This window comes from Cinclus cinclus, chromosome 3, assembly GCF_963662255.1.
Source record: "Cinclus cinclus chromosome 3, bCinCin1.1, whole genome shotgun sequence".
Taxonomy (NCBI): domain Eukaryota; kingdom Metazoa; phylum Chordata; class Aves; order Passeriformes; family Cinclidae; genus Cinclus; species Cinclus cinclus.
This window is the reverse complement of record NC_085048.1, coordinates 23880545-23952633: the sequence shown is the minus strand read 5'-3', so window position 1 is coordinate 23952633 and position 72089 is coordinate 23880545. Positions and strand designations below refer to the sequence as shown.

General features: G+C 37.8%; 1 protein-coding gene across 1 annotated transcript; it reads right to left on the bottom strand.

Moving 5' to 3' along the window:
- Positions 1–16553: 16553 nt before the first annotated feature.
- FAM83B (family with sequence similarity 83 member B) lies at positions 16554–60851 on the bottom strand. Its single transcript, XM_062488546.1, has 4 exons — positions 60408–60851; positions 29652–29816; positions 20981–21105; positions 16554–18909 (listed from the first exon to the last, which is right to left on the bottom strand). Exons 1-4 carry the CDS (start codon positions 60849–60851, stop codon positions 16554–16556), a joined length of 3090 nt encoding a protein of 1029 aa, XP_062344530.1.
- Positions 60852–72089: the final 11238 nt, after the last annotated feature.

Here is a 72089-nt window from a genome sequence, read left to right as displayed (position 1 = left end):
ATCAAGACATGAGCAGGACAATTACTTGAGGCAGTTTTCCTGCCTGAAACAACAGGAAGCTTCATTTACTGGATATGAATTTTTAACAGGAGACCTTTGAAGTGACTTCAAAGACATCAGGTGATTGAAACAGATAAAGGGAACAAAGGGAGAGGCCGACCCTGTGCCATAGGAGTGGCTGGGATGCAGAGAGGAGTGAGCTGAGGTTTGCAGACAAGAGCCTGGCCAGCTGGCATGCTCTCCAGCTAACACCATGGACTAACACAGCAGCCTCCCTCAGGGACTGCACTGTCCACTGCTTTCAGGCAACAAGTACACACTGCCTTGTTTCATAGAGAAATATGTTCTCAACTGCTAATGGTCTCCATGAGAGTGAACTCCTGGACTTGCCCTGCTCTGAGGCCACAGGTGAAGGAAGGGTCCCAAGGCACTACTAAAACCAGGTTAGGAGAGGTTGCTCATCCACAGGAACTGCATCTGGGGCTAACTCCAAATTTTCTCTGAGGACGTATTGATAAGATACTAGCTGAAAGCAAAAGTATCATTTGGGATAAGTGCACAACACCTAACCTTCGTATCCCCTGAAAGTTATTCTAAGACATATTTCCACAGGATGTTCTTAACACAGAACTGTAAAGGAGCAATATTTTCATTCTATTTCAGAAAGCAAAGTCTAATGCAGTTGATGTATCATAGCTGGCAATTACAGAAACACTATCAATAGAAGTATAGGAATTTTCTGAAGGTTTTATCCATTACCACACAAACTTGTGAAAAACCTCATTGTTAGCATATTTTGTATTAGCAAGCTACACATTGGAAAAAAAACTGCTAAGAAATTTTAAGTGCCCAACCTGGGACTGTATTGTGGCTGGAATATCAGTAAAGAGCAAAAAGCCTTTCAAAGTGTCTAAAACACAAATTAATTTGCAGTTGTAAATTAATTTTGTTTAACTGGTATTTCAGCTAAGTTATTTAGTTAAAGAACTGTCTATTATTTGCAGAGAAAAAGGAAGTACTAATTCATAAAGTCCCAAAACAAAGTTATTCTTTTCGACACAGAACAACAGTCTAAATTTTAAGTCCTCATTTATTACTTGATTTCACCCATGTTGCTTCATTTTGTACCAGACTACACAGGAGGGTTGTCTGTGGCATCTTTTCTGGGGTGGGAGGGAGGGAGGGAGGGAGGGAGAGTCTGAATTAATTTTGTGGAACACCTGTGATGTTCTGTGGAGCAACAGTAATCCACAGGTCACAAGCTGAATAATGCTAAACTAAATCAGAAAACACTGAATCTGTTAAAAAAAGACCCCAGAGCAAACTTGTGCCCACAGAGATGGCCTACATAGACATAGTCTGCAGATGATAAACAGAGTCATAAAATGCACAGTGCAGCTTGCACATTAAACCCAAAGGTTACAATAAATAAATGCTGTGCATCCCTTGAGAATACTCTCTCAAGGAGGAGATGGCCACGTGAGAAGAATAGCAACAGCTCCATGTGCAGCAGCAGTTTCAGGCTTCCTGCAGGAAGGAGGAAACTGAGGTTTCTCTCTACCCACCCTGCATAACACCTTTGTGACTCCTGTATGGTGTGCCAGGGACTTACCCAGCTCTGGGGCTTGCGGGAAGGAGTGAGAATGGGACACACCACACTGTACTGCAGCTGAGAAGTGCAACTTCCAAAGATTCAGCAGAGCCACAATGATGCTGGGCAGCCATACAAAAGTCAGCTGTTGTTAAATATTCCAAATAACAGAAGAGAGATGGGACCATTTCAGGATGATATTTAAAAGTCATTCCTGTCAATCACTTTTGACTGTTGTTTATGTTTACCCTTTTGTACATGCTGTCTTCTTTGAAAGTAGGTGATTCTTTTTGAACTGGTTGGTCTGAAATTTCCACTTCAAAACGACTGAATGCAATGGTCAAGCTGCTTTGGAAAAGTTTTTCTAAATATTTTTAAGTCTAAAAATTCATAGAAATAGCTCAGTCTGAAGGGGCAAAATTAAATCAAGGAACAACAATGAGAAACAAAATCCTCCTTAAAACATTGTGAGCCACTGACAGAGACTTGGAGATTAATTTTGCATCTTCTACCATCTTTCTGAATGGTGGGTTCACTAGCCCCCATCATCCTACTTAGTTCCATGGGAATCAGCAGCTGCCTTCTTTCTGCCTATAGCACACTGGCTTTGCTCTCAGTGCCATGAGGAGAAGCAGACATATGGATCCTAGCATTTGTCAGCTCATTTTTCCATCTCAGCAGAAAATTGTGAGGAAAAAAACCCACAAAAACAAAAAAACCCAGAGTGGAATGGATTCTGCAGTTGTTAAGTAATGTTACCTTAAAAAGCAACAAACTTAAAATTATTGTTTTGTTGCCATGGTAGATTTCTTAAACCAAAATCAAACATTTTAGTTTAAGACCACCATTGAAACAAATACAATTATTGCAGAACAAGTCATGTACAAGCCTTCTTAGTAAAAATTCCAGAAATACACAGATATTTATTCAGAGCAATACTGCTACAAGTGCTGCAGATTGCAATGACCAATGTTAAAGATATTTACATAGCACAGTTGTTTCCATCTTTTTCACAAACCTGTAAAGTTGCACTCAACCTATTCAAATAAACCTAGCTGTAAGGTTTAGAAATAGTTTCACCAAGTGAAGAAGCAGGAGAAATTTTTTCATCACTGTATCCTGAAGGTTATAATGAGTATAACTTAGAAAATTTTAAAAAGGAATACATTAAGAGGCAATTTAGGATTTCTTACTGTCTAGACAGAAAAGGTATGAGACTGCAGCAGCCAACTGTACCATGGACACAGGAGATGTATTTTGTCCGTGGTATGACGCAGACAGGTAAATGGAAGTGGGGTTTGGTTTTTTAGGGGGTTTTTGGATCTTCTTCTTTGGGTGGGGGTTTTTGTCTTTTTTGTTTTGTATTTGCTTTTATTTCTTTTCCTTTTACAGTGTAGTTACTATGTACAAGGAAGAGCAAAAACGGACCAGAAACTACCCCAGCTAAAGTACCTCCAGCATAACAACCAGTTTACTCACATTGATCCAAATGCCTCAAAACCAGTTTCTTTCCAGTGACCAGAAAGTCACTGCAGACATGTAAGAATCAGCATTACGATTTCTGAACACTTAAATTGTGTTTTGGTCATGCCTAACAGGCCCAGATCTTGCTGGCAAAGAGATAGTCATCTCACCTTTCCCACATCTCTGCCTTTAAAGTTTCTCAGTTAAGCTTTCCTCCATTTTTTGCATTTAAGATACCTGGTTGCTCCATCTATCCGTGGTCTTTTTGTGTCCCAAAAAGGTTGATACAGAAAGTCTGCATGGAGCTGAGGAAGAAGTAGTAGCTCCCCTGGACTACCTCTGTAGGAGCACTGATGAACAATCAGGTAGTAAAACTGGCAAGGACAAGAAAAGAGGTGTCTGTTGATTGAGAAATTAGGTCAACAGAAGAAGAAATCCTTCCTTTTGGTCCTTGTATCTGTCTCTGCTTCTTTATTCTAGTTTAGAGGACAAACAAAAAACTGAAAAATGAGGTTGTACGATGTGTTTAGAAATCAAATCCTAATTGGCTGCATAAGATACCTGTGTAAGAGCTGCTGAATCTTAATCTCCCACGTGCTAGTCCAGTACTTAATTTAAAAATATTGCCCATCCTGAAAATCAGGACTTGGGTCTGCCCTCTCTCAGGTGTAAATCAGCATGGAAATTGCCTCAGAGTTGTTTAGATGTAGCAGCTGTGGGCTCTAATACTAGCTAGAAGTATTGAATACATTGCTGTTTTACAGCAAGCAGAATGCATTAATTCACACTGCATTTACTTTATGATTGGTTTGCAGTTTTTCATCTGTACAGGTACTATGCATCACGTACATTAAAAGAAAATCCAAACTAAAAAACCAAAACGATGTTTGAAAAACTCTGTCATCAGGTTGCTGTTTTCTGTACCCATTTTTCTGGTAGTGATCCTTTCACGCCTGCATCATCACCATACTGAAAGCAAACTAATTGTATGTTTCCTAAGTATCATTTCCTGTAATTGATTACTAGCTAAAGTAAAATTCAGAGAAGACTCTATTCTTACTTGAAGGTCAGGAAGCATCTGAAAAACCAGAGATGTTTATTAATGTGCACTTTATTCTGGGGCATTTTTAATACCTTGTGAGAACAAACAAATAAGTATTAAGTATTGAATGACTATTTATTTAATACAATAAATATTATATGTATAAAAATATCACAGGATATAATCACTTACTATGCAAAGACTACTATCTCACTGGTACATTGACACTGAACCTCAGAAACTGGGGGTGATTTAAATGTCAGTTTTGTCATCTTTTCAGTAGCCCTGTCTCTACTTCAGTCAACACTAAAGAACAGAGATATCTGAGCAGGCTGTTAACTGTGGCACTTCAGGTACTTTAGCAGTATCATTATACCTGCAAAATTGACTGTAGCTTGCATCTTTCTCTGGAGTATCATTATTGATTGATGCAGATTCTCTGCTGGACCTGTGAATGCATGAGCAGCAGTGTAAGAAGAGAAAAATTCTTTCAGGAAATGAGGGAAAACTGAAGAGCGGGTCCTTTGTGATGATTGCATGTTTTTGATCTGTGAAATTTTCATCAGACAATGAACACCACAGACCAGACCTGCTTGAGACTACTCAGAAGTACTTACAGAAATAGCTATTAACTCACAGTACTGATGAGGTCAGATTCCTGCTTCTTATGGTTTTGTGTCACTTTGTGTGCTTTCCAATGGAGAAGTGATAAATCACACCACTGGTTCCTGCTCTAGCCTTCTAAGCACTTCTCCCTGCCATAACAGTCTGCTTCCACACCAAAAGGAGCAAAAAAAATATTGATGGGAGAGATTTTTTTGCTGTCTCCCTTTCTGTGATATTCAGGAAGATTCAGTTTCTCAAACAGCCTCCCAGCCAGTAATAGCAATCTCACTGAAGCCTGGTGTGGTCACTCATCAGCATCAAGAGAAAAGGTTTGGGACTGAATTTTCTGTTTAACCTGACAGCGTGTTAGTCAGAACAGGATACAGATCTTCTAGGTTGGAGCTTCACACTCAAATTAAACAAACAAAAACAATTGTAGGGAGGCCAGGGGATACATACAGAGCATTTGGACAGGAGTCCAAACAGATTTTGGGAAACACTAAGAATGCCAGGTGAGGTGTCCCCCACACTGTATGCTGAGCATCCTGTGGGATGGGCTCTAACCCACCTCTGCTGCTCAGTGTGGGCAAACTCTGCTCTCTGCCCACGAAAATAACATAGGCATCTAGCTTTTGTAATTACCTGAGATTCGTGCTTAAAGACTAAAGCCACAGGTGAGCCTAGTGCTCTGTGTGAAATGCTAGCCTGGGATTTACAAGATTTTTAGTTGCCACCTTATTTTGTTTGTCACTTTGAAGCACTGCTAATACAGCTTGCTGCTGGCAATTCAAATATGCCAATGTACATTTTGGTTGCCTGAAGCAAGTGGAGGGATTAATACGTCTTTCTGCCCTATGATTATTTTTTGCATTTAATTAAGAGATTTACAGATGTGAACACAAGTGTTATGATATAAATGCACTGACACACATTTCCTCTCACATTAGAAGTATTTCTAAATAATTCAAGAGAATAATGGCTCTTGTCTCTCAATAAGAGGAGAAAGCATTCCATTATTTGTGAAGGAACATGCTTAAATATGATTAATGGTATACTTCTTGAAACTTAAGGTACATAAAATTTGAAAAGTCATGTCTCTTGTGTTTCTATAATTTTGAAACCCAAGGCAGTCATGATAATGGAGTGACTTGTTTAAAATTCAAAGTAATAAGATCTATTAATTAATAAAATACTTTTGATCTTGGGAAATGAAAAGTTAAAGGATTTTTACAAAAAATAGAGAAACATACAATACTTCTTGCTCAAGGAAGTGCAGGTGAAGTAAATGTTTGAATTTAAACTGTTAACTATCAGCTTCATTTATTGTTAATCTCTCAAGGTCATGAGATTAATATTTTTATAAATAATTGATCTGAAAAATAATCCAAACAAATTACTGGCTTGTTGACTGAATAAAATATTCCCTGTTAGTCTAAAGATTATAGACTGTAAATTTTTATCTACTGAGAAGGTAATCCCTTTTGAATTATAGACCATTGTCGAATATACTTGTCTTTAGAGCTGATCAAGGTAGAAAATAAGCTTGTGTGAGAATGTATGCATGGATATACAGATAACCCTTAAAATATTAGTTCTGTAACAAGTAATGCTCCTCAGTAAAAATATATTCCCATATAGATAATGTCACATCACAGAGGAGAAAGAAGTAATATGGTAAGATAAAAGCAGGGCTAAACACAAGTCTGTGAAATGTGGGTTTGAGGAGCAGTGTTAGAGGAGCAACTTGAGCCCAGAGGTTTGCAGCACAGACATAAAACCAATAGCTAGCATGGAAGTCCTGTTAGGAAAAAAAGTATGAGCAAGTATGAGATACAAAGGTGCTTTCTGGTTTACTCTTACTTTCATGGCTTTTTTTTTCTCTCTGGCCACATTTGTGGTGGGGGGTGGGGAAAAAAAGGGACAAAAATGCTTTAGGAAAAACCATTCTGCTTACAATCTCTTAAAGTTCAACAATTTATTGTTTGAGAAGTTTTATTGCTTGAAGTCTGCACATTGTGTAGAGAAAAACAAGGAAATACAGTAAAAAAAAAAGCTAATTTGTGGAACATCTGTTCTTGAAATCTGCAGAGCAAAACAAACTTCCCTTTCACAACTGATGTCTTCCCAGCAAGTGAGAAGGATAATATTCTGATCCATGATGTGTGATGCCCCATCATTTGAAGCATCAAAGGATGACACAATCTCTTGAACAATGGTGCAACCCCTTGGACTGTGGCAGAGACACCACTGTGAGTTACCTGTCTGAAAAGAGACTGTATACAAGGACATTGCTCCAGAATATTCCTCCCACCACTAAGAATTTGTAATGCAGGGACTGTATGAGCCTGAGATTTGTGTCAGTGAGGTAACTAAAACCCAGCAGGTTACTTCAGGTTACTTATTGTCAAGCAACCAGTGACAGATGCTGTCCTCCTAAAGGTTTTTTACATAGCATAATTTAAAAAATCTGTCAAACAAACTTCTGATCTTCCCAGATCTCCTTTCCTCCAGGTTTTTTGGTTTTCCCCCCAAACCCTTGTTCTGATCAGAGAAGGAAGAAGAGAGGATATGAATTTTGAGGTGTACATGACATCTTTATGTAACTTCTCCAGCTAACTGTGAGAATAAGTATATGGTAACCACCTGCTTCCCTATGACCTGCATTGACTGCTGTAATGTTTTTGGTTAGGGAAGCAATCATGAGGAGTTTCTGAGAACATCCTAACTCCAAGGCATGTCTGCCCCATTGATTTATCTACTTACAGGCTGAGTCCTCTGCATTGCTCTGATGTAGGCATAAATGGCTCTGCCTGTCCCACCTTAGAAAGCACTAAGGTATTTTTGTTTTGATGAGCAGGGTGAACAGAACATGGCTAACTGATTTGAAACTACTGGCCACTGCACACACAGTAATGATTAATCCTCTTTTTTTGTATTTTTTTTTTTTTTTTGGTTAAGGGTAGTCTGCTTACTGACATTTATCACAATATAGTGTCCCAAGTACTACTACTACTACTACTACTACTACTACTACTACTACTATTTCAAGATAAAAATAGATGAGTATCACAAATACAGTGTGAAAGTTTGTAGTTTTTGAGATGCATACGGAAAGGCCACTTATTATATGCAAAGATCTGCAATTTTACAGGCACTTAATCACAGAATCAGTGAGGTTGGAAAAGACCTCTGACATCATTGAGTCCAACCTATGGATACAGACTTTAGCAACATTTTAGTTTGGAATGTGCTTGTGCTAAACAAGACCAAATTTGCACACCTGGAAATGGACTCTCCAAGTCACCATATTATTGGTAAATTCAAGGCAGTAAATCATGCAAGGCAGTCAAACACTCAAACCGAATGGAAGTAAAACAAGGAGACATCCATGTCTGCACCCACAGCTACTCTGGCATGCAGACGCAGTGAAGTCTTAGGCTTCCCATATGCCAAAAGGGTTTGACAGCTGTTACTCAACACAAGGAATTCCTGGATCATGAAAGAATTCTGCCAAAACAAAATATTCTTATTTTCAAAGAAGTTTTGACAAAAAGAGTTTTGTCACATTTTAAATTTCAGTAATGACTGCAATGTAAGTACTTTCCTGCCAGAAATCCCCTACTCATACATTCAACTGTCTTGTCCTCATTATGATATAGGCATACATTCCTTCTCAATCCAGTTGATATGTTCCAAAAATGAAAGGGTTTTTTTGTTTTTTATATATTTACTTAGTGATGCTGAAATGCTGCACAAAGAGTTGCTGGCAGGGTAAGTTTACATTTGTCCTAAGTGAGGAAAATGAAGCAAAGGAGATGAGGTAGTAATTATTATAATGACTTTTGTGTGTGGGAACTGAGAAAAGACTTGAACTCAATGAACCATGATGAGTTTTACTTAAATTACAACGTAAGTAGAAGTTCCTGTACAAGCAGGAGGCACTCAGGTATGTGCATGGGTGCCTGCAGACACCACACCACAAGCCCAACCATCAAAGTCTTCATATGAGGTAAATCACCTGAAGGTTCTATAATCTTTTATAACTGAAAAAGTGCAAACTTCCTCTTTCTCTTTATTACCTTCCTCCATTAAGTCTAAATATAGACCATAAGCTGTTTGGAAAGGCTACAATTTTTTCCTACTATTTTTTTCATGGACATTGAGCAAATATTCAGGATTAAAATCAATTTCTCATGAGCTATCCCATGGTACAACTCATACATGGAGTTGTCAAAAGCTAATTCTCACAAGCCATGTGCTGGAAATTATTTTTTTCAGTACAAGTACAGTGCAAGAGATAGGCAAACAGATTTTCTGAAGGATGTTTAATTTAAATAGGGAAGAGGAAATTAAGGTGGAGACAGGAGGAAAAAGAAAACACTATTGCACCTGACATTGTTAGCAAGGCAGAATTAACAGGAAAGCAAACAAACCCAAAATATTACAGCAAGGAAATGACAGAATGCTCTGAAAGCAAACATGGGATACTAACACTGTGGACCTTATCCCCCTACATTTTTGATCCCACTTATTTTTATCATATTATACCAATACTTTATTCCAGGTATTTTATTCTATTGATGTTGTCTTTGGTCCTTTCTCTGTGGTTTGTGTGAGCTCTTGGTCCCATAGAATGTGCAACAGTTCTGCAAACAGTGCTACTACCACAAAGCAGCTTTGAGACCTCAATTTATAACATTACACTCAACATTTGTCATATCAGCATTTTAAAAAATACGTCTAAAAATTTGAAATGAGAAATGTTAATAATAGGATGAGCCAGTGAAAAAGAGAACATAGAAATGAGTTGAGCTTTAAAAGAAACATTTTATTTGGTAATAAAGAAATGTAATAAATTATTTCAAAGCAAATTTTGGTTTGTATTTGTACATACACAGTACACTCATAACATAGCTGCTATGTAATCCAGGAATTTCATCTTAGGAAAAAAAGGTTTTACATATCAAGTAGTTTTAAATGAAACCAGCACAGTCCTTTACATCTGTCAGTATTGAAACCAACTTGATGGAATTCCTTTCCCATGCTCCTCAAACCCAAAATTACCCAGGAAAATCCATTCTAGAACTTGTGTATTTGTAGCATACCTCATGCTTCTTTTGCATCATCTAGATTAGTGTCTCTCAGATTTTTTTTAATCAAAGAGCAACAAATTATAATGTTTCCTGCCATGTTGGTGAGCCAGCTTTCATTTTCAACTGGTAAAATGTTAAAGTGGCAAGACATCATTAATATTCACTTGTGATTTCATCTTCTGATTTCACTTGTTTCCTTTGCTGTGTGTGAAAATACCTGCAAATGCTTTTTAGTTTTGTCTCTGCTTTTTTAGTAATTCAATACTCTTTTGAAACCTTATGGATCTTATCACAGATCCACACTCTGCTTTAAAGAATATTGATTTAAACTCTGAAATCAAGAGTATTTTCACACCAGTATGTGTGACATTTAAAAGAAACATGTCAGACATGATGTCTAAATGTGGTGTTGCCATGGGTCAAAATTAGACATGACTCAAACAAAACAATGGAAGTACACAATCAACAATTACCCACAATACATCAGCTAGAATTGCACTGAGAGTTTTAATACCAAAATCTAACAAAACACATATGCCTGGTATGCTTTATTCTGGGATGTCCTAGTTTAAAAATATAAGCATGTTTTTAATGCCTCATCGGAATAGTTCTTCAGAGTAACATTCAAGAGCTTGGGAAGCTGTAGACGATCAGTCTGAATTTTGAGTACATTGATAGCTAAATGAGGCAAGAACAGACATACAATAGACATGTAGGAGTCCAGTGTTTGAATGCTAATTAATTAGTTGCATTCCCTCCTCAAACACAATAAAATACTGTCACTGGTGCCGTCTTTCAAATATTTCCACTTCAACTGGCATAAATTCTGTGTGTTCTGGAGAGAAAAGAAGCTATTTTCCTCCCAGCTGTATTTACATATGGAAGGAGCACTATCAATATAAGCATTTATCATGGCCCACACATCAGAAATGGTTAGTTTTACCTTCAACTATCTTTTTACTTAACCATTGAATTTTTATGCATTTTAACACATATGGTGAAAGAAAGATGCATAGCCTTCACAGAAGCTTCTTCTGAAGGGATGCCAAGTAATTTTTAGCAAACCAGGTTCTCCTCCAGAAATACAGAGATATTTTGAAAAAAATCCACAAATATATATATATGGAAAAATGTTATGATGTCTTTTGGAAGAAGGGACAGGCAACTCAGGACAACCACAAGAATATTGTGAGGCTTTGCAGGGAGAAAATTAGAAGGGCCAAAGCCCATCTGGAACCTAACCTGACCACTGCCAGAGAAGACAATAAAATAGCCTTCTATAAACACATCAGTGACAGGAAGGTTGAGGAGAATCTCCAACCTTTCTTGGATGTGGGAGGGGGAACATAGTCACAAAGGATGAAGAAAACACTGAGGTACTCAATGCCTCCTTTGCCTCAGTCTTTACTAGTAAGACCTGTTGTTCCCTGGGTACCAGCCCCCTGAACTGGAAAACAGGGACAAGGAGCAGAATGAAACCTCCATAATCCCAGGGGAAATGGTGAAAAACCTGATACACCACTTAAACACACGTCTATAGGGCCAGATTGCATCTACCCAAGGGTACTGAGGGAGCTGGCAGAAGTGCTCATGGAGCCCCTTTCATTTACCAGAAGTCCTGCTTAACTGGGAAGATCCAGATGACTGGAAGTTGGCAAACGTGATGTCAATCTACAAGGACCAGAGGAGGATACAGGAAACCACAGGCCTGTCCCTCTGATCTGGTGCCAGGGACACCACTTTCCACAGCATTCTCCGGGGGGAACTGGATGCTCATGGCTTGGATGGGTGCACTGATCACTGGGTAAGAAACTGGCTGTATGGTCTGTTGGCGAATGGAATCAATTCCCACTGGCAGTCAGCACAATGGAGCTCCCAAGGGCTCAGTGTTGAGGCCTGCTTAGTATCTTTATTGATGACCTGCATGACGAGATCACATGGACCCTCAGTCAGTTTGCAGATGACACCAAGGCAACGGGAGTGTTGATCTGCTGGAGGGTAGGAAGGCTCTGCAGAGGGATCTGGACAGGCTGGATCAGCAATAGTGTGACCAGCAGGACCAGGGCAGGGATTGCCCCCCTGTGCCTGGCACTGGTGAGGCCACACTTTGAACATTGTGTTCAGTTCTGGGCCCCTCAGTACAAGTACATTGAGGTGCTGGAGAGTATCCAGAGAAGGGCAACAGAACTGGTGAAGAGTCTGCAGCACAAGTTTTATGACTTAATTAGTCAACTTCACAAAAGCAGAACTCAGAACTACCAGCTTTGCTTAACAGTAAAGGAGCCATGTTCTGAGCTCTCCAAGAGCAAATGTTTTCTTCCATCCTGTTTCCAAGTACAGAAAAGCATACTCAGAACATGCAACATGTTTTGCATCATGCGAAATGTGAAAATTGTAGACCTAATGGTAACTCTTAGAGCTCAAAATTAGGAAAGACTTCAGACTCTATATAAAGGTACCCCGACATCTATCTGTAAGCACCTCTCTGAAATAAGGAATGAAATGGCAAGACAGTCTTTTGAGCATTGCAGTCTCCTCTCTTGTCACTGGGGTGCTAATGGAATAGGTACTTGTGCAAGTGAAAAATTGGAGAAACATGCTTCAATTACCCATGAACTACTGCAGCTTTATGTTGCTCTAACTCTCCTGACTTAAATGAAAACAAACTAAAAAACCTCTAAGTACTGTACTGTGCAATACAACATTGATATGGGGAATAAATTGCACTAACTACCATGGTAACCTCACTGATTTCTCTGCATTACACAGCTGCAAAGCTACTTGTTGATTGTACAGCTTACCCCACATAATGCTACAAATGAAAAATAACATATGTATTTATCAAACAGCTTAGTAGAGTCAATTTAAATTTTATTTTTACATTGTCCTGCAACAAATTTTGGTATATTTTTATGTCTTCTATACCACAATATATTTTAATGCATTTCAGAAAGCTGAAAAATTATCAACCAGTTGTTGCCTTTGAATAGTAATTTTTCACCTATGCACAAACATCTAATGCCTGATAAGCTTTTTGCTTTTCTCAAGGTTTGTCACAAATACTGCTATCCTCACTTATTAGACAGCTGGCAACTCACTTTTTCTTGATTTATAATCTTTCTTCACATCTAGTTTGTATTAGCATGAATAAGGAGGGGAGTGCAAGGTAATTAATAAGAGAACAACCAACAATTTTGCAATCTGAGGGGCAGCAAAAGCTGTTTCTTATGAGCCTGAAGAAGTGAAGCCATTTATTCACTGTATATTATGACTGCATGTATGGGTAGTTTTCACTTATGACACAAACTGAATGAGCACTGTATGAGGAACCTGCATCTCCCAGCTGCACTGCCCTCTGCTCCCAGCAGTGCACCTGAGGGCCAGGTTCAGCACTGCCTAACTCTGACCAGCTCTACAAAACTGTCCTCAGAGATGCGTGACAGTGCTAATGGAGCTTTATTTAATGTGGGAATGGCATGACATTTCTTATGGATTTCACAACTCCCAAGCCATATGGCCAAAAGACCGTCATGCACGGCAACAGCTATTACTCCACAGCCTTACAAAACTGGGAGTGCATTGGGTGTGTGCGGGTTGTAAAACTTGGAACGTGCAATGCACATTTAGGACACACTGAATGAAGTGCATGTCTTTGGAGAGGTAGGAACAACAAGACAAGCTTTGGGAAAATGAAGTTCAAAAATACAAACTCCAATTTTTGCCTCCAGAAGTCTGCACATTCTTTTCCTCTGCTGATATAATGATTTTTTTGCCCCCTATATTTTCCTTTTTATTTTATGGACAACTGGGTTCCCATGGAGACATGAGGCAGATCAGACAGTACTGGGTGACCATTTTCCCACTAACACAGGTTCTGGAGAGAACAAATCCACGCTTGGTCCTTGCAGCTCTGTGGACTTCCCCAGTGTGTTTCCCAACCTTCAAAGCTGTAGCAGCAGGCAGGGCATTAAGCTGGTCATCCCATGGTGTCAAGCAGAGCCTTATCCTCCCCAAGCAGCACTGGGTCACATAACATTCCTAAAATAGTGATGTCAGTACATTAAGCATCTGATCCTTCTTCCCCTGAGATCCATGGAATTAATTTCAATTACCCTCAGATCAAACCTTAGTGCAGACCATTCCTATGTGGGAACTCTGAGAAGAGATTAGAAAATGAGAAAAAAAGAGCTAGTTTTACAGAGATTTTTTTTTGCACTATCAAGTCTATGAGCAGGATCTTCACTGAAGGCTCTTAATCTTCTGTACAGGTAAAAAATGGCAGTACATATCTACAAACACAGATGACAGATATCACAGATATCTTCCTTGTCAGGAGTCTTTAATTAGCAATCTACTTTGAAAAATACAGTAAAATATTTCCAAATTGCATGAGTACAGTTTTCCCAAAGCTTATTACAATATGGAAAGCACTGTCACTTCTAAACTTTCCCCAAGACCCTTGTTGTCTCTTTCTCATTTCCTTCCCAAATGCAGTTCTGCCTACAAGCATATTGAAGAGATCATTAGAGTACGAAGGAAAACTAAAGATCCTCCTAAAACTACCCCCATCACTTTTAGCACCAACTGCACTTCAATTCAGGTACTACCCTGGACAAATGTCCAACTGGCTAAAAATCATTAAGTATTTTAAAAAGTACAGTATGGCATTGCTGTTGTCTGCATAGCTGTGGCAGTACATTGTGCCTATGCTGAAAACATGCCTTGAGAACAAAGGTACTCCTTATCTTGGGTCTGAACATGTTGCCTCTGTTGGGACAGAATATAAATTTTGCTTATTTGGGAAAAATACTAACTATGGCATTTCATCAAGGAATGAACAAAGCGCTCACCAAGAAATTTATAAAATCTTTTGTGATCACAGGTAACGGAGAGACCTAAACTTACGGGAGAGGATTGAGATGCAAGTCTTTGTCATATAAATAATTAGCATCCCCACAATGAAACAGTTACTGCTCTGATGTATGAGCCCTAATAAAGTTGCCTGAGAAAGAGCTTGAATAAAAAGCTGACACTGCTTCATTGAAATCACTGACAGTAACTATGGTGACTTCACAGGAACCACAGCAGTGAGAAGTAGATTTCCATTTAAAATCTATTCCCAGGGCCACAGGTGGATAAGACAAAAGAACTTCATTTTTATCCTTTTGCATTTTTGCCTTTTGGTATTTCTTTCTATAGAATGATGCTAAGACCTCCATGGTGGACTCCTCCACAGAACACTGTGGGACCTTTCAGATTTAAGACTGAAGTTTTCTCCTAAAACTCTGTCCTGAGACACAAAGATCTGTATAAGAATTCTAAGCTTTTAGCAGTGAAATTTCAAGAAAATCTGAATTTGGAACAAAACTGTCACAGAGTATCTTACAGCTAAATGGTTATGGAGTCCTTCTAAGACACAAACCTCTCACCCAGGACAGGGTAAGTCAGTTGAATGTTCTGGCTGCGCACTGCAGATGACAAGTGGATGCCATGCTGCTGACCAAACACATCACCACACCTGTGTTTTTCTAAGCACTAACCTGTAGTCACCTATTATTGAGATTTTTTTTATGCTGCAGAGGCTCAGATAAACCAAGCGTGTCCCTTAGACTGCAGTTAGGTGCCTCAATCCCTTCACTGAAGTTTAACACTTCTACCATCACCCTTCACTGATGCTTTTTTTTTTCTCAAGAAGGGTGTTTTATTGTTTGATGTGGTGATTTTTACAAATCTCACTTTTAGCTGCCTAATTCCTCGTGGGCTTGTAATAGCCATCCTGACATAAGGCCATTAAAGCCATAGTTGCAAAAATATCTGGCAACATTTAAAACAGACTGTTCCATGTGAAACCCAAAAACTTACCTGAGAAATGGAAGTCCACAGAAATATTTTTTTTTAACACACCAAACAAAAAAATGTAATATAAAAGCTTTTTTAACAAAGACATTACAGAATACTGGCATGCTGTACAAATGTAATTAACCCATTGATATTTAAACTAAGTTGTAGGTTATGTTCAAGGCACCTTTTTTATAAATATTTTTTTAATGCTCATTGTAAATTCACACTAGTTTAACCATGTAAACAAGTCCGTGAAAACTCAGATTAAGGTCACTTTCAAATCTGTATGCCAAATACTTCGGAAAAATATCATATTACACAGAAAATTACTCAATAAAGTAAGATAGAGCCATCTGCTGCCCAAACACTTCAATAGATGCTATGGGGTAAATTATTAACAAAATGAAACCTTAAATAGGTTTCCAGAAATTAAAGGTAAGTAACATGCAATGCATTAACATTTGTGTTTATCATTTGAAAGTGTACATAAATGCTGAAAAAAATAAGATTTACGATTCCTAGTGCTGTCCTATTTTTGAAGGGAAAATATTTGGAAACAGTATTATCTGAAGTTTAAAAACATCCCCCATCTTTTTCACCCCATGTTTATTAATCTTACAGTATGCTAGAATGCATTTTCTTCACAAGGAAAATGTATAAAATTAATCTTGCAATATCAACACTATAAACAACTTCCTTGAGACCTCTTCTGGACACAGAATTTCTGTAAAGATTTAAGTATAACAATTCTAGAATAATTATTTTTAAAAATATATACACTCATTCCAATGTCCTAGAACCAAGAAGAAATCCAGGTAAACGCTACAAAAGTTATCCACGAGTCTTTGTCCAGTTAAGATTATGTCCAGTTTTGTGAGTCTTGCTGAATTTCAATATAATAAACAAAATTATAATGTTACTTGTTTTTGTGTAGGAAGTTCCCAAATTTTTGCATAAATCCTCTCAGCTTGTTTTCATTAGGCTGCAATGGGTGGTAAGCAGTAGAGTTGTAGCTGACCATGTGGTTACTCCTGCCATAATTATTACCTAAGGTCTTGCTTTTGATATCTGACAGATGTGAACTGCTGTTGGCTGCATTTCCTGCAGGTTGGCTGGCATTTTCCATCTTACAGAATGGCTCAAAGCGACTATAAACACGCCGTTCACTCAAACGAGATCTCAGCTCTTCTGGGTGCTTTGAGCTTCCAAGCTGGGGTGTCACTGAACTTGCTCTTTGGAGAGCAGAAACAGGAGCACTTTCAGAAGTAGCATCTGTGGAGATTTCCTTTGCATCTTGATACTGAATCTGTTCTGTATTAAATCTTGGAGTAGATGGATCTCCTCCAGTTTCTATGAACTTACTTTCAAGGGGGCACAAGAGAGGACACTTTTTATTGCTCTCATCAGATGGAGGTTTTGGAGATTTCGGTGACTTTGGAGATTTTGGAGACTTTGTTGGACTTCCAGTGACATCTTCTTTACTTCTGTTCAAACTACCTTGAGAATTTGATGATGAATTTCTTTTTCTCCTTGGGGAAGAATCCATCTTATTTTCAGAAATCTTTGGTTTTTGATTTTCATCTTCAGAAACCAATGTGTCAGAACTACTACACATTCTGTAAAAGGCAGGACCTTTGTTTTTTGACAAGTTTTCCTTCTTGTCTGGTGTGAGATTAAGAAGTGACCGCAGTTTCTGGGATCCTTTCTTCAGAAAACTTGGGGAATTCTTACTTTCCTTCTTTGATGTGCAATCCTTACTAGACTCCTCCCTGCTAGCCTCAGTAAGAGCTGCCATGGAGACTGCCTTGCTAGCAGTTGGGCTCTTTAGCTCTCCTTCCAGGTTCTTTTCCTCCTGTGGGGAGTGGTTGGTCACACTATGCAAACTTTTAGCACTCTTCAGCATGTCTTCTGGAAGTTTTGGACTAACTGGCTGCTTAAGTCTATTCCTGGTCAATGTGCTGTAAACATAATTGGATGCATGCTTGTTGGTACCAGGATCCAATACGTACTTGGAATTAAACATGGGAAAACTTCTCCTTTTGAGCATATTTTCACTTTGAAGGTTCTTCAAATTTTCTGCATGTTTGTCTGTACACAGTCCTGTGTATAAATACAATGATGAGTCACCAGCAGCATTTGAATTTACACTAGGTTTTGTGTTGTCTGCAATCTGACTTCTGTGAGCTTCTGGTGCATCTGTTTTAAGAGGAAAGTTTGTGCTAAGCTCCTCTAAAATATTATCCGTTCCATTTTCCACACTCAAAGCATGGTTAGACGTCCCTTTAGGTGTTGCACTTCCCTCTGACCCAATTATAGTAGAATTTGAAGAACTTGCACAGCTGCTTACTTCCTGCTGTTCAGGTAAAGTTGGCTGAAACACCAATGATGATCGCAAGCGAGAATGAGAGTACAGTGCATGAGCTTTAATATTTTCAGCTGTGTCATAGCCATCATATCTGTCACCCAAGGCTGACCCATTTGACTCTACTGGATAATCTGACTGATCGTTCAAGTAGGACTTTATTCTCCAGTTACGTAGGAATGATTTTGTTGTGTGCTCCAGGGTTGGCATCCTCTGCTGCAGATGGCGGATATGATTATCTGTCCCATTAAAAGATCTCCTCACAATAGAATTTCTCTCTGCAAGATTTACCTTTGGTCGTGAGAACTGATCAGCAAAACTTTGCTGGGGAATATTGTAGTTATTTGCAAATCCTCCTCGTAATGATGACACAATACTAAGGCTATCAGATGGCATTTTCCAAGTATTTGGTTGATGGTTTGCTCTGTTAATAGCTCTGTTAAGCAATAAGTAAGGTGTCCTTTCTGGCTTCTCCCCAGCATAACTATGCCTCTTCCAGTGCTCATTTTTTTCACTAGGTTGATACTGCTGGATTGGATTTTGAACATTAAAACCTGTATTAAATGGTTGCTTATTATAGGCTTGATTTCTCAAGCCATATTTATCTATTTCATTTGCTGCATATCTTCCACGGGATTTCCAAACAGGATCTATCTTGAGAACATTGTCTTGCCTGCCAAAAAGGTTTCTTTGGCTAGAAACTGAAGCCAAGGAAGACACTGAATGTTGGTATGTATCATTATCCCAGAGCGTCTTGCGACTGTTTACCCGCACCAGCTCTGGGGCAAATGAGCTAGGAACAGAAGAACGGGCATACAGTGTCCTGAACTCTTCATCAAAGGATTCAACAAGCTGTCCTGTGATAACTTGAACCATACTGAGATTTGTTTTTTCAAATGACCACATAAAGCTGAAAGAAGAACAAATGATTATTAGATAGAATTCTTTTGAGTTAAAGTATTACAGTAGTCTTTCTTGGTAAGAAAGCTTTTACACAAACCTTGGGTTTGTAAAAATACCTTCTAAATAAATAAACCGAGGGCATGGTTCATGTAATTTGGACTCAGAAGGTCTAATCTAACACCAGTTAAATTCAGATGGAGATTTTCCACTGATTTCACTGGGAGCAGAAATGAGTCTATAACTACCTTTATAATTGCCCTTAAAAAAGTACTCTAAAAAAGGATTCACAAATGCAGAAGAGTAAAGTACAAATACCTAATGGAAAAAAATCACTTCCACAAAGTCTATGGCAGGACTAACCTACACCCACTGTATAAATTTGTCAGTCAGAGAATGTTACAGTGTGATTATGCTGTGAAAAAAATTACATTTGAAATAACATGCAGGACTGCTTCAGCAATTTTGAATGTACTTAATTTCAAACATTTTCATAGAGACACATCTCAGAATTTGAAAAAAGTTTACATTTTCTAATATGCGCACTCACCGCATTGGATATGAAAATTTATTTTAATTGCCATGAAAATACTTTGATAATGCTTTTTCTCTTTTCTGCTGTAGAAGACTGAACATATGCTGAAAGCTAAGTAGCTACAATTAATTTACAGCTACAAAATGAGATAAAATAAATTAACATGTACATTAAGGGTCCTGCACAGGACTAGTATCATGGAGTAAAAAAACACTATTTGTAGGTTACAACAAAGAAAAAATTTGTTTTGAAATCCTATTTCCATTAAAAAAGGAAAAAAATTAATTATTTACTTGCGTTTTTTTCTAGATGTTAGAAAATAGATTAGTTTTGTTCATAAAAATAGCTTACTGATGAAGTTTTTTTTCTGATTTTGTATTTTTCCAGAAGTTATAGTGTATCAAGATAAAATCAAATCATGCTGTATAAGTTTTTTTCTATTAATTCTCACAATTAAGAATAACATACGATATTTGAAAAAAACCCTGAACTTTAAATTGAGTTCATTGACAGAATTGAGAAAGACTTGTTTTTCTTGTTACAAAACATGAGATTCTTTTACAAAGCAGGCCTAATTTCTAAAGAAATTAATGATTCCAGTCCCTGTGGTGGAAGGCGTTCAAGTAGTGCTGTTTTCCAAATTGGAATGAGAAAACTTATCCCACTCTCACAGAGTACGACACTGTGTAGGTGTTAAGGCAGGCAGTCTCTTACCCTGAGTAATTTATGAACTTGTTACTTACCTCACTACCATTTATACATGTCAGTCTGAATTTGGGGCTAGCTGAGTCTTGGAGGAAATAAAAGGTCAGATTTTCAAAAGCTTACAGTGGTGGAAATATGAAAGGCAGTGACTGTGGACCTGGCACTCAGGCACTATGCTGGCAGAATCTAACTCACTTGGGAAAGGCACAAAGTGTAGCATGAAGAGAAAGAAAGTATTTAATAATGTGTTTGTCTCTACTTTAACTTAGGTTTTTCCAGCTCTGCAAGGCTTTAAGTTCTTCCAGCCTGTTTTGCACACATACACCAGAAATACAAAGGAAGACAGAACACAAACTTAGCCAAACACAGAGACATGGGCAAATTTGAATTTGACCATCATATACTAGAGAGCCACAGAATCAGTCTCTAACGTTAGCTTTAGAAGATTATTACATGGAGGAACTATCCAAGATAGCTTATGAAATAATTTTGATACTCATTTTTCTGGAGTGAATGTTAAACAAGAATAATTCAGACAGCGTAAGACAAATCAGGATTTTTTTTTTTAGCAACACTCCAACCCTCCAGCTGTAGCACAACCTATACCTTTATTTCTTATTTGTGAAAAATGAACAGAGGATCTTTTAAACTAGTTGACAATAAGTACCTATGAAAACTTGTTAATACAGAAAAAAAAACAACCCAACTTTTAATACAGATAATCAAATTTATCCACGTGATTCCCTAGAAGAATTTTCACAGATACAAAATCCCTAAATTTGCTATAGCAGCAGTAGTGAGATGACAAGTTTGCTACAGACACTTCAGTGATTGATCTTACCTGTATGAACCATATATGACTTTCTTACAGTCAACAAGAATAAATTTTTGTTCCATTTTTCCATGGAATTTTGCTCCTGTTTTAGAATAGTAATCTTGTCCTCTCACTGTCCGCACCCTCATATTCTGAAAAAGACAATCAAAACACTTTACTTCATCTACTATAGTCCATGTTTATCATCCAGGGGGCTAAAATTCAGAGGAACAGTAGGAGAAAAGTTACATTATTGCATATTAATAAATTCTGCAGGGAATGAAATGCTGATCAAATTTATTGCCTAGGGACCCAAAATGGCCAGTTACTGTTTTGTCTTCAAGACTGATGAGATTTCCTAGACCACAGAAAATAAAATTCCACTTTTCCATAGCCACCACTTCAGGAAAGATGTTCTGACAGAAGGTATCTTCAACAAGGGAAAGAAGTTTTTGTACTGTAAAAAAATTTATTTCCATCAGCTGATGCACATGTTTATATGATTTCCAAGTATCTCAGCTAATCATAGAGAACATTTAAAAGAGCCAGGTTCACTTTCATTTTAATTGAACAAGGCTTTTGTGTCCACAATTACATATACCCTACTCTGAAATAATCCACTGATAGCACTTTGTGCCAGAATCCCTTGCAGTTTTACCACCAATAAAATTTATCTATCAGCTTTGCACCATGAGATCAATCACATTTTAAATTCAGAGACACTAACATGCATAGCTAGCATGAACTCAATGCAGCAGTTAATTTTGAATTAAGCTTTGTGTTTTATTCATGCAAACTCAGTAAGTGGCACTTGGGAAATTTTCCACACCACATCTCAAAAATGTGGTCAATTTTTACCCCAAACTACTGATGAAACTGATTCAGCTAAGTCAGCATCTTGCAATTTTTCCCTCTCTATTGCCACTGGTTTTTTTATGGTCACAGAAATAGAAAATTTGGAAGAAGTTTTTACTGCATCTCACAGACTGTATTAATAATTGTTTTCAAAAAGTTCTTATGGGGATGTAGAAAAAAATGGCATTTAACAGAAATTGTTACGCAAAAGGTGCTTATAGAAAAACTAAAATTTATATTTAATGCAAACCAACCTACAAGCATCTACCTCATGTAACTGTGAGTCACAAAATTATTCTAAAGACATAAAAGTTGCTTGGAATATAACTGTGAATGATCACAATACTTACTGTAGTTTCTAGCCTTGGGATAGTTTTTCTAGCAACCCTAAATTTTCCAGTGGGAGTAAAATTCATAATTTAGCATTGGCAGCAAAAAACCAAGAATCTACACAGTTATTACATAGTCTGTACATATGGAAATGGTGGAATATAAGACCTGGGAATACACAGGGGTATGATGCTTCACAGGACTGCTACAAGGGCAGGCTGAAGATCATGGCAGACATGCTCTGTAAAGGTCAGCTACAGGTGGAAGGGCTGTTCATGGAGCAAACGCAAAACACTGTGTATGTGGTAAATCCAGCAAAATCAGGAAGATTAAATAAGCAGGAAAGGATGGGATGGGATGGGATGGGATGGGATGGGATGGGATGGGATGGGATGGGATGGGATGGGATGGGATGGGATGGGATGGGATGGGGCAGGAAAGGACAGGACAGGACTGTTTCAGATGGGAAGGATGTACAATGATCATCTAGTCAACTACCTGACAAATTCAGGACTGACCAAAAGTTAAAGCAAATTATTAAGGCCACTGTCCAAATGCCTCTCATGCACTGACAGGCTTAGGGCACTGATCACTTTCCTAGGAAGCCTATTCACTGTTTAACAACTCCCTCAGTAAAAAAATGCTTCCTGATGTCCAGTCTAAACCTCCTGTGGTGGGCTGACGGATTCCCATGCATCCTGGATACCAGGGGAAAGACACCAGCATCTCTTTCTTCACTTCCCATCCTCAGGAAGCTGTAGAGATGTTCAAATTTACAAATTCATTTAAAATTTCAGTCTATAAAGTATGACTGAATTTGCAACACAGGGACATAAGCCTTCATTATCTATGGGAGCACTTCTACATTTGCCTAAAACATATGAAGTTCTAGTAGCTAGAAATTGTAGGAGTTTTAAGGTTAATATCTACTAGAATCCAATGAACTTTATCTTTCCAAATAGAAAATTCAGGAACAGGAAAAAATATCATGACATGAAAGCACACTTCCAAATAACACATGCTTTCTAAATCAGTGCATATTTCAGTGCTGGTATCTTGAAACTTTTATCAAATGAAAAATCAAACCACAGAAGCAAGAGTTACACTTAAAAGCTGCTGAGCTAGAAAATTAGGGTTTAACTCAAGCTATCAAAGTTCTTTAAACTTCATTCACCATTAGGTGAGCTTTTGCTTTGCATTTTTGTCAAGCTTTGAATACAAATTCAACTCAGTTAAAATACACAAAGCATTTAAGAATTACTTTTTTTTTTTCTCAGCTATACGTCTAGCAATTGTAAAATATAAAGTTTATCTTTTAAATAGATAAATAAAACAAGTATTATCTAGAAGTGTTGTAAAATTTTAAAAGGTAAAAAACTGAAAAGCAAAAATACAGGTGGATAGTTAGGTCTATTTTCAGAAACAGCTACAAAAGAATTAACAACCCAATTTGCATTACTGATTGCCAGGTTAACATAAATTTGCATCTCTAACTGCTAATTCTTTTTGCCAACCTAATGTTCTGTCTTTTTCTGCATCTCAATTAGAAGTTTTCTTATTGATGAAAGTCAATTTTCTTGCCTTTCCAAAGTGATTTTGATGAACTTGGAACAAGCCCGTTGAAGAAAATATTTTTTTCACCAGCAGCTTTTCAAGCTTTAACTAATTATATTAAAACGTTTTATTTGAAAGATAAGTGCTACGGAAATAGTAATTCCTGAAAAAGAAGAAAATACTGAAATTTACCCATTCTAGAGATAACCATAATAGTAACCCCTTATTTTAATAAAATCTTGTGAATTAGTAATGAAATTTGCATTTACTTTGATGACTGTTTTATCCAGTTCTATATACCACATAATTATATGTGTATTTCAGACTTATATTTAATTATATTTAAACATATTTATGTCATTATAATTTGAAAAAGGTAACTTGAGAGCAGCTTATACATTCTCAGGTACCCGTAACAAGCAATGCTGGCCTAAAGATATGCCAGTTGAACACATTAAATCTTACTTAGATAAGGTCTGATCAGTATTGGACAGGATATCATTTGGGAATCCATGCTGCAGGCACAACCAAGTCTAATGGCTTGCAAATTACTATACTACACACACAAAAAAAGCTTTGCCTTAGGTATATGTAAGTTGAAATATAACTTTTAAGTAGGCATATGTAAAAAAGGAATAGAACTATTTACATTAAATTCCTGGGGGGGTTAAAAAAAATGTAGGCACTGTAGTCACTCTGTTCTCCCTTTTGTTTACCTTCTTTTCAGTATTTTTCCTCCTGTATCTTTTCCATCCCTATTCCCTGATTCTGAGCTCTTTTCCTCCCTTGGTAGGTAGGTCATCCATTGCCAGCTGGGAGCATGACAAGTGGCAGAGATCATGCTCAGCTTTCTCATATAACACTTCCTTTTCCTGCACAGTTCATCCAGCATTCTTCACCAGGTTCAAACCCTCTTAATCAGTTGCCAGGATTGCACACTTTTAATAATCACCCAAAATCCCAAGTCACTCAAACCATATTTGAGGATATATAGCAACAATGCATTCCACTTGGTATTAGAAGCAGCAAACATACACATACTGAATTACAAGCCCCATCTGACAGTATGACATGCTGGGCTTCACCCTCCTGCCTGGTTTCATCCACAGGCTATAGGACGCCCAACAGCAGTGTGCCACTCATCACGGCATCACTGTGACTAAAACAATCATTCATTTATGAATGGAGAGTTTTGAAGCCAGAGGATATTCTCTCTTGTCCAAGATTTTATAGGACACTCAGGAACATTTAAAACATCCAGTGGCTGCAGTTTAAGGATAGCCATCAGTGCTATCCAGTTAAATGACACCCAGTGATGAACAAGAAACAAGCTCTGACCTCTTTTTATGTACATTTTCTGTGCATTTTCATTCCAGAGAGTGACACATAACCATAATTTAAATTTTTGGTATTATTCACCCCTACACCTTTATTTTGCTTAGTAAAATCAGTCCTATAAGATAGGTAAATACAGTGAGTATACCAGTCTCAAACATTTCGTTTCAGCACTTTTTATTTGTAGGCACTGCTTTTATCAGTCTTCCATTATTGCCCCATACTTGCTGTCAAGAATATGCACAAAGAAGAAAATGGATGTCTACCTAATGTTTAGCCTAACAGTTTTAAAGGAAAAATAGTTTTAAAGGAAAAATATTGTTCCTCATTACTAAAATTATTTATTATCTGGTATTCTCTTCTCTAGTAAGACAAAACAGGTTATAGAATGATAGAATACCAGATTGGAAGGGACCTCAAGGATCATCTGATCCATCCATTCTTTGCAAAAGCACAGTCTGGTCAAGATGGCCCAGCACCTGCCCATTTGAGTCTTAAAAGTGTCCCGTGTTGAGGAATCCAACACTACCCCAGGGAAATTATTTCAGTGGCTGATTGTTCTCACTGTGACAAAGTTTCCTTTTGGAATCTCTCCAGGAAAGACCCTTCATCCCTTCCATGTGACTCCTTGTAACAAATGAGTCTCCATCTTCTTTGTAGCCTCTCTTTCCATGCTAGAACACAGTGATAATGTCTCCCTTTTTCTTCTAAAACCTAGAAAAACTCAATTCTCTCAGCCTTTGCTCATATGGCAGCTTCCCAGTCCTTGAATCATCTTTGAGGCCCTTCTCTGGACCTTCTCCAGGCTGTCCACATATTTTTAAGTAGTGGAGATGAAAACTGAACACACTATTCCAAGTGACGAATGCTGAGCAGAGTAGGACAATGATTTGTCTCTGCTGGTGATACCATTGCTGATGAGCCCAGCACCCTGTTGGCTTTCCTTGCAGGAGCAGCATGCTGCTCGCTCCCATGGAGCTTGTTATTAGCAGAACCCCAGGTGGTTATATCCCAGCCTGCGTTGCATTCCTGGATTATGCTTTCCCAGGTGCAAAACTTTACCCTCATCCTTCCTGAAGTTTGTAAGGGTCTTGCTAGCCCACTCCTACAGCTAATCCAGGTCCCCCTGCAGGGTGGCTCTCCCTTCCAAAGTGCCCACTTATTCACTCCATCTGGTAAACTGTCAGGGTACACTTGATCCTCTCATCCAGATCACTTATGAGGGTATTAAACAGCTTGGGGCCCAGAATTGATCCCTGGATGACTCCACTTGTGACAGATTGTCAGTTTAAAAAGTAGCTATTGACCATATATGTGCTATACAAATGCCAAGTAGTTTTCAAGTTCGCTTCTCTTCTGACTTCAAACATGATTCAATGACCACTCAAGACTTGACAGGAGTCTGGTCCTTATCACAGAAGTTCGCTCACAGACACAACATTATGCTGTCAGTGGCTATTCAATAACCAAATTTGCCTTAGATGTGGAAGTACTGGAAAACTTTTGATGATTTTGGTAACACTGATGAGAAAAGACCGACTGCAAGCAGGTCTCAAGAGCAGCTCCTACTGTGTATTTAAACATGCATATCTGGGAGTAGACTTTACAGAAGGAAAGTAAAATCAGTTAGTGGTTTAATTTTCCCTTTCCCGCAATTCATTAAAAATGCTGATGGGATTATCAGGTAATAAACAGGTCCTGCCAAACTGCTTTCAATAACCTCCTGTAGCAAAATGAAAATTGTCCCACTCTTCATTATTTGCAGAAGAATAAAAGAGAGGCTCCTCCAGAGCACAGAACCTCCACCATGTCTCCCCTCATATCAAATAAAATACCTGTCATTAGCAGAAAAAAAAATTACCTATTTGTTTCTGAAAAATCACTGGGAAAAAAAGTTTTAATCTGTAATAACTCTTCACCTTTCTATGCAAAGGAATTGCTGACCAAGCAAGTCAGACAAAACAAAGTTATTCAAAGATTCTTAGGTAGAGAAAAAAAAAAAAGAAACACATTAAAAACTAAGGACAAATGTAGTACAGTCAGAAAACTAATGAAACTGGAAAAGAGAAATGGGGAAGTACAGGAAAGGAATTATTTGAGCTCCAATGATGGATGTGATGAATATTAAGTAAAGATGAATATTAAGTAAAAATCAACCTACATGAAAAGATGCTGCAGGAAAGACTAAAAACAATCATAGTAATCCCCTGATTTCATAGTTTCCTATACAGAATTCACAAAATAATGATAGAATATATTGTCCATCCATTTTTTTCAGTTATGTTTCAATAAAGAAGGAAACATGCTCTGAATATGGAATCAGACTACAGATGAGAAAAACTGTCTGAAGAGACATTTAATGAAGATTTATTAAAAAAATCCTCATTTTCTTCCATACATAAGACTGCTTAGTTGTAAATATGAATTTAAAAATACAGTTTTGCCCATCACTACATCTCGTTTTCTTTACTGATTCAAAGGGACAGAAAAAGAGACAGAGGTGCTGAGTCTGAAAAGCTCTGCTCTGAACTCATCACGAGTGTATGGACTAAGAAGCATCATCTGTACTCCAACAAGACTGAACAAAATTATGGGAGACAATAACAAAACCAATGTTGCTGGTGCTACATCTTCAGGAAAAGGAATAGACCCCATATGACTCTGTTCCCTTCTTGCCTTCATTGAACAGAAGGGCAATACCAGAAGCCAAGGGTACAAAAAGTTGAAGATGTTTATTTTTTTTCCAAACCTTGAGTGATATGAAAAAGGGAAAGGGAGAAAACATCTTCAAAATACTGGCTGTTCTTTCATAGTAACCCGCATTCCACTTTTATCCTCTAAAAATGCACAGGAGGAGTGCAGGAGTAATAAACTGCTATTCTCCGAGCAACAGTCACTGGGAGTAGCCCATGGATGAGAAGACCATTAATTTGAACAGCTTTATTACAAGCTAAACTGGAAACTCAGCACAGAACAGGATTACTGCTTAGTAATGGCATGTGTTTTATTATTTTCTGATAAAACTCAAAGTATTCTAAATTAACCTTGCAGAATAAAGACGTATTTTATTTCTCCCACCAGAAACCAGAAATGTATAAAACAAAGTGTCACTGAAGAGGCTACATACAAACCTCTCCAATCTACACTAATCCATACAAAATCCACTCTAATCTATGTATATTGATTCTTTCAACCACAGTATAAATAGCTAAAAGTCTGTAGAAATGCCTTAAAAAGACAACCTTAAATTCAAAGAAGGTAAGTTTTGAAACAGCTGTGGATACACACTGCATGGAATTAATTTGGAAATACATATGGCATTTTTAAGACATCACTTGAAAGCCATAGTCCTAATTTTTTTTTTTTTTTTATTTTGGAAGAACAAAGCTCATTCCATGTACAGACACAGACCATTTTTGGCAAACTCAGTGGCATAATTAACCCAAGTAATCAGCAAATGGTGGTATCGCAAGTTCCAGAGTATGGAAGTATTGCCAAATATTGACTTCATTAAGGCAACCACTACCAGTGTTTAGAAAACACCACAGTTTTGGTGTTTTTTGTTTTTTTCTTTTCCAAAAGTTCCCACAGCTCTGTATTAGGTATTAGGCCACCAGATAGCAACCCCACAATCATACACAAGAAACAAGCATAGAAAGTAGAGTGGGAATACTTCTGAGGACATAAGTCAACATTCCAGAGTAAAAATGGGTATAAAACAGAGTTTGTGCCAAACATCTACCAAAAAGTCGTCATTATCCTCACAAATATACCACATCTCTATCCAATTCCTGGACTGGGTTCTTAAAATAGGTGCTGGTAAAAAGAGTTTTTATAATACTTTTGACTGGCATGAACATAGCTTAACTAGTCACAGAGGAAAGGAATTTCACATGGAAACATGAGCTAAGGCAGCGCTCAGAACTTTGCAAGGAGACTCTGACAACATCCCTGAACTTCTTTAGAACTGCCAAGAGTAGAGGAAATCTAGAGGTATTTATGAAGCACTTATGTCAGTTCAGTGCAGCTCATGGTTTATATTCCAATCCCTGATAAACATTTGGGCAGAGAAGGACATCTCATGAAAATGTAAATATCATGTTGTTATCTCTCTTACAGGACAAAATTACATATTTAATGTGTAAAAGCAATAGGACAAAGTACAGATATGAAAATATGGATTTTTCAGGAAAACACTAATAACATGGAATCTTGGACTTCCTTAAGTATTTTAATGCATAACCTTAAAGAAGAAATCATAAAATTAAGTACACAATTTATTAATTAATCTCAGTTTTATTACTTTCTTTTCAGGCAACTGTAAGAGAAAGGAAAAAAAAGCATATTTTTTCAAGCATGCAGTATTCCTAAATACACAATAATGGAAAACAATTTTATAAATTATACATGAAAATTATGTCATTCTATGAAATGCTCTTGTTTTGACACTTGAAAACCATACTGAGAAGTTCTGAAGTTCTGCTGAGAGCCTACATATTTACACCTGGTTGTTAATTTGAAAAATCAGTATTCAATAACCACTTTTCCAGTAATAGTCACTTTTCAGTGGGCTGTGGAGAAGTAAGTTGTGAATGTTCATGCAACAGAAGACAGGATGCCTTACCCTGAGCCTCTGAACTTGACATCCTTGTTTCTCTGTCATCTTCAGAAAGTGACTGAAGTTCGATTCATCAAGCAGGATATAAACTGCAATCCCTCTAGCAGATGCCTCCACGATTTCTCTAAAAATATCCACATCTGTAAACATATCCATAACAATGGCAATGACCTGAATCAAACAGGAAAGACATAAATTACTGTATTGTATAAACTCATATATATATATATATATATATATATATATGAGTTTATATACTCAGTTTATATACTCATCAGATCTTCTTTTTGAGAAATCAAGTGATCACCTGTGTGACGCTTGTCACAAGTACCAAAGTCCAGCAAAATGTTGTGTTGTGGGTTGTCTTGGTTTTGTCTGGAATCAAGTTGATTTTGTTCCTAACAGAGGGTACCATGCTGTGGTTGGGATTTAGTATCAGAATAATGTTAATAGCAAACTGATGTGGTTGATGCTAAGTAGTGGTTACCCCAAGTGAAGGACTTTTTCAGTGTTGCATGCTCTGCCAGTGAGCAGGTGCGTGAGAAAGTGGGAGGAAGCACAATTAGGACAAAAACTGACCCAAACTGGCCAAAGGGATATTCCATACTGCAGAATGTCATGCTTGGTGTGTAAACTGAGGGGAGTTGGCTGGGAGGGCCCAGTCACTGCTCAGGGACTGTCTGGGCATTGGTCAGTGAGTGGTCAGAAACTGCAATGTGCATCACTTATTTTCTTGTGTTTTACTTCTCTCTCTCTCTCTCTCTCTCTCTCCTTTTACTTACAATTATTGTTACAACTACCAATAGTATGCCTATATTATTATTATATTCTACTTTGCTTCAATTATTAAACTGTTCTTATTTCAACACACAAGGATTTACTTCTTTCCAGTTCTCTCCTGCATCCCACTAAAGGGGTGAATCAGCAAGTGGGTGTGTAGAACTTTTTTGCTGACCGGGGTTAAACCATGTGTGTGCAGTGACTGGTTTTATGAGGAAAAGGAAACCCAATAAAAAAGTGAGGGTAAAAAAAGCAGTATGAATGCTGTGGAAAAACCTTCAAAATAAAATTACAGTATGCATAAAAAAAAAAAAATCAGAGAAAATTTTTGCACACACGGCTTCTCAATCTTTCATCATTTTCTCTAAAGCTAATGGCTCAAGAGCTTGAAGTAGCTAATAAGCGGACACAGAAGACCTAGAGGCACTCTTACTGGGACAAAGCCTCCTCAGCTTGGGAGAGCTTGGCTCAGGAAGATCAGCATGCTGAACACCAGCTACCAACACCCTTCAATGCACAGGGATAAAGTACGTCTGATTTGGAAAAGCAATGTCCCTTTAATGGTATTTTGGAGATAAACATAGAAATCTCGTGCTGTTGACATATCATTAGTAAATTGGGAAGAACTATGTTGAAAGGAAATAAGAGGAAAATACACTATGTAACTTCTAAAGGTAAAACTTTTATCCACTAGTTTTCATGAAAAGTTCCAATGAGATATCTCACGTGCAAATTCAAACCAAATAAAATCTTTCACAGATATCAGAGCAGATTTTACCATTTTCATTAATCTTTAAACTACCTGTATATCAACTTTGAAGGTGTAATTGTTAAGTTGCAAGTACTCATTCTGGAACTGAAATATTTACCTCACTCAGCTAAAATGCTATTGCATGCAATCAGGTAAAAGTTATGTCTCCAGTCAGTTTTACAAATTACCTGTTTTGAATCCCACCTGCTTAGAACTAAAATTTTGATTTAGGCCAAACGTATTTAAAACAATAGAAATACAAAAGAGAGATAACTTACATAAAATAAAAATAAAATAACAATGGAAACAATCAGTTAAGGTAAAAAGACAACTCCTGAATAAGAGAAAAGGAACTAACTTGACCTCTTCATTACATGTCACCTGTCAATAAATAGTCTTTACAAATCCATCAGTCAGAGAGGAACTAAATAGCATCAAAGAATCCCATTCTTCAAAAATATTAGGTAATGTGCCAATGCACCACCTAATTTTCTTTACTGACTTTTTGAAAGTAAAACCCAAACATGTTTTTCTTCAGCACAGATTATATTTCTTTATCTAATGACTGAAAACACAAATGTTTATCTTGACTCCAGGGATCTGATCACTTTCAGATTGTGCCTACTGCTTGGTCTTGTTTCTGAGATACAGTGTTAACTGAACGACTTATTCACCCTATTTATTTATCCATCTTGTTTCACTTGCATCTAAGAAGAAAACTGTCAAGACAGATCAAGTATGGTAGGTAAAAAGATCCAAAAATAATCTGTTTTCAAATAGTCTGTTTCATTACCTGCTCCCCCTTCCACTGAACTCCCTAATTTCTTCCTAGGCTTTCCTTTTCTTCAGATCTTCAAGAAATGGGTGCTCATTTTTTTTGCATTCTAGGATCAATTTAAATGTAAGAGAAATATCCTGAATGGATGCATTAGTGTACACTGATACAAGTACATGAAATATCCAAAACCCACAGCACAGCCCTCAAAAATAATTCCAACACTTTTCTAGGGTGGATAGCTAAGATATTCACATGTTTGCAGCATTTTGTGGCTGCAAATTCGACTAAACTGGAAAAGTTGCAGAAAAAAAGCCACAAGAACATGTAATAAAAACTAAAACCCAACACTTACTAGAATGACCAAATCTATCTCTATGAAGAGGAAGGTAGAGAACTAAACACATAAGCAAGTAGGCTAGTAAATTGGTGACAATAAGAAGGATGCATGTGCACTATTGTGCAGATATTTCACCTCGGAATGAACAGGGGGCTCTGTCTTCACTAGTAGAATTGTTCTTAAACCATTAGGCTTATTAAATCTGGAGTAATTCTGCAAAGCATTGAGTAGTCTTGAAAGAAAATGTAGGTTTCACTTCCAGTGTTGGAATAGGGATTATATTTTGAAACCTGAAGCTTGTGCTGTCTGAAGAGTCCTTACCAGAATTTGAGTACATAGATGCAAAGCCACAGTCGTGACCTGATGACCAAATGGGCATCCATTTGTGCATTCCCTACAAACCAGAGGTGACTCTTGAATGTCCCCATTAGGCTCCCCATTTACTCTTAGCAACAATCAAGACTCTTGAATGTCCCCATTAGGCTCCCCATTTACTCTTAGCAACAATCAACTGATCTATTAAACACAAACATAATTAGGCTCAGCTGCTGGAGAAGAGTGCCAAATTTGAACAATGCATATGATACACATTTGATACATACAATATGTAAAAGAGTCTTTAACAGTGATAATTTCTGCATAATGATTTACATAAACCAAAATAAATGTTTGACCATAAACTACAGGTTTTGATTCAGAAAGAGTGGATTCCATAAAGGTCATGGAATAGTCTGACCTTTAAATGTATTAAACTTTTTTCTTTTTTTGTTTTTTCTTTTTTAAATAGGGGTGTGTGTACATTTCCCCAACTTGCCCATTTTGCAGCAGAAGCATGTTTTGCACATGGGAAAATACAAAGCAAATATGGTATTCAGGGTCTCAGGTTTTGATCAATTAAGAAGACCAAGATTAGGAAATTACTTCAGTGAGGTATTCTATGATGTGTACCTACCTTTAATTAGAGCTGCAACAACAGCTGCAGGATTGGATTAGTTACTTGCTGCATCACTTTGGAAGAAAAGATTTCACTACTGTGTTTTTACATTTATTTTTTGTAATTGCAGAGCTAATTTCCACCCTGGCACTTACAAGAACAGAATAGTGAATTCCAGCAAGGAAGAAAATCTGATACAATTCAAACTGCAGAAATACATCAGAAAATTGCCTATTCCATAAATTCTGTTTCTTTTGGACATAACAATACTATCCCAAGTTAAGAAAACCTCCTCAAGGCAGAAAGCTCTAGTGTCATACAGGAGGCCTACTTAAAAACTGCCATTTTTTTGTCCAAAGCATATTTGTTTTACACAATGCAAAGATCTTTTTAAAAGGAACAACTCATGCTTTTGAAGCAAATACCAAAATGGCCTTCCAACCATTCCAGAAAAACTGGATGGGTCAGCAGTTTTTTGATGAAAGCAACAGAATTCTGGGAGAACTTTACAAACATTGTCAAACTGATTATCACCCTGATCAAAAATGACCCTCATTTGGGAACAGCTAAGCAAGTATGTTACACCTGCAGGGAGGAGGAGAAAATAGTTGGTACAGCAGACACTTGCTGTACATACCACATAACACTGAAATTATGCACAGCAAGAGGGAACTACAACCACCTGAGTATTAGATAGAAGAGCACATTTCAATGATCAACTAAAAGTGAAGACAGTGCAGAAAACAGTTTTTATGCTGGTTTTCTTTGCCCAAAATTAAGCTTAAATAATCTTTGATTGTCACTGCTAGTATTTTTATCTTATCTACCATTTCTTTTTTTTTTTTTTTTTTTTTTTTTTTAAGTGATGAACGTTTTTTAAGCTTAAAATTTGGTTTGGATGACATCTTTACAGAAGAAAGAAATCTGCTGAAGTCAATAAGCACAAAATTACTCCTAATAAATCTGACAGAATGCTCAAGTTAACTGAAGGCAGTAGAGTAGTAGGGCCATATGCTATTATTCTTCTTACTGTCTTGACACTAAGACTATTCTTTGCAACAGGAAAGTAAACTACACACTCTGCTTTGGCATTAAAAAAACACGTAAATACAAACAGGAAAGTATAATTTTGTTGAATATCACTATTTTTAATGCAAATATTCTAAACGGTATTTTCCTGTAAGCTGATTTGTTTAATTTGCATATTGGTGAGGAAAATGCCATTTTAAAGCTCAGCATCTCTAAACTACCATCACTTTACTACAGAGTTCTTTTCATTCTTTCAAAGTTCTTAATAATCCTCAATTTCAGTGAGTGACCGACTCCTACACAAAGTACCAGTGACAAGGTTCATGAAAGACACATACACATTTATTTTGAAGGTTAATAAAACACCTTCAGCTGTTTGTTTCAGCTATAGCTGAAATATCCTGCGTACCCTTGCTAAACAGGAGATTAAGTACAGGGTAACATGGCAACAGAGTGGATAATATGACACAGTAAATGGAGGCCAGTATTCAGTTCTGTGGCACCTATTATGCTATAGGGTAAGTTACTGTTAATTTGGGACCATCCACGTGCATTGTATTTGTTTAGATGGTTCTCACCTTCAGAAACTAACTCTACTCAGAGGCTTGTCTAGAAAGAAGTTGCCAATCCCAATAGTTGCACTACACATCTCTTGAGTGTGTCCAGGGGAGGGCCACAAAGAGGGCAAGTGCAGATGACATAAAGGAGCTGGATTGTTCAGTCTGGAGCAGAGATGGCTTCAGGGAATCTTACAGCAGTTCTCAGTACTATACAGGGAAGTTCTCAAGGGACAAAGTCAGGTTCTTTGCAGTGGTGGCGGGTCAAAAGACAATGGCCAAACTGAAACAAGAACAGTTCTTACCGGATACAGGGAAACCCCTTTATTCCCAAAAGGACACCCCAGCAGTAGAGCAGGTTGCCCAGAGCAGTCCAGTTTCCATCCTTGGAGGTTTTCAAGACCCAGGTGGATAAAGCCCTGGGCAACCTCTTCAGATACTACAACTAGCTATGCTTTAAGCAGGAGGCTGGGCTGGAGACTTCCAACTGACCAACTCGATCTTTGAGAGATCTTCACTCCCATCATTCTCAAAATGAAAGCAAATTTTGCCAAGTTTGGTAGTAATTATAAACTTTGCTGTGAAGCCTAAAGAAAACAGACTATAAAAAGAGAACACTGAGAAATAAAGGAGTTTTTCTGCTTTACATCTTCCATTTTTGATACGAAAAAGTAAGTGGATTTTAATTTTAATTGAGTTTTAGGATATCAAAATCAACCTTTTAATAGGTGTGTGCTGAAATTCAAGCATAAATGTAACAAAAGGCCTTTCCTGCTAGTGCTCAGTAAGTCTATTTTGTGAACCCTTGACGGTTTCATTATCTCAGCATTGCAACTTCTTTCACAAATATGAATTATGATTCTCTAGGTTATATAGTGCAGTGTGTGTCATTTAACAACTTCTTTGCTGTAAACAGGAAAAATACAGGAGTCCTCTACTAAATCTTCTTTAGGGCTTTACTGGAGACACTTACGAATATCAATAACCTAGTAAGGAATAATGTTGTGAAGCCCTACCCTACACTGTGAGAGTATTGATTTCTTGCAACCTACATGCAGCTTACTTTGGGCATTACATGACAAAAATCCATACTGCTGTGCAGTACTTTCAAATGGCACCACCCTTTCTCACCCCAAGAACAAAGAACCACATTTCTGACAGAATTATTAATTCTATTTTCATTGTTTTCTCTGTTACTCCAGTCTCCTTTTTGCTGACCTGTTTTGGGGATGATGTCCTTGAGGCCCAGGCTCAGTGCTATCTGAGTCTGGCCTTTCTCAGAGAGCAGGCAACTGCAGCAGTGCAGAAGGAGGATACAGTGCTGTGTACCATGCTGCTAGGAACAAGAGGCAGGCAGCAAACTGACTGCTGAGTTTCTGGCACCATAAGAGACAAATTTGGCAATCAAGGCAGACAACCTTCCCTCTAGTAAGCTAAACAGTATGTCCCACAAATTATTGTGGGTTTTTTTTTTTTCAGTTTTATTATGTTGGGTTTTATGGTTGAGGGTTTAGATCCAGTTTATGATTTCTGCAACTCATATTAATATTAGCTCCCTAATGAATAATCTGTTATCCTTACTTCCTGGCACTGTTGCTCAGACCAGAGTGCTTCTAAGACAAAAGTTCATTAATTTGGTATTAATCTTCAAAATCGGAGACAGCCCTGAAATGCTTTACACAACACATCCTTTTAATTGCAATGTCTACTTTGAAACTATTTGTGCTGGATGAATTGCTGAGATCTCACAATACAGTAACAGATGAGAAGTCTTGCAATAAAGTGCCAAAGTATAATATAATGAGAGAAGCCTTGCCTGTAAATACAGTCTAATACAATAACATAAATAGTAATCAACCATCTGAGTACTACCCATTCTCCTACAATTTCTGTGGCAATATAATGGAACAAATACTGAGATGATTTATACCTATGCAACATTCATGAAATTAATGTCACTACTTGTTGCATTGTCAGTACTTGTACTATCATCATAATTGACCCTCTGAGATCTTATTTAATATATTTAATTTAGCTCTACAGACACAGAGCGATATACAATTACTTATGCAGTGTACTCAGTAATGTTATTCCATTATTGCATTCTTTAAAAGCAATTTAATTAACTACAGGGTGAAGTCTGGCACTTCATTATTACAGGCAGCTACACCACCTCAGAATCAGCTCTCCTAACCTTTTTATCCTCTTTTTCTCCCCCTGCTCCAAAATATTTCTACCATTTATTCTGAGGATAGAAAACCACAGGCTCTCAGAACAAAGTACACCTTCTGTTCTGATCACCAAGCCTCATTTTATCATGTCATATATCACCTACAAAACCAAAGATTTTTAAAGCAAAAACTAAGTTTATATGGAACAAAAATTAACTTCCAACACGTACATTAGCAGTCTTCAGTAACCTCAACAGCTACTCTGCAACAGGATGTCAGAAAAGTTCAACACCAACAAAAAATCATATAAATAAGTTCACTGTCCAGAAAACTTATGGGAGTGAGCTACATTAATTCTATAAATGTGATCTTTATCTATGGGTTTGGCAGTTGCTATTCTGGCTGAAGGATTAGTGAGAACTCATTGTGAACTAACCAAATTACAGGAGACACCACCTCACTCCAGCCAGCAGCAGAGGCAGTAATTTCTCCGAAGCTTTACTTCCACATGTGCAGAATTGAGTGTCAGCAAGTCATGGCAAGGAGAAGATGGAAGGGGATATTCCAGGGATTCTTCATGGGGACTTTCCAAAGAGCATTTATAAACCTAATTCTTGGAATGAAGGATCTGCAAAGAAACAGCTGCTGCTCAGTGCTGGCACACCATAGACAAGAAAATATTTACCTAAATCTGTCAAAATCTGTCATGCATTATTAAAACAACAAGCGTTCCCAATGCTCAATTTTAACACTTTCCTCCCTACTTTCAGTGCTCCCATCAACAACTAAAATGCTTTTGGTATTTAGCAAGCAAGTATCTGTCACTGAGAACAGAAGCAGGCAGAGGTCCTACAGAGGACATAAGGCAGCACAGAAAATCCTTGGCAAGATGGAGAGAACTCATTAGGGACCTTACTCTGCCCTTTCTTCTCTTGCCATTGATATTGCTGCTGTATTCCCAGTGCCATGTGGGCTGCAGCTGGTTGGGTAGCAAGATTCTAATATTTTTATTTAGCTGTTCAGAATGTTCATATTCAGCTATTATGCTGAGAAGCTGCCAAGCTTTTTCTAAGGAAAACAAACAGAAAGGAAATGCCAGGATTTCTGACAGCCTACAACTCCGCTAAACCACTTTGGAAATTCATGACAAAAATGAAAGGTACTTCTCCAGCCTCTGGCTTTCTCTATGATCAATTTCAAAGACTTGCTGCTTCAGAGATATATTTTTATTTATTTAAAAGATTAGTAACAGCTTCAATACATGGTTCTTATGGGATCCCTTAATATTTAGTGAATGTTTAGGCTACTTGAATTAATATTATAATGTTTTACTTTTTATCTTAAATTTGTTTATAAGTAGAAGAACTTACTTATTCAAACAGTGAATAAAGTGAACAAACAGTGCACAACACTGTGACAAGCCTTAATTATTTTATTTAAAAGTCCCAGCAGTATGAGTTGACCACTACAATGTTAGAAACTCTTTCAATAGCTGAAATTATTATCTCACACCTGAGAACAAGGTAAAGGGACACCTCAAATGCAGGGAGGATAGGGGAAAGGAAAAGGGACAAAAACATTTTTTAAAATGTACTAAAATTATCCTTTCAAATTACTCCTGTTTAAAAATGCTCTTCATGCCACAGTAAACTAGATTGAGCATTAATACTTGTAAGGGCTCTTCTTGTGATTTCTTTCAAGAAGTATTAAAATAATTGACTGGTTATCAAGGAGTCAAAGTAAATGTATGAGATTTCAGCTAATCTAGATAGTAATTCCAGAGAATATTTTGGAGGTTTGACACTTTTACCAGTACATTTTGGTGGGGTTTCTTAGATTGGGAATGGAGATGTTCTGAGTCGGTCTGTCTTTCCACTGATTCACTTGATTTCCTCAAGAGTCCTCTATGCATTTTCAACACTAAACCCCTCCCTGAGAGTTTATCTATTGAAACATGCTGGACAATGTATAAAACCCCACAACAGGAATGAAAATTTACAGGCTGTAAACTTTAATCTATAACAAAGGCATGTCTTAAAGAACTTCGTTGGCATTTGTCAATTAATCACTTGGAAACAATGAAAGATTCTCTTTGTCAAAGGCAGATTTATAGGAAGAAGAGATGATTCAGACCATCTTTTCTAGACCAGTAAGGGTAATTTTGCTTTTAAGTTTGCTTTTGCAATAGCTGTGTACTATTTGTCATCTTTGACACCTTAATAGTTAAACTCTTTTCTGAAATGAAATTAAATGGGAAGAGCTCAATATCTAATATTTTATAAATAAGCTACATATTTAAAATATCCTGCATGGGTTTCAATGCTTCTGCTAGTGTGCATATGTATCAGACAAAAAAAATCCAGAAAACATAACTACATAGTTCAATTGTGTAATACTGCTTGAAATCCCTTGCTCTTGCTTACAAGAATAAGTAGGTACAACAGGTACAACTTGCACAGAAGAGAATCCAAAAAGAAAGGCAGGTATATAATACAGGGGCAGAAACAGTGCTGACTGACTCCGCAGTAGATGTTGGAAAATAATGGAGTTAGATGATAGCAAGTGTCTCAAAAACAGGAAACACTTATTTTTGCATTTCTATACAAATAAAATTTTGGTCTATCCAAGTCAGCAGACAAACCTGATGTGTTTCAGAGTGGCTTATAATTTGAAAAGATAGATTCAGGTATGCCTGTATGCAGTATGTTAAGCACAGTCCACATGGATGGCCTATCAACATTTTTAGCAAGGGGAAAAATAAAAGCATACAGTTGGAAGACTTGTAAGCCGTGCACTGTTAAGTCCATGAGTCCTATACCAGGGTGACCTCGCATCACATGAACACAAATTTATGCAAAGACTAATATTTTCTAACATGGAAGACATCGCATCCAAGAGAAAACAAGTCTATTTTTGTAGGTAGTTCCCAAAACAAACAAACAAAAAAAAACAAACCAAACCAAACCAAACCAAAACCAAAAAAAACCACCAAACAAACAAAAAAAGCTACATCACCAGATTTCAGATCAGTGAAAGGCTGCAGACCAATGAGCATGACATGACTGCATAACTGACTTAATGACCTTGCCGAGAAACAAGTCCTAATTGTATCATTAATTGTTGAAGGTTAGTTCCTCTATAGACATGCAAAACTTCTTCCAAAAGATATACTGCATAAGGAACTCTGGTAGAGAAAGTGTTTCAGAGATAAATGTAGAAGAAAAAGAGGAATAAAAAATTGGGAGTTTTGGCAGAAGACACTGTTGTATGTCCATAGAACCCCAAGTGAGAATAGAAACAATTCTGGTTAAAAACCTCCTCGAGTTCATGGTCTAGAGAAGGTAATACCAAAGTGAAGAAAGGAAGCTGCAACAGAGGCTCCTGTTAAGTCTTTGGAAAGTGGTGGCATAATTTGTCTTTAGGTTAAGCAGGTTAAGAAGGAACATTACAGTCTATTGCAACAGAGTAATATTTGTTGCAGCTGCAATTAGCAGACCTGGATGGTTCACATGCAAGACAGCAAAATAATTTTGTTGTTTGTCTTTTTTAATTAAACTTTTGAGTATCGGGGAAATAATGCTTATGGCCACAATTCAAAAAACAGCTTGATGACCCAAGCTTGTTGCTCAGCCTGACTTCTGACAGGAAAACTAACACAAGAGTCAATTAATACAGAAATGAAGGCTAATCACATATTTAGGGAAGGGTAAATGGGAAAACACCTTCACAATTATTGCTTATTTAATCCTTTTTTGACATGAAGCTTTTACATTCAGCTTCATACATGTGATTGAGAGTCAGTAATAGACACATGAGGTATACACACTTAAGGATTGATTATTGACTAGTTTAAAGCATTTGTCCAATGAAAACATTTTGATTGCATTTATTTCTAGCACCTGTAAGGCCCAATGATATTAAAGATTTTCATACTGCAGTCACAAAAGGGGAAGAAAACCCATTATAATTTACAGATTGTTATGGTCTATTTCTGTTCCCCCTTCCATCACTGCCTTTGCCTTACCTCCTTCTTCCCTCTACTTCCCCCCGACCACTTCACTCCCTTAATTCTTTCTTTCTCCCTTCCTGTCCCTTCTTTCCTCTTTCAAGGGAGGAACTCCAAACTCATTTAAATTTGAGACAGAATAAACCTAATATTGGATACTGCATGTGGGGTTAAAATAGGTTTCTATGCATTTTGTACAAGCTCAAAAATACTCTCCTCCTTCTTCCACATTTTATGACTATATCCTTATGATAGTCACAATAAAGTTTTTGGCTCCTGCTACAACTACTATTTGCTTCAATATCACTAATTTCTAATTCTATTGATATACTTAAATATGTTTAAGAAGGTCAACTCAAGTAGTAATACACCAGAAAAATGCAGAATGCGGGCTGTTTAAAATTACTGGTCACAGGTCAGTGATGGGTCAGTATAAAGGAAAGCCAGTGATCGTCTGGTATAAATAAGAAAGGATGAATAATGCAGGGTTCAGCTCTTCCAGGTTCTCTGCTCTCCTTTAACATTTTTCTACTTTAGCTACATGACTGAGTAAAATGCATTTATAAGTAAAAAAAAATGCCTGGGCAACTCCTGTGGTAACATTTATGTTGCAAAAAAAGCAACAGCAATTATGTCAGAACAGTATTCTGAAACATGTATCACAGACATAATGTATGCCTGCATGAGTTCATATGGCACATAGTTACATCTGAATGCCAGTAAAAAATCCAATCAGATGATTTAAACTATTTACTTTTTTTTAAACATGCTGCCAATTGAGCAGGAACCTTCCCTGAAACTCACGAGAAACAGATTGCACCACCTGCTCACAGAGCAGCCACAGCTACTTGTGCAACATATTGCTAATGAATGTGTGCTGGCAGACTGCATTTCAATTTCATCTATTTTTAAAGACAGGTTTTGAAACTAATTAATTAATTGTTGTCTGCAAATCATGTTCAGGTCCTCAGGTGAAATCCATTATCCTGGCATGCTATATTATTTATTATAGATAGGAAGGAAAAAGGGAAAAAAATAATTGCAGACTAGTCTGAAAGCATCAGCAGAATGTCCTAAAGATAAGATTAATCTTGTTAATAAGTACTTATGTGCAGCTTTTCAGGAAGAAAACAGATTCAAATTTTTATGCACAATAACATAAGGAGCAAGATGTCTGACATAGTAGGGAAGCAATTATAAAAACCCTGCTCAAACCTCCCGTGAAGCAAACTGAAATGAAGAAGATAAGTAATGCTGCAATTCTTGCAGCTCCAGTGGAGTTAATAGTGAATTGGAACTAAACCAGGCACTAAACAGAATTTAATTCCCAAATCCAATGCAGCAGTTAAAAAACAAAACAATAAAAGAATTACAAGTAAAATTATTATTAAAAAGTTATCATTTTAGTAGGAATGCTGTGCTTTAAAAATACTGTATTTATAAAGTTTATTTCAATTTTTAAATTCTTTAGAAGCTTTTTAAGTGTAACCTGACAATTCTTGATCGAGCATGAATCTTGCACAGGTAGTGAGGTATTTGAGGGAGTTGCAAGTCAAGGGATAACAAACGGAATTCAAAGACAGAAGCGAAAAATATCTAAAGAAACATTTCTTTACTTGTTTCTGCCAGGTTTTTGTTCAACTAATCCTTTGCCTCTATGTGAGCTGACTTTTGAAACCATCTCTGTCAAGCAAGAAGCAATACAGCTTTAGAATTATCTTGGTGACACTATTATTTTGTAAATACAGGTAGCATTAGCTTTCACTGATCTGCATACAGCTCTTCCACAAGACCATACACGCAGTAATTCATCACTTGCAATTTTATACTGCAGGTATACAAAATCAGAGGAAAGATTATTTGATCCTTGTGATAAAGTACAATCAGGTGCTTATAATACTCCATCTTTTGCATCTTTTACATTTAAATGTAAAGGTCTATTTTTAATGCTTACGAGTTTATTAAGTGTAGTCATGTTTTCTTAGATCAGAGCCCCAGGCCACTTCCAGGACACATTTGGGGAAAAGCAGACACACAGCCAGGTGCAAGACTTCCTTCCACAATCCAGATTCCATCTCCTCAGCCACAGATGGGCACTATGGTGTGCTCCTCTCATTTTTCTCATTCTCACAAGGATAGGATGCATAATGAAGCACTCATTTAAGAACCATTAAAATGAACAATTATTCAAATAAATGAGTTATCATTGTGCAAGTAACTGAACCCTTTAGACTCAACTGAGCTAGTGACCAAGTTAATGGCAAGTTAATAGGGTTTTTTTAATGGGTAGAAGAGAAACACGTTACAACAAGTCTTCCACTGTACAGCCTCGTATTTGAGAGCATTCCCCTTTCTACAAAATATTTCTCCTAATGTGTATTGCATGCCAGTTCACACACAAACCTCCCTACCCTCCATTTGGGTTAATGATAATCAGAGATCTGATCAGGAACGCTGCTGAACATCTGCAAGAAATGCAAAACTTGCTACAGCAAGGTGGTATTCTACACATCACAGCAGATACCTGCATTTAAGAATGGAAGAAGATCAGTCTCAGGGGCACCTACTGCAGCTCTTCAGTACCTTTCTCTGCAAGATTTGCTGCCTATTTGTGCTAGTGAATCCCCTGCAGCCACAGAACATTCCTACATTGAATATCTGTGTCCCTCAAGGGTATGTATGCTAGGAAACATGAGGGGCAGAGAGGAAAATTCACTTCTTTTGCCATCAAAAGTAGAATAAAAATAAAATAAAAATAAATTTTAAAAAATTTATAAAAATAAATTAATAAAAATAAATCCTTCTAATAAAAAGGAGCAAAAGCAGAAACACCACTGAGCAAACCATCCATGGATTTACATTATGACATGTTTTGCTGGCAAATTTGCTCTGCTGGAAAATGCACCAAGCATGCTAATAGCTAAATATACTAGATAGCTTTAGGTGTTTGAAGTAAGGATGGAGATGAGACCATGCAATATACATCTGTGGAGGAGGGGTAAACATTTTATTCCAAGAACACTTTGTAAAGTGCTGCTTTTTGATGCAAAATAGTAGCTTTCAAATAAATAACTGTTCTTACAAAGTACCTGTCAGGTCTCAGGAAACCTCTTCCCTAGAGTAACCTGCCCACTCCAAGTTCATGCCAGAAAGCGTCTCCCCATCCCAGACTGCTATGCTCCCTGTGCATGTGTGCATCCATGAAATCCACACTTTCTGTAGCACAATGTGCACAAGTGCATGTAGAGGATTGCACACGTGCACACACACTGACTGAAAATGCACATTTTATTATCTGCTTCTTTCCTTTAGACAAAAAGTTTCAAACCAGCACTGTATTGACAAAAGAAAAAAAGAGCAATCATTTCAGATGTAATAACAGGACAGTTTTTATCCTTTTTTCTTGCTCACTTAAAAAGATGTATATCTTTTCCTGCTCTTCAGTCTTTCCCTGTAATTCTGAATCTGCTTTCAGATGGTGCAGTGTACACTCACTCAGTATTTGAAATACAGCTGTCAGGAAACAATTTTTCAGAGAGTCTATTACAATTTTTGGTTTACTGTGATCAGCAGTTGGTAATTAAAAGATACTCCAGCCTCTTTTCAACCTTAGAAATGCAATATACATAATTTTCACTGGCACAGGAACAATTTTTGCAATGAAACAAGACTCAGGTATGCAGAAGTAAGACTTTCATGACACTTCTGTGAGTGACTGAAATGCAACCTGAATTAAAAACACGATTTCAAGTGAACAACAAAAAAGTTATTTTCTTGTTTCTCACTGATGCATAGAGGAACATTGTGAGAAAATGGTAACATCAGAAGATGAGCAGATAATGGGGAAATAAACAATTCTGTTTCATATTTGGATATTACTGCAATATTTCTGCTTGAATGCTCTAAAGCAAATAAACAATCTCATGGACAAAACCAGTACACAAAAGGCTGATGCAAAATACAAAGTTTTAGACCATTGGAAGCACCTGAAACAGGTAAATTTCAACATAAGCTCTTGAAACTGTGTTCCCCACCCTATCGTGCTAGGGCACGAGTACCCAAAACTATCTGTATGTCTTCACAAATCACTCTGAGATTATGTTCATATTTATAGATGAGGAGTGTGTGCTCTACAAGGAATTTGTATACAAGTCTTCCAAGTCCTAGACCAATACATTTAGTCAGAAACTTTTCATATTCAGCAAAAATAAAAACATACAAAACCCCCCATATTTCTAAAAGGATGTAAAAGACCTTGGAATGGAGAGAAATGCAGGGAACTAGAAAAACATGTATATCACTCCCATTTTATCCAATTCTATAAGATATTAGCATAGAAATGCATTTTTAATAATGTTATTTACAACCTCCCGAATCATCCGTGGAGCAACTGAAAAAACAGAAACTTACTGAAATCTGTTTCTACTACTTCTCTGTCATAAAAGACTCTGGAAGAATTACCAGCAAAAATAAGCATATTTTTAAATTCCTCTTAAATTAACACCTAAATGCACACAGAAAGCTTTTCCTCTGTAAAGCACAAACCATTCCATAAATGCAGGAATAACATATATATCTAAATAATATGTATTAATAAATAAAACATATATCTGTTTTTTATATATAAAATAATAAAATCATTTTTAGATCTATTATAAAAATATACCTGTTTTTATCTGGGAAACTGAACACACGGTGTGTGTGTGTGTGTGTGTGTGTGTGTGTGTGTGTGTGTGTGTGTGTGTGTGTGTCACTCTGCTGTCCTGTGCAAGGACACCTGAGTCAGCACATTGCTAATGACCTTTGCCACTGGGAACAGTGTGGTCACTCTAAAGTGGTGCTCTGAGGAGGTGAAGACACCCTGCTCCTCGCAGGTCCTTGTGATCCCTGCTGTGTGAGCAGATTCTCAGAGGCCAACAGCCAGGGCTTGTGGAGAAGCTGAGCATCCCAAGGTCCCTATGAAAGCAAACCCTGCAGCTACGAATTGGCCTGAGCCTCACCTCACCCTCCAGTGCTGCACTTAGAATTCTCTGCACCTTCTCTTTTGGCTGACTGTCATGTTGAGTGATGAGATACACAAGCAGAAAGCTCAAGCAGGCTTGGTCTGGGCTTGCAACCTGGGTTTCCTCAAGCAAATTCCATTATTTAGAGAGAAGTGATTGTCCAAAAAAAACCTTATCTCCTGGGCAATTATGAATTAGTTACCCAGAAGTGTTGATGGTAAGACTAGCACCCACCCGTTTTAAGGTCAGATTTATTCTTACTATCAGCTCTCGGAAGATGCAACACTGTCAGGCTTGTGTTGTGCTGGGAGTCAGATGCTGTTAACATTACAGTCCCTTCTGATATCAAAACCTGTGAATCTCTCAGTTTTATCAGTCTCTGCTGATTCTGCAGTCAGGAACGGCTACAAAGATGAATAGGCAGAGGCCAAACAAGCTACAAGCTTTTAAAGGCTGCAAACACTGACCACAGGCTCATGTTTACCCTGCTCTTTTTCAAAACAACTTCCAGTAAAATCAATTAGAAAATCATATCTGAAAAGGAGAGCAATGGCAAGGTCCAAGAAGAGGACACAAGAACATAGTACAAGCAGCAGCATATAATCAAGAACTACGGAAGACTGCTTTATAAAAAAAAAAATAGCATTCATTAAAATACCAGAATAACTGCTAGTCTTGGGGAGAGATCATGTCTCTATGAGTGAACTCACAACTAAAGGGCTGCCACTGGGATTTTGAGGGGAATAAACCTGGAGCATAGGAATTCTCACTAGACACAGAGCCACTCACTTCAGTTTCCCAGGCACAGAGAACCCCATGCCAATGCCTAAAAAAAAGCAAGGAAGTAAAACCTGTAGATTCTGTGAAACACCAAAGAGTATCTTAGAACCTGAAAACAAATGAAACATTTAAATTGAGATTTTCTTGGTTTTGTGGTTTTGAACAAATTTGAGAGTGGAAGGAAAAGAGTGTTTTTATTACCATTAAAATCCTTCCTGGACAACCTGCTGACCTTCAAGAGCCAACCATGACTTTGAAATTAATTAAACAGTCCTACATGAAATACCATTCTCCATTTCCATAAAGCATTAATTTAGTTAAATATGTTCATAATTACAATGAAAGATTTTTGGCATATATCATATTCACATTCACAGGTGTTCTGCTTTTCAGCCTGTGGCAGCTGCTGATGGCAAGCTTTTCAATGAAATTCCAGTGTGTGTGTGTGTGTGTGGATTTATTTATATAATATTTTATAATCTGTTAATGCAGATTATTTTAAAACATTTAATGTCATTTTTGACTTTCTTTTTTTAAACAGGTAAAATGATTTCTCTTATTTAGTTTATATATTTTATAAGCATAAAAATTGATCCAAAGAGGATGCTTTTCATTTTTGCTGTTTCAGGCCAAAATCCAATTCAGAGCCACAGATCAGCAATTTAAAAACAAAATTGGAATAGTTAGTGCTTATTACTTACAATGTAATTGCTTTATCCATGGCTGTTGGAAAAGAAAAAAAAATACAAACCAGTGTATTTTTACTGTAATTCAAGACAGTCAGTGGAAGTCACTAAAATTAGAAAAAAAAAAGTACTGGATTATCTCTATGTTACATTACTTTTTATATTTCCACATTACTTCTCAATAGCTTATAGTCTAGTCAAAGTGATTTCTTTAATAATCTCCAAACTGGAGTGTATTTAGATAATTTTCAGAAACCTCTCCACTGTTAGGACAGCAATGCCTCCAAACAGGCATTGAAAAAAAGGTGTTTTGAACCATATCAGGGACTTATTTTCTTTAGTGAAAATTTTAGATTCTTTACACAGATTCTGCCAAGACTGATCAAAGAGACTGCCCAGATTTAGATCTACAGAGTAAGGAAAAATTTTGCTTAAACCTATGTCTATTTCTTTTTGCATGCACTATATATATATTATGAATCTCCACACATGCTGTATGACAACAGGCAGCTCTAAGTTCCATTTGAGTTTTTGAAACTAGAAATGTGGGAAGGTCAGTGTCAAATGAAAGGCCAACAATGCCACTGTTACTTTTTTTTAAAAACAAGTCAGAAAGATTTCTGTATTTGGAATTAAAATGCCATTGCTTTTTGTTTCTCATTCAGTATATGTCCACAACAGGTAACTATAAATGTGCTCCTAGAATGTTTCAACAAATGTACTTAGCTGGAAATCCCCCCAAATCTTTAAGCACCTAGCTTTTTGTGGTATTTTCAAAGTAATTACATTCTATGAAAAAAAAATTCTGACAAGGATTATCTTCTAATGAGGCTTTCAGATGAAGTACTCAGCTTTGTAACTTTAGTGCCTGCATTAAAATACTGTTATTACATATTTCAGAAATTAGGTATTTTCCCTTTTCAAATTATTTGTGTTTTTGTTATGTGTAGTCTTCTACCTTAAAAATAGATAGGTGGGTTATGAACTAGACAGTAACACATTAAACTGAAATGTTTTCTTCTTTTACTTTATATCTCAAAGGACTACTTTGTATAATTAAATTTAGCAAATAACCTCCTCGGACAGTATGAGCAATGTCTCTGCACAAAGTTTTGCAGACTATGAAATTCTGATCCCTGGAATTTTTTGAAACACCACTCAGAAAAATCAAAATAGGCAGACCTACCTATGTACATATCATTTTGTATCAACATGTCATAACTCTCCATTTCTCGAGGTAATTGTTTTGTTTTAATTTAAGAATATAGAGCATTTAAAAACAAAATCCATAAACTATTTTGGACAGTTCTACCACAATAACTAAATTTCAGATGTTCGCTTCTTACCGGTTTTTCTTTTGTTTTTCTTACTTGCATGGCAGTATGCATGAAAAAGTGGACGTGTGGTTTTTGCAATACATTTTGCAATCATTTTTAAAGCCTTAGGAATACAAACTGAGAAACTTTTCCATGGAATTTTCCTTGCAGTGTACATAAGTTCAGTAAACATTGTGGCGGAATATAATAAAGCCTGTATCCCCCATATAAACTGTTTGCTAGCAGAGGACTTAATCATTTTGGTTGAGGTTATTCATAGGAAACTATAGAATTAATTTTTCTTTGATAGATATTCTATATAGGCAAAATCTGTTCTTGCTTTTTATGTATCAACACGATAAATTAAGTCTCACTCTTGTATTTCTTTTGAAGGGACCAGCCTATGTTCTATAACATTCATATGTTTATCCATCCCACTTCTGCAGGACCTGGGCCTGAATGCAGGGATCAGTAAAGGGATGGAATAGCATCTGGGGAAAGGAAAACATTGCATTGGTTTCATGGCTTTGCTTGGCTTTCAGAAATTCAGTTATTCAACACAGTTCTTATTTAGAATAAAAGAATTACAGCAGTCTGCTTGGACACATTATTATTATTTTAGTTGCTCACAGTGGATGCAATCAACTGAAGATGTAGCTTATTTTGGACTATAAATGTACTGAGGCATGATTTAAGTGAAAGAGATTAATTAAACATTCAAAATCAGATCCTTAATGATATATAGCTATATCCCTAGGCATCAATCCTGCAAACATATGCATGTTAAGTTAATAGAACTTCTCATGTACACAAATTACAGTATTTAAATCCTCCCAGAGTTACAGATCTAATTTTGCTTGAAGAAAAAAGTGTCTTCATTGAGCAGATATTATATTTTTGTCTCTCTGTCCTTCACTAAATATCCCCCCAAAAATTATTTTCAAGTTTTATTAGATATATTGTTTGATAAAACATGATGAAAAGCAACTGTGTATACAAGTCACGATTGTAATTAAATAGCCTACTGTCATTTCTGATACACAACTGCTCAATCTCTAAATGTTGTAACTTTTGCCAAAAAACATCAGTAAGATAGTCCTGTTCAGAAAATACACCTTCCCAATATTTAATGTCAGATATGCAATTTATAATAAAAATCAGAAACCTGGCAATAAAATTGATTTGACTAGCAATTCAAATCATTGCTGTGTTTCTAACATCATGTTGGTGTTTTACAAGTTCTTATTGGGAGTGACAGAGGAGGGAAAAAGACACAAACACCATGCTGCAAGCACTGTCTTCAGGTATGCTGACTGGCACCCTCTAGGGCAGCCACATTTCTTCACTGACCTCAGAGGGAGATATTGTTGCCAGATGTCACACCTGAAACTGTTTTCCAGAAAGATGCTGGAAGTGTCTAGAGCAGGCAGCAAATGTTCACCTCTGTCTGAGGTGTGCAGTGAAAGGAGAAAGGACAGAGGAGATGGGGCTGTCCAGGGGACAGAGCTGGAGACGGGGGCAAAGGGGGAGGAAAAGGAAAGAGGAACTATGACCAAAAATGTATGTATGACAGTTTCCTGTTATCCTGTAAGCATGGTCACTTCATATACACAACTTTCATGCCTTACTCCCACTCCTTTGATACAGATTGTCAGGGAGTAACTTCGGACCAATACTCACCACCAGAGTAGAGCCCAGCTGATTCAAAGATCTCTCTTATGTCTTAAGTTGTCCCCTTCCACATGATGTTCTAAGAGACCAGTAACCCCAAGCTGCCATCATTTTCACCCTGGGCACAGGCTCCAGAGTGTTACAGTCCCTCAGAAGGTCTAAACACTGTTTAGTTGCCACACTGCTTTCTAATAAGAATCAACTAAAAGGACTGTCAGGATCCCTGCTCCCCTGACAAGCCTCTTTCTCAAGATCCAAGAACAGCACATCTTTTCCTTCCTTTGTCCTTCTTCCTCCAAAAACCACCAGGAGCTCTGGCTTTGAAAGGCTCTGGCATGTATACAGAAGAGCTTCCTGAGCTCTCAAGAACTCATTGCAAAGACACTGTTTAACTCCTCTAACTTCAAGATGAAGGACAGAGCCTTTACTTTGGACAGAAATCCTATGATTTGCAATATCATATCATGGCACTTCAGATCTTGACTGAACTTTCATCATTAAACTTATGCATAAGAAATGAAATCATCTGGCTAATGAGATTTCTGGCACAAGCAGTTTACTGATATTCAGTAATCTAGAATTCAATAATGGAATAGATGATAGCATTAGTGCAATCATTTTGTGCATCATAAAATCCTTTAGAAAATACAGTGATATTACTGGTGCTCGTGTTATGTTGAAACATGAAATAGGGTGATAGCAAATAAATAAACAAATAGAAGAATAGGTCCCAGTTTCATCTCTATGCTTAGTCTTCTCATTTAAAAAATATATCCTCTGAGTGAAAAAACAGTTTTGGTTACATTTTAAAGCAACTTCCTGTAGACTTGTTAGAGTACATACTACTATAAAAGTTAGACCTGTAGATGGCTGTATTTTTAGGCCCATCTTCAGCAAACAAAGGCTACTGATCTCTAGCGACACATTCTGTGCAGCCACATAGGCCTGCCTATTATTTAAACAAAAATTCCACACCCTTAAGAGTGACTTTTCAGGCAATTACTGCATGCCTGTGCTAACTCGCCATTAGTCAGTGACAGGAAATTATCAGAACAGCATACAGCTTCAGATATTACTGTGCTCTGTCATGCTGCATGGAGACAGTTGCTTTGACAAGCAGCATCTCCCTGGCATTTGAAGCAGATCAGTTTTGCTGGCTTGACACTTTCTGCCTCTGATGTCTCTAATCAGAAGGCACAGCTCACTAGCAGGGTGTTCTGCACAGCTTAAGAGCTTAGTCCCTTAGTGGGCGTCCCTTGAGAGAAGTCCCACTGGGAATCATGGTTTTCTTCTGTGTTGGTCATTTCATCGATTTTATCCTCAGTATAATTTCTTCCTTATCAAGCATCAAAAGCCTAAAGAAAAACACTAACTACAATGCCTTCTGTGGGCTGATGCCACTCAGATTCACCTGAATTCAAAGGTAATGTCTTAGTGCTTTACCTAGTGCTTAAGCCATAAAGGGAACTTATTGAGCTGAAGTGCAGCCTTCTTGGCAAAGAGTGCCTGCAGCTCCAGGAAACAGCATGAAAATAAGGCTGAGATGTTATATCTGCTGTTTGAACTGAAGGCACACCTATTTGACTACCTGAGCACACAATCTTGTGCTACTGTGCAAGCCTGATTGCTAGTGGATGATGCAGATCTCAAAGTTTTCTTTTCATCTCTAAGAGATATGGTGCATAACTTCTCATATTATCCTATCACCCAGCTTTGTCTCTGACAGCAGGATCACTGGCAGAAGTGAAAAAGCCTGAAGGGATCTGGTGCTGGAGTTAGCAAAAATCCCTGGATAAAAGATGCACCAAGAAGCTTTCTGAAGGCAGCTACATGCCCACACTCCTTGCTGGGGAAAGCAGGGGTCATCAGGGACCCTGTTTTTGAGGAATCTTCTGTTCCCTCACACCGTAAATCTTCTGGGCAGTCAACACAAGCACTCCAGACCAAGAGACAGAGCTGGCTAAGATAACCCTCTCCTAGATAAGGTATGAGAGCACCCTGTATACGTCACACCCTCCTTATCTGAAGCTAAGAAATGCTCCATGCTTTTACAAATGTATTTGAAAAGTAAGCATTATACAGCTATGGTATGCAACTTCTATCAGGGAAGTACTGATGTTCATCAAGAATTAGTTTGCATAATTGCAAATGCACAACAGTATTTTTATCAAAAACTAAAACCATAGAGGCAAGAAAATAAGAAATGGCCCCACCTTGCTCTGAGTACTGTTTGCTAATGTGCACTATTCTCACACTTTTGTTTTATAACTGTGTCTTTAAAAATAAATTGTGATTTATATTAATTTAATGCTCAATGTCTCTCAGGAGTCTCATTTACAAAACTGCAGAGGCTTTGCTTATGTTCTTTGCTGGCTAAGGATAAAGGAGAGCACATAAATTCTGAATCTACTGTTTATATTGTATTAGTGGTATGTCTGTACTGGCTGGTACCAAACAGGAACAGATTACAACATCACCAACATGTACGATATACAGACACGCAGTGAAACATCATAATGTTTACAGCTTCAGAAAACAAACACCCAAGATATGGGAAAAGATGACAAACTAGGGCAAGGAAAGCAGAGATAGTTCAGTTGCCTATAATTCTGTATTTATAATGCAAATAACACTACTATAAATTCAGCTGGCTTACTGAGCAGCAGACTGTATACTGAAAAATTTTTAACTGTTGATCAAGCAAGCCATGGCCAGATCTTGCAATTATTTATTTTGAACAGCTCTATTGAGGTGAGTCATTTTATGGATGTCTGCAGATCCTACACTAAAATAGCAAGCTCAGCACCAGTTACACCCTCTTATGGTTATGATGGCCAATGCTTCCTTCCTTCCAAAGGTAAATTACAGCAGGGTTTTACAGAGCAAAAGCCCTCTGAGGTCTCAGGCATGCTGACAGCATTTCTGAAAATGTGGACTTTAACTTCTCTTGCAATTTTATTGTATCTGTATTTGAAAATGGTTATAGACACACTTTATCAACAGGCTAAAATGGAAGGCATGACTACACAGCTATGTAGGGCAATGTCTGCATTTCTTTTAGAGAGGTAAATAATAAAGTGTACTTTGACTCTTCTATCATCTGTGCTGGAATACTTGCAGTACTCCTTGAAGAAAACAATGAAGCACTAAGCAAGTTGTTCTGAAATAATTATAAGTGAAGTAGATACTTGTACTCAGATCTGATATATGAGGAAACTTAATGCATGTAATTCACTGGCATGCAATCCCACTCCTTCCAAAAAGAAGAATGGGAGATTTTGAACTTTTTTTGTTTTGTCAGCACTTCACCACTTTCAATGTAGGTTCTGTCACATTGTGCTACACAAATACTGCTTCAGGACTACAAGTATCTGGACACCAAGCTATGCTCAGTTAAAATTCTACCACAGATAATATAGTATTTTCATTTCCAAATTCTGATATATAATAAATTCAAAGTTTAAAATTACTCTAAATGTGTCCCCCTCAGAGCACCGTTGGCTGTGCTGGAAAGCTATCATGAGTTCAAAAGCTAAGCTAAAACTGCAAAATATGAAAAAAAGGCTTATGGATTTATGAATGTTAAGTGATTAAGACTGTAGTTCTTCAGGCAAGATTGTTTCCTGCTGGAAAAGAAAATCAGAAAAATGGAGATCTCTCCAGGAGTGGAATTCAGATGAACAAAAACAGCACTTCAACATTATGAGTATTTTTTGGACAAGCAAGAAAAAGAGAGGGACAAAACCCAAATACACTAACCTGGGCACTGAAAGAAGCATTCTGCCTGGGCAAAATTATTTTGCATCAACAGTTTCATATTTATAGAATATTTTGATCTGTAATTGCTTCAGCATAATGTAGTGCAAAGTTATTGCTGAATACGACAAAGAACACTTTAATCAACTGAATGTGCAAAAAGCATAAATGACTTCTTAATGGCACTTTTGTTTTGACTGACAGAGATTTATGTCAACAAGAGAAGATGTTTTAATGAAAGGAATTGCTACGAAATGTATGTGCATGCTCACTTCTCATATGCCTGTGAATGAGATAGACATTAATAAAGAAATACAGCTGCCTGCAGTATCTGGCCTTTAATCTTCCCTATTCAGTTTTTAAATTCATCATGGTGGTATTTTGATAACACATTAGGACAGTTCTGACATAAAAATGGCAAAACTTATAAATTATTTAATCACATCTTTTAATACCAGTATTGAAGACATCAAAAGTCTTGCAAAGATAGAAACCCGTGAATAAAAACTACCAAAACTAATTTAAAATTGCGTTCTCAAAGATTCCCACTCCCCAAGCTCTGCACTCTGCTCGCTCTTCATTTTGGATTCCTTCTCACGTAACAGGAGTGCTACCAGGAAAAATTCTGGGTTTCACATTTAGAGCATGAAGAATTGGATTTCACAAAAGTCCAGGTTTTCCAGATTAAAAAGTTGCTTGCAGACGTGTACCATCTATGGCAGTCCTCTCTGCCTGCACTGTGAGTGCACTCCTATGACTACTCCTACATGGGGGGAGCAAGACAGCAGGGAAAGAAGAGGACAGGCAGGTAAAATGGTGTGAAGACTCCAAATCCAGACAGAAAAAATGCCTGAAATAGTTACTTCTTGCGAGCAGCACTACTTTGTGGTAACAAAATACTGATACTGGGTCACACAGTAGCAGCAAGAGCAAGATAAGTCCTCTTCCAACACATGGCATGTACTCTGTGCAATTAGAAAAAAATGGGACATGATCTCACTCTCTGAAATGAATCTACGACAAACTAAAAACTATGTTTCACCTGGAAACCATACACCCTTGACATGCTGATTTTCAACCATCAGGAAGTCTTTTAACAGAAGTTGAGAGGAAGTTAACGATGGATTCACCCTTCAGCAGGGCAGCTGAACCAAAAGGCACCTGATGAAATCCTTGTGGGGCAGAATATCTTGGCAGGGAAAATGCTGCTTATATGCTTTCAGCCAGAAACTGAGTATTTCTTTGGATTACTCTCATCTTAAAAAATGGTATCAACTGATTATCTAACACTTTAGAGATAATACAGAAAATGTCTAGGTGGGACAACTACTGCATTTATCTATTCTTTCTCCCTGAATTCAGTAGATTGCTCTGTTTTTTACATACAAAAAGGTGCAGCCCCTCTCTCATCTGCTTGAAATGATGCAATTAGTGTGCTAAGTCAAGCACTGCCACAAGCACAATTCATTGGCATTATTCCAGTCTGTGTTCAAATTATATTTAAATAGTTGGCAAAGAGTATTAGTGAAAGAGAAATAAAAGATTGCTCAATACATCCATATTCTATAGGTTATTTTCTGTATAGAAACATTGCTCTTCATATAAGCATGTAAGAATTTGATTTTCATTCATACTACACTGCAGCCAGTACTAGACTATTATTATTGTATTATACACATGACCAAATGATATTAACAGTAAATAATAGTGAATTAATAATGAACAATAATGAATAATAATTAATAGCAAATAACAATTGCTAATAATTTTTTTCTGTATTACAAACCTTTCACTCTTGTCTGAAACAATACACAACAATATACAAAAAAAACCAAAAAAAACCAAAAAAAAAAAAAACCCAAAAAACGCCCACCAAAAACCAAAGAAAACAAAAGTAGAAGAAAATATTTTCCTTTTCATATATTTGTAAAAGAGTCAACTGCTTTTATTTGACAAGGTCTGCTGCTTTAGAAGACAATGCAGGCACTACATTTTGTACATAACTCTCTCTCTCACAAGAACTCAAAGGGAGGCATTTTTGGCTAAGTGCTTACCTACACTGTGTCCAGGAAGACTAATAACAAGTTACACTGATTCACAGTGTATAATGTAATTCTTTCCCAAGGGCCCATGTTTTGCAACTTTTCTCATTAAAAACCTCAATCATGAGTATTTCAGCAAAAACAACCACCTTTTGTAATTTTTCAAAATTATAATACACTAACCATTCAAATTTTTATTTAATTCTAAGTAATTATATTCTTAAAAAATTCTTACAAATATCACTGACTTCATGAACCCAGGCTTACAACTACTAGTCTATTTGAACAAAATAAAATCAGTGAAAAGTTTCACATATTTTTTGAATAATGTGCAGCCTCATATATTCCACCATAAATCCCAAAGTATGTCAGGAAAGTCTTTTAAGTGTTTTCTGGTGTGCACTACAACCAGTAACCCTTGGGCTATCTAAACAACGTGACTTTTTAAAAAAACAGGTTTTAATTCTCCCCAGGAAGAACATCTCCGTGATCGACAAAGGAATCTAGTTACTGCAAAAGAGAAAAACACATTGCCAGAAGGTCCCTTTGGTGACTTTTCCCATCCCTTCCCTGCTGCCTCACCCTGTCAATCATACCTGAGAAAACAGTACAGGACGTTTCTTGCACACATGTACAAGCCTCATAAATGATGGTTTTGAGGAAACTTTTACGAAAAGTCACAGAGGGAGAGAACATTATTGGAGTGTCTGTGTTACAGTGTACTAAAAGAAGGAAGTTTCATGTTAACCAGCCTCAACCCCCTACAATCTGACAGAGGTGAGTAATGATCTTGATATAATTTCCCAGATGAATAATCTCCTCAGTAAAAACTGTTCAACATTATCAGTTGCTGTTCAGACAGCCCAGCTGGGATGACTCAGGCTGTAGGAGCACCTCAACCCTCAGAGAAGCCGGAAAACCTGCCAAAGATTAAAGGCAGAAGCCTCCAAAACATAACAGAAGTAAGGCTGCCAGCTTGTTTACAAAAGTCTCTATCATTAAGGTCAGACAGACCTTGCAATGCTTTTTCCTCACATGGTTATATCAACATGCGAAAAAGACTTGTGTCTCCCCAGTTGACACAGTCACACCAAACAGCCTCCTTGTGTGAACACAGGTTATGCTGATAGAGGAGGGTGGTTGGCAAGCTGTATCATTTAGAGATGAGGTCTAGTTACACCAACTGTAAGCCCATCTTGTTGACATCTTGGTTTGACCTAAGGCACTCCGTTAACATCACATCTATCCCACAGAAGTGTTGTAGTATATAGGTGACAATGTAATGCCATGCTGTGTACAATACAGTTTCCCTGCTCTAAGAAAGCTTCAGAAACATAAATCACAAGCATGGATTAATCTCTTTAAAATGAGACAAAAAGGGTTAAAATGGTTAGCTCATTTTTCTAGGATTTAACAGTATTGACCCTTTTCCATTTCCATTATTATATCACCTGTACTTTACAATGAAGATGATGTCTACAATTTTTATGCTGCTTGTGTATTCAAGAAATACGTGACAAGATTTTATTACAACACTTTCCTACAGTCACTGGTTTTAGTCTAGCGTAGCATGGCCTTACAAATTATTTTCCTCTTTAGTCAGGAAAAAAATCAGTCAGCAAGCAATTGCTTAATGTTGTTTACAACATCTTCATAAGGTCAAAATTAACATATATAATAATCATTTTAAGGAGTGACACTGTGATGCATCAAGCATGAAAGAGGTCAAGAATAAGTCCATTAATAGTGTCATCTTATCCTTATATATATCCCAAAATTCAAAAGCATCTAGGTTTCAAATGGCTCAGTCTCCTTCATGAATTTTTGGGACAGTTTATACATATAAATGCACATCAAATGGTTTCCTTCATGGAGTGAATCAGTGCAGAAATATTCCCTGCCTTGACCTTGTAGGAGCTGGTTTCCTACTACACCGAATTCTCAGGTTGCCCAGGGAAATCAATGCCTGAACTCAGATACTCGGGCTTGGTGCTTAAATTTAAGTGGTATGAATATACTCACCTCCAACAGCCTGTTTATGTTTACCCAGACGTTTGCTGAAATTCCCATAGATTTTGCTTAGAGCTGTGCTGGCTGAGCATGATTTACTGATTTACTCTTTACAGGTTTCTGTTTTTCATGTGCAATGTTACCCTATTGCCTTTGAATAGTCTCAAGACTACACATCTCCACTACTACATAACAAAAAAACCCATTTAATATAGCTACCTTTTTTTAAGTGGCTTAGGAGAAGTGCACTAGGCTGTTAACAAAGGGCTTACCTACTGTAAGCATGATTTAAATACTTTACTTTACTTAAAAATACTTTAAACTTTTCTATACATCTGCAGACGAAAGAGGCTGAACAACACTATGTCTCTTAGATTTAATTGCTGGTCCCTGAAGCAACCAATCTATTTCACTGTATCAAAAGTGTTATGGTTCTTATGTTGAGGTTGTGCTGATCAACTAAGCAAACATTTCAGCTGTCAGATTTGACAGTGGCATACATAAAGCATCCTCTTTATAAAGTGGAAGCAACACAAGCACATCTGGGAACCAACACACTATGCATTCAACCTTCTTCCAAAGCAAAGCAAGAACACCTGAATTTTCTTTCTACAGCTGCATTCAAGGAGCAGCTAAGGGGGGATGGCCTAACTTCATGGCATTTCAAGACCTTGAAGCAAAACTGACCTAGTCTTCTCAACAGAATTAACAGTGTTTTACTTGTTTCCCTTACAGTGGATACATTGCTGGGTCAGGAGCTGCAGCTGACAAGAGTATTCTGGGCAATTCACAGTCAAGTCTCACTACATACCAAAACAGAAAACACCAAATCTCACTCAGAAAGGAATATAAAGAGAATTAATTAACTCTTCCATGAACATACAGTCATTCTAAATTATAAACTGTAGGATAAAAGGCCCAGTGATAACTCTATTATGGAAACAAATTATATGCTTTATCTAAATATAGCATAGACATTGTAAAAAGACGCAGTCCTTCCCTGCCCTGCCCTGTTCAGTCCATTTCTATTGCACACATTTACACACCTATTTCAGCCACTGAAGTGCTTACAGATGTGAGACACAGCCCATTCTACCAATTTAAAGCTCACAGAGTCATGCAAAACACTACTGTATTTCACGGGGAAAATTAGAGAGTGTGACATACTTGCCAGAAATACTACTGAAATTTTGTCATACCTTTTAAAGAGGTTATTATGACTCTGTGTCAAACAGATCTGCACGCTAATCCTTTTTTTTTAACTAATATTGCTTTAAAAATTTAAAACTTTCAAGTTTTAAACTGACACATTGAGAGCAAAAGTGGTTTGTACATACAACATTCTGTCACTAAGATGTAAGCTGGGTGTGCTGTAGGAAACTCAAGATATAAGTGCTCCCAAGTGGAGACAAGTACATCTGGAAAAATGTCCAAATTTTCTACTCACTAATCAGAAATAAAGGAAAAATACAATAGCAAAATCTATTTCCTTGTTGCCTAAGTCTAGTTTGTTTTTTTCATTCTGAGTTTGATTTCTGTAAGGACATGCCAAAATCGCAAAACCTGACTCTCAAGGTACATGAGTTGGATCAACACCAAGGTATTTTCTTATACCTGTCTGCCATGCCAAACCAATGCCTGTTCCCACTGATGCAAAAGAGAAACCTTAGTATAAATCCTGATGTTATATGAAAATGTATCACTTAATGTATATTCAACTGAGGTCAAAGAAAAGGTGAGCTGATTATTTGCAAATTTCTCATGCACTGGTCAGCGTTACAGTAAAAGAGTAATTTTTCGGTTATTACTGAAAAATAACCAATACTGTTGTTATTACCAACTACAGTAATTATTCATTATAATGGTAGTATTAACTAATCCCTCAAATTAACCCCCGATCCCTCAGAATTAAAGTTAATAACACTGGTACATGTGACACCAAAGGACTGATCTCAGTCTCGGCAAACCTTTCCGACTGAATTGTGAGCAACCAGAACATTTTTTCCTGCCAGGAAAAAGATAAATAAAAATAAAAATAAAAATAAAAATAAAAATAAAAATAAAAATAAAAATATCCCTTGCAATAAAAAAGAAACCCAACCAGATAGATTATTATTATTGCCACTTTTTTCCCAATATTATTTTTCATGTTTACCTTTCGTGCATCTCGTATCATCTTCCGAACAGTTTCCTTTATGGTGTAAGGCTGTGCTCGTGGTGGATGAAAAAGCAGATCAATATTTGTGCCACCAGAAATTCCAGGCATCAGATAGGGCCAACCTAAGTCAAGATTTGGAGCTTCCACATCTGATTCAATAGGCCAGTAGGTTCCCGAGGAAGAGGTGTCATCAATGGCATGGTTAGAGGAATAAATTGTGTTTTGGGGAAGTTTGTGAACATTGTTCAAAATATAATCAATTTCCTCATCTGCTAGGAACTCTGAGCATCTCTCTTTGGAAATAAATTCTTTGTAGGCTTCTAAACCTCCTTCAATCAGAGCATCAATAGCTATTCGGTACCACTCCTTGTAATGAGGTTCAATATAGTTGTCTGATCTGCATTCATCATGTAAGGAGGACAGCAAAGATGAAGTTTCCATTATCACATGTATTTTGTGTAAAGTCTTTTAAACGTCCATTCATGAGCTGATGAAATGTATCTGCAAAGAGAAAATAAGTAAGACAACAGTATTTCTTGGTATCTATGATATGCACATGGTTATTAACTGAAATACTTTTCTAGGAAAGTTGCTCTAAGTTTTTCTAGTATCTTCCAAGAATATAAAATATTTTGAGGAGGCTCAGAGACTACTATCGCCAAAAATTAAATATTAAAGAGATAGATAAATATTACATAGATAATGATAAAGAGATAGATAAAGAGCTTTTACATAAAGTAAACTAAACACAAAATTCAGTGATTTTAGAAGTTCTGATATTACAAGCTATGTCAGACTTCACAATACACCAAACATCCATACCAGTAACACCAATACATACCCAATACATGTTCCAATATACTATCACAGCTTGAGTTTCAAAACCCCCTTTGCAACAGCTGACTGTCCAAAGACACATTTCAGAAACCAATTAAATTTCCTACTTTTTGAAACATTACTGTGTCTGCAATGCATCTCTTTTCTTTGGCTTCTTCAAAACCACAATCACACAGGTACTTCTTCTTATCTATCTGTTCTCCCATGCTGATCTAACCCATTTGTTGCTCCCAAGCAGGACCAGCCTACTTCATTTCAGTGAGTTATGAGGAACTCCAGAAAGATTTATCCTCCCACATCTGGGATCATACTCTGAATCAGCAATTTGATGTCTAGCTTCCACCCTGCTCATTCCTTCTGCCAAAAGGAGCGGCTGCTTTAATCTTTTTTTTTTTCTTTCCAAAACACTAATAAGAAGTTGTTTACTGCTGATGTTTTATAAATACTTTCTTATACTTTTAAAATTTCATTTAACAAGGTGTGAGAGGATTCCTTAACATTTCTGCAACCCTCAGTAACTTAACAAAAAAAAAAAAATGGGGGGGGGGGCAGGGAAGCTGTTTCATGACAGCAGCATCAGCATAGCCATGTAAAACAGAAATATGGTAGCACATCTTCCAGGGCTAGGGCATGAAGCTTAAGAGAAACCCTGCAGAAGTAGAAAGAACATCCAACAAAGGCAGAATAGTTAGAAAAGCTTGATAGCTTGAAAGTTAACATTGGGTTTGCCTACAAGACTAGTTAATAGTATAGCAGTATAATAGCAAATAGTCTAAGGAGTTCTGATTTCATTTACTAGCATATAAATGCAACTTAATTCCCTCTTCCCACCAAGACCTTCCAGATATTTTTGCAAACAGTGCAATAGCTTTCCACTCTCTGTTAGGAACAGTTTAAATCTTCCCAAAAGGAAATGTAAATTAGCTATATTAACCTAAAGGAATGAAAATAAAAATCTCCACAACTACTCATACTTCAAAATCCAATTAAATGTTCAATTAAACCAAGATTTATAAGGAACTTGGGAAGTCGGAGGTAAAAAAAGACCAAGAAATAAAAATCCAGATCTGAAGCTGGCATCAGCATGTCATATGGAATAATTCCATTTGAATCCTGTCTCTCAGCCAAGTAGCAGGGCAGATCTTCCCAGATAGGATTGCTTTCGAGCCTGGGGGAAAGGAGTGTTCCTGGCTGCTTCAAGAGTAGCTCTTTGTGGTGAACTGGAAAGCAGAACACGAAAGGGATCTGGCTGCTCTCCCCCCAGCTAAGAACTACATGTATTCCTCTGACAGCTGCTTAGGCCTTCATTCTACACTGCTCTCACAAGAAGAAATGAAATGTTGTAAAATAGGAGTGATACCATTCCCCTTCTCACGGATGCAGATACAGCCTGTGGTGGAAGGTGACTGAGAACTAAGCCACAGTACAGGCAAGAAAGACAGACCCAAAGATTAAACTCTTAATACTGCAAAATTAAAACAGTCACATCAGGACAGGCCCAATTGTCTGGACTGGGTTTTCTAGACATTTCAGATACAAAATGAAGAACAACCAAGAGTACAAAATGCAGGTACTCAGCTGAGTTGTTGTCAAGAGTCTGAACAGTAATACCGATGACTTCATTTAGGTTCCAGCACACCCCTCTTTTAGGGCCCTCCAGGACAAGTCATTCTCTAGTCACTGTAGTAACACAGTCAGTCTTATTATGACATGTAAGAATAAATACGATTTTACAAAGGCAAGTGAAAGATATTTCTAAAATTCTTACTACTTTGGAATGGATATACTACTAAAACAGAAATTTTCCCACTGACTACATAAATACAGTTGAGAAAGACGTGTTATTTCAAAAGCCTGTCTGAATTGATTTTTCCTTCTTCTCATTCTGTCCTTTGAAAATAACTTAAGGGAATAGGACTATACTTAATATGTAACATTGTGCAATATCAAATATTGAATGTTATGAACAAATAAAAAGGAAAAACACGTGTGTTCTGCCTCACATGCAGTTCTTTAATTTGGTTTGGTTTCATTTGTTTTTCACAATAGTATACTATATATTGCTTGACTTTTCACTGAACATAATGAATTAATTGTGGCATAGGTCAAATACAACAACTTATGTTCAGACTTATGCTGAAAGCAGGGTATACATATAACTGTGGAAAGGTGAGACTTCTGGTGCAGTATCTTCCAAACAAGAATAGTCATGTTACAGTGAATGTCTTTGAAGTTGATGTTTGATTTACAAGTGCTGTTTACAAAAGAAGCTTAAAGCAGTGAACATTAATTTAAGAAAGTAAATGTAAAATGGAAATAAATCACAGAACACTTGAGATAAATGAAAAAATTTTAATCCTGGTTTTTGAAATTAAGGACATCAGCATGAGACACATTCATGTGAAACAAAAGAGAACTCCTAATTAAAACAATGGCTTCAGGTATACTCGACAAAAGCTCTGGGTGTCTTGACACAGGTATTTTTCTCCTTAGAAGGTAAGAGCTATTGTGCAGAAAATGTTCATTTTCTGAAACCATAAAATTTTGGATAAAGAGGCAGAGGTTTGGACAAAATTCTTAAATTTTTTGGTGTCTTCTTCAATCACGTATTGTGATTTCTGCACAACAAACTTGATTCTTCAAAGGTCCTCCTCAGGTCACCAATCACATTAGCAAGGTTGTGCAGAATGAGGCCCATCTCTGGAGGCTTACAGATCTTTATCATACCTTATGTATTCAATCACAGATTTTACCAGCACCAGGAAAGTTGTTGTTCATCCTCTGAGAAATAACCTTGTCTGTTAACCCAAGCCCACCATATGAGCCATCTTCTCAGCTTGAACACAGGGATCAGTCACTAAAAAAATTTTTAGTAAGTACCATTAATGGCCTTAAATTGAATTTAAACTCCAATGGAGCTGCTAAAACTGGATCTTCTGCTGAAGAACACAAATTCCGAATCCTGTATTCATGTGATTGTCTTGCTCTTCTACTAAAAACATGCTCAGACCTTTCTAATGCCAATATCAGGAACCCAGCAGGAAAATACCTTTTTCACTGAGAAAGAAGTAACTGCATCTCCATACAGAAAGATCTGTAGAGTATCCCACACTTCACAAATGCAGTGGATGACAAATGTCCACTAAAGAAAAGTATGTAATGTTCTACAGGGGTTTCAGACTAGTACTAGAGACAAGGAACTTCCCTGTCACAGCAATATTCACAGGATTTGAAAAATTTCCTATTCAGCAACTTCAGGGAGCAGCTCTAACCTCAGGCTCGTACAGCCGGTCCTTGGTCAGAGCCTGGCCATGGTGCAATCCTCAGGATGTCCTTATCTCTTTTCCAGTAGAAATGTGATTACTTTGTCAGTTTCTGCATAAAGTTTCAACCTCGACAGGAAATTTAAACCAGGGGAACAGTTTGTTGCAAGCTGTTGCATAGTTTCAGGTATGGCTTTTGGGACATCCACCTGAGCACCTCTGGCCCTTGGCTTGGCCAAGGAGCCTCCCCACGGCATAAGGGCCTTAACAGAACAAACAGGCCTTTTATTGACACCTGCCTTCCACCGACTTTTCTATTGCAGAATTGTATCAAGAATAAATAATAATTACCTTACATTAAGCAGTGACAGGCAATTACTTAATTATTAATGAGATGACATTTTCTGTGAATACAAAGGGCATCAAATCCAAGTGAAAAACAACACCGCAAGCGTTCCTGCTGCTTTCCTTCTTTTCTCTTTCTGTTTTTGTTTGTTTGTCTGCTTGTTTTGCGGTGGGGCTTGTTTGTTTGTTTGTTTGTTTGGGGTTTTTTGTTTGATTGTTTGTTTGCGGTTTTTTTGTTTGATTGATTTTTTTTTTTTTCGGGTGTGGGGGGGATGGCTTTGTTCGTTCAACCAGAAAGTTAACTAACTTTCCAGGCGAAACAAGGGCAGCGGGCGCTCCGCTGGGTGACACCGCACGTGCAGCAACCCCGGCCCGGCGGCCCCGGGAGGGAGCGCGGCGTGGGAGCCGCGGGGGCCGCGCCCGGACCGGACCGGACCGCACCGCACCCCGCCCGCCCTCGGAGCCGGTCCCGGCGCGCTCCCGCCGCTGCCGCCTGCGCTCCGCGACCCGCGCGACCCGTTTCCAACGCCCCGCGGCGCCGAGCGTGATGCTGGCGGGACGGGGCACTGCCCCGCCCCTGCCCGTCCCGTCCCGTTCCGTCCCGGGGGAGACTGAGGGGAGACCCACTTACTGCGCCTGTGCCCTCCTGGGGTCTCGCCTCCGGTACGGCGGGGCGGCTCGACCCGGCTGCTGCGAGCGCGGCGGCGGCGAGTCACGGCGGCGCAGGGCTCATCGCAGGTACTTCCCGTCGCTCTCAGGCGCGGTGGGTGTGGAAACCAGTTACAACATGTCAGGACGGTGTCACACCAAACCCGCCGCCTTGGGAGCGGGGCGAGGACTTGTCTGAACTGGGGAAGCCCGGCCCTCTCCCGCGGAGCGAAGGGCTGCGCCTTCCCCGGGCCCCCCGCCCCGGCCCGGACCATCCCGGCCCATCCCGCGCTGCCCGGCCCGGCCCTGCCCTGCCCTGCCCTGCCCTCCGGCCCAGCCGGCAGCCGCGGGAGCCCGCGGGGCAGGGGCGACCCGAGCCAAGGCATCGGCAGCCCTGCGGCGGGCCCAGCAGCGGGGCGTGCGTGGGAGATTAAACTGAAAGTAAAAGAAGAAATAAACCCGTCAGCCTCGAGTCACGGTTTCCAGCTTAACTCCGGTGGAGCAAGTCACGGCAAGGGAGCGATACCCGTTTGAAACCCTCAAAATCGGACATAGGGACAAGCCCCTTTTCCATAGCTCAGTTGCTTTGAAAATGCTCTTCTTTTGCTCTTGGTGTCTCGGGTGAGAGAAACGGACCTGAAGGTAGAGCCCCCCCTGTCCTGGCAGCAATGCCCCTGGGCCTTCCTGCTCCATTCTTCTCCCCAGCAGCAGACTGGGCAAGCCGCATGGCAATCCACGTGTGGAAACCTTGGAGAGCCTTCTTGGAAAGGCTCTTGGAAAACAGGATCATCTCTTGGGCAGGATCTTGCAACCGCCAACAGATCAGCACACCCCATGTGCATAACAAGCACACTGAGGGGGCTTTGTCATTTTAGACTTTCTGTAGACTTTGTCCGCATTGTACTCTGCTGTCTAACTGCAGGCAGCTCTTTTTTGAGGCGTTTAAGACAATGCAGTGTAGGCCTGACAAGCTTTATTAGCAATAACTCATCCAGTCTGCCTTTAAGCACAAACTCATTTTCCTAACCTTTGCTGCCTAATAGTGAGTGTGGGATGTATCCTATGCTGTGACATTTTGATTATGGTTTCTGAGAAGAAAACAGTAAAAATATGCAATGTCTGCACAGCAATATTTGTACATTTATATATATATAAGTGTATAAATCCGGCCGTCAGTGAGAGTTTTTTCCTGTGCGGTTAATTCAGGTAGTGGAATGCACAAGAGGAAATAGATGGTGTTATAATACTCATAGACTTCCCTTTACAGACAAAGGAGCATCTGGATTAAATGATTAGACTTCTAATATTTTTTAGGAAAATAATTTCTCTGGTTTTCATGAAAAAAGGGTGTAAACTGCGTTAAAAACAAGATTTTAAAATGTGCATAGAATTTTGCAGTTAGCACAAAGAACTTCTTATCCTGTGAAAGTATGTAGTCAGGAAAGAGAACCTGTTTCTGTGGAAACTTTTCCATAAGGAGGTGAACCTACCTAAATATTTAAAAGAGCAGATCTATTTTCAAAAATTATTTTTGAAACTGTTAGAAGATGAATGGTCACAAAACTTATTTTGATCTTGACTGAATTGATTGGACATTTAGTACAGAAAATTTACAAGCCTGTGTCTTTTAGAGAAGTTAAGTGGTTGAGTATAGGCTTAACATGAACAAAAAGCTATAATGAGACCAATCATAGCTTTCTAAATAAGGAAATCTTCGTGAAGGAAAGTATCTACGTTTTTTGCCTCATTAGTATCTGTACAAGAAAAGGGTTTTTTTCTGCTCCCTTACAATTTATCAATTGAAGGCCTCCAGTAGCTATACTAGACCAGACACTTCATAAAACCTAATTTGGGTAATGCATTTTGGCAACTGTTAGCTGTCAAAATAAAGAATGTTTTTACCTAGCAGGTAGCAAAATTCTGTGTCCTGCAGCCACATCAGGCATCAGTGGAAGCAGATGGTATGAGTGAGCTTAATAAGCAGTAAGGCAAATTCTTAAACAATAGGTATAAAACTGTATTGCAGAAGTATGAGGCAGGAGTATGTGCTTCAGTATCCTTACTCCTGGAGTTGTGGAACAGCAGCTGTATGAGGGGATGGGACTGCAGAAATTGGGCAGCCCTCGTTTGCCTAAACAGTTTTTCCTTTTGCCATTGTAAATGTAACATTGGGCAGGATCAGCTGAAGCATCCTACTATTTGGAATTGTTTTACTGTAATCCAACTGATTCATAAAGCCTCAAAACTACAGAAGAAGTTCTTAGACATAGCTCTTTCATAAACTACATGGGATAAAAGAATCAGCTCAGTATGTTTGATGCCAGCATCTTTAGCATTTTTGTCTTAAGTGATTTGGGTACCCCCAGTACCCAGATGATGGTGCTGATGAATGATCATCCCTGTTACTCCCAACCATTTCCAGTTCTGAGACTTTTTTCTATATTGACATATCATCTTGCCCTATGAAATTCTAGCTGAATGCAAGCAGGAGATAAAATATTATTAGCACATATAGTGCTAATGGCACCAGTCCAAAGTTTATTATATGTATGATTATTAAGGATAAATACTTGTATGAGTTGTATTTATATTCCTACTGCATGCTTACTAAGATTTTATTTAGATTTACTAAAGGGAACATTGACTTGGAAGCAGTGGATGTTTATACAATTCATGATACCTATGAGTTGAGCTTTTATTAGATTTTAACAGATGAAGAAAGAATACAGTCCTGAAGATTCATACTATTTACAAATCAGTGGCCATCTAATCTAAAGCATAAGCACAGAGACTTCACACACTAATCTTAAAATTAGAGGAAATGTGCTTTTACAGATAGGAATATAAAAGGAGCTGCACTGCATTTATACAAAGCTTGATGTGTAGCGGTACAAAATCCACACCATTCATAAAGTAGCAGAGAAAAAAAATGAGACAGAAAACTACAAATTAATGTGGAAAAGCAGGTGTCCTACTCTCAGTACATCTTTTTCAAATTAAATAATAATAATTTATTCTATTTGATACCATATTCTTAAATCAAGAATACATTAATTTGATCCTTATAATATTAAGGAAATACTTGGCAATGTCCAGTCACTGGCTAGTTTGCCAGCTACTTTCACAACCTCTGTCAAGAAAAGGCCAGTAGTCAAAATACAAGGTACTAAAGCCAAGGTTTTTTACTGAGAGGATTCCTAACGCATATATTGTGTCTATGTGCTATATACTGCATGGTAGGTTTTTGTTATCGTTCAGGTCCTGTGTTAAGGGCTTGTACAAACCTTCTGAAATTACTTCAAGAAGTTCAGTTGTGTGAAGAGAATCTGTGTGTTTTCCTTTGAGAATTTTATGGTAAGAAATGAATGAAGTTATACTAACTACACTGTTTTTGAGGCACAAGTAAATAAATAGAAATCCACCAGCCTTTACTTTCTGCCTGCAGTGTAACTAGCTGAGAGAGAGAGGGTAAAAAAGTGAGAGGGATGATCAAAGGTGAAGAAGAGTTGCCATCTGAGGAAGAGTCACACAGTCTTGGACTCTTCAGATTCAGACTGGAATGGTGATTGAGGCTTCCTGGTGTGGTTCATTACATGATGTGTAGCTCCAATGTACAACAGGCCTGAATACAGAGAAGGAAACTCCTCTGAGGTCAGCTTTAATATGAAGCCAATATCTCTCTCTCAGGCAGTTCCAAGACAAGAAGTTCTAAACTGATGAAGGTTGATGAAGTATTCTCTGCTCCTATATTTTGTTCCTCTCACTTTCCTCTTTGCCACTAGTCTGCCTGTGGGCATGTATCTGCAAAGGGCAGATACCAGGCTGCGCAGAATTCATACAGCTGTTCTTATATTCCTTCAGAGCATGCCAAAGCCAATACATAAAGAAATTGTAGAAGCACAGATTTCTTACTTGGAATTTATTTCCTTCTCTATGGATCAGAGAGGTAGCTCCTCATGGTCTTCTTACAGGCTTGAGATATCAGTGTGTGCCATAAATATGATTCCACCCTTACCTTTGGGGAAGAGGATTGCACAATGGGCAATAGGTTCCTCTGAGATTTTATGTCTTCTGAGATTTTAAATGTCCTTGTTATTCTGTGTCCTGGAATTTTTTCTGCCCAGGTGCAAACATTGTTGTTTTAGCTTTCAAGACACATACTTCAGGATGATTTTTGTAAATATTTTTTCTTCGCTCATTTGCTCTTGCTTTAATCCACCTTTGACTTACTTTGGAAAAAGTACTCATTTTACTATTACTACTTCAAGCAGGCAGTAATCCAAATTTTGACAGAAAAATAAAACAAAAAATTAAATGCATCTTATTTTTCATTTGATTGGAACACTTTCTTCTGTCTTGCTCTCCAGTTGCTCACTTTACCAGTGAACTTTCTGGGATATCTTCCTTACTGGACTTAGCCTGCCCTCCTCATCAGGTCTTCCCAAGGGATGATGCACTGCCAGAGTTTGAGATCTTAATCTTAATCTTAATCTTAATCTTAATCTTAAATTTTGCGATCCAGATTCAGGACTTAAGGGTTTAGAGGTTAGGGATGAATGAACTTGTGTCTTCAAGTCAGACATACTTTAGGGTAATGTGAAAATGAAAATCTTACACTAATTTAGTAAAAGGTTATCCTACAGTAATTTTAAAAAGTATATACATTTAATATTCTGGAAACTGCTATATATAAATTCACATTGTATATAAGAATCAAATTATTAAACACAGCCATACACCAGTTGGCCCGAGATTTTGAGTACATTAAAGTCCAGTTTGCTGTTTATCCATTAGTAAAGGAAAATACCTCTTATTGTTTAAGCTGTTTCTCCTCATTACAGATTCCATGAATTTCCATCCCCGTGTAGGAAGGGAGAATAAGTCCCTTATGGAACGGCAAGTTGTCTGTTGTTTATCTTAATGTTTTAATGATCTGCAGATCCAGATCTTGCATTAGGCCATCACCAAAACCCCAAAACAAGTACAGCGAGTTCATAGAATCATGGAACTTTAAGGTGTTGGAATGGGCCTTAAAGATCTAGTCCAAAGCTCTCTGCCATGGGCAGGAACACCTCTCACTAGACCAGGTTGTTCAAAGCCTTGTACAGCCTGGCCTTGGACGCTTCCAGGGATGAGTGCCAGGATACTGCCTGGGCAATTTGTTCCTGTTTCTTGCCAACTACACAGTAAAAAGTTTCTTCATAATACCTAACTTAGATTTCCACTCTTTCAGTTTGCACCTCTTTATTGTTTCTACAGTTCCTGACAGAGTTTATCTCCAGCTTCCCTTAGGCCCCTTCAGATACTGAAAGGCTGTAGTGAGGTCTCCACAAAACCTTCTCTTCTCCAGGCTGAACAGCCCCAACCTTCTCAGCCTGTCCTTGTAGGGAAGGTGCTCCAGTCCTCATCAACTTCATGGCCTGTTCTGGACTTGCTCCCACAGTTCCATGTCCTTTTTATGCTGGAGACACAGAACTGAATGCAGCAGTTTAGGTGGGGTCTCACGAGAGTGGAGTAGAGGTGTAGAATCACCTCCCTCACCCTGCTGGCCATGCTGCTGTGAATGCAGCCCAGGGTGCAGTTGGCTTTCTGGGCTGTGAGCACTCACGACCCAACTCACCGAGTTGTGTTGCGTTTTCATCAACCATTACCCCCAAATCCTTCTCCATGGGGCTGCTCTCAATCCCTTCGCCATCCAGCCTCTAGTGGTGCCTGGGATTGCCGTGACCCAGGTGTAAGACCTTGCACTTCTCTTGGTTGAACTTCATGGACTTTGCATTGCCCTGTGTCTCAAGATTCTCAAGGTCCCTCTGGATGGCATCTCCTCCCTTCATGTAGACTCTTGCTACATAGCCATACAGGTTTTTGAGTAAAAAGGAGAAATCACAGCTCCTAGGTTTCTTCTGACTGAGAAAAGAGATGAGTCCTGTAAATAAATTGAGAAAAATGAGATAGGGCTAGAGGGAACAAACCATTGCTTGATTTTCACATGGTTTATTTTCAAAGCTGTAACCACTGTGGCAATGGCTTGGCACTTACAAGGACCCGATTTTTGCCTAGTATTTACCTCTCTGCTTGGAGGTGAGGTTGGCAAAAGGATGAAATTTTGTCTTTGTCTTCTTCCAATCCAAGAAGTGCCTGGAGCAAGTTTTACTAGAGCTGGTTACTTGGAGTCTTCAATGTTACCCTAGTATTTGCTTGGGTGCTACTGGTCCTCGTGAACTTTATACATGCAGGCTCTTCTTGTAAACATTTTCTTATTCTAAAATTTGTGGAGGATTAAAGGTCTCACAGTACCTTTGGGAGTCTTCTGGCCATCGAAAGTAATACTGGCAAAGCAGAAGGGAAAAATAAACGAGGGAATAGACCAGTGTATATCATGTAATAAAATCACATTGAAGTCTCAGTGGCAAAAGAAGTTATGTTAGTATTCTAAAGTACCAACATAAATCTGAATGCAGCTGCTAGAAATGGCAGATTTACTCTTTCCTGGGTAGATTCCCAAAGTGCCAATGAAGTTACAGTCAAGGAAGTTATTTACCAATGGCATAAGTGGTAAACAAGTGCCAGAAATATTCCATCCTCA

Coding starts and splice junctions, on each gene's coding strand:
- FAM83B (XM_062488546.1), bottom strand. CDS start 60,851: ATGGAAACTTCATCTTTGCTGTCCTCCTTACATGATGAATGCAGATCA. Junction 29,817..60,407: donor TGATACGAGATGCACGAAAG/GTAAACATGAAA, acceptor TGTTTGATTCAG/GTCATTGCCATTGTTATGGA. Junction 21,106..29,651: donor GTCAAGTTCAGAGGCTCAGG/GTAAGGCATCCT, acceptor TGTCTTTTTCAG/AATATGAGGGTGCGGACAGT.